The 72,089-nt window shown below is 31.4% G+C and overlaps 2 protein-coding genes across 2 annotated transcripts; one reads left to right on the forward strand and one right to left on the reverse strand.

Moving 5' to 3' along the window:
* Nucleotides 1–15,310: 15,310 nt before the first annotated feature.
* On the reverse strand, nucleotides 15,311–40,451 carry LOC123663467 (D(4) dopamine receptor). The gene is made up of 2 exons (XM_045598146.1): nucleotides 40,112–40,451; nucleotides 15,311–16,822 (listed from the first exon to the last, which is right to left on the reverse strand). The coding sequence occupies exons 1-2, from the start codon at nucleotides 40,288–40,290 to the stop codon at nucleotides 15,532–15,534; spliced, it is 1,470 nt and encodes a 489-aa protein (XP_045454102.1). The 5' UTR covers nucleotides 40,291–40,451; the 3' UTR covers nucleotides 15,311–15,531.
* A 15,053-nt stretch (nucleotides 40,452–55,504) lies between these two features.
* LOC123663381 lies at nucleotides 55,505–57,594 on the forward strand. Its single transcript, XM_045598069.1, has one exon. It carries the CDS (start codon nucleotides 55,585–55,587, stop codon nucleotides 56,338–56,340), a length of 756 nt encoding a protein of 251 aa, XP_045454025.1. The 5' UTR covers nucleotides 55,505–55,584; the 3' UTR covers nucleotides 56,341–57,594.
* The last annotated feature ends 14,495 nt before the right edge of the window (nucleotides 57,595–72,089 follow it).

A 72,089-nucleotide genomic window follows, 5' to 3' on the forward strand; every position in this document is an offset into this window, starting at 1 on the left:
GCTACGAATTTCTTTTAAAAATATTAACACAAAAAGAGAAGATATAAAATGATTCTTCTTCGAATTTAAATCAGTGAAATTTTGTTTATTTTTTGTGTAAATATAAGCTGAGAATTTACGTTTTTCATAACATTTTTTTCACACGGATCATATTTTGTATTTACAAAATTAAACAATCACTTGTCTGTCATATTTATAGTTTTTACGACTCTGTAATTGCGTGGTAATATTGTTTAAAATTATTTATTAAAAAAATTAATTATATTTAATATACACTCAAAATTTTAAAATATTTAAATAAAAATGAGTTCATTTAATTAAAATGTATAATTTTATTTACTTACGTTTTTATTTGCATTAAGATTTATAAGAAATAATTTGTTTTTATTTAGTACCTCTCCGTCTTTTCGGTAATTAAAGATAATATATTTTCTGGAAATCATAAAAATTAATAGAATATATAAGTTTCTTTAACGTACACAAATCGTCATTTATGCCTAAGAAGTAACATTTGTAAATAACATATTACACCCGAATTCGGGACGAGAATAAACCCACAAACTCCGCAGCAGAATATAGGTTTACTGCAATTAGAGCCAATGGAATGGCAGAATTAATTTACAAAAATTTAATCCATATGTTATACACACGACATGAACACGCCTTGAACACGAGTCTTGTGCGCTGAAAATTATTTTTAAAAGTCAATAAATAGGGGGCATACAATTTGAAAATCATGTATATTTATGCATTCATCATATCTTGTCATGAATAAATAAACAGTATGAATTAGCAATGTTAATTTTTATAAATAATCTCTGGGTGACATTAATATTTATTGAGAACTACATACATATTTAAAAGAAGTTCAAGGTGCACTCGTTTAATACGTCATGTAACTTCACCTATCAGAAAAAAATAATATAGTTGTCTTATATATGTCGTATTTTTCGGTTTCACGTGTTACTGACCTATAATGTTTTAAACTTGTTTTCCACTCGCGACTCCGTCCGTGTGGATTATGTGACTTTAGCTGTCCCATTTTCTCCATTTATAATATAGCCTATTTCACTCGGTGAAAAATTAGCATTTTGCTGATGAAAGAATATTAAATTAGGTCCAGTAGTTTTTGAGTTCATCACCTAATCGTTTTCAATCATCGCTTGCAAACGAAAAAAAATTCCAACTTCAATTACAAAAGTAGTCATCAGATTTCGATCAAGTTTATATGGAACCACAAGACCAACATCAGCTTTCGATTAAAACAAGAATAATAATAATAATAATAATAATACACTTTATTGTACACCAAAAATAGAAATAATACATATCAAAGAAAGAAAGAAAATATTGACAATATATTCATTAGGTACAAAGGGCGGCCTTATCGCTAAAAAGCGATCTCTTCCAGGCAACCTTAGGGCAAAGGAAATGGTCTAGCGTCAGCATAGGTGTACAAGTTACAACAAATTTATTATAAATATTCAAATAATTAAACATATACATACATACATATAAGAATCATCATCAAAATTATTTATGAGGAATAAGCTGTTTCCCTAGTGGGCAATATATGTATGTAGCTCACTACGTTATAGCAGATTTGGCCGTGTAACATCATTTGATCGACATTCCGAACCGAAGTAATTTTACTGGGTTCCGATAGATGGCGTCACGATTACGAGTACGCACCGTATAAATACGCGTCATCAAAGATTACTCAAAAAGTACTCATTATATCTCGATCAATCAAAATGAAAATACAAGACAAGCACCAGTTTTCGATTGAAACAAGAATCACCAAAATCGGTACACTCAGTGAAAAATAGTGCGGTATAATAAAATATATGTCGACGAAAAAATAGTCAAGCCAAGCAAATACCTATGCATTATTAGATGTAACTTAAAAAATACTTGTTAGATCTCAATTAAATTTAAATGGGACCACATAACAGGCACCGCCTTTCGACTAAAAAAAAGAAACACTGAAACCGATCCAAGTTCTAAAGGAAACATAAAAAATACAATCGAATTGTAAATCTCCTCCTCTTATGGAAATCGGTTAAAAAGTTAATATATACCATCTAATATAGATAATAGTCTAAGTGGTGGTCGCTGTCATGGGTGTTGTATAACTTCTACTCGTAATCAGACACCGCAAACGGCTCTGGGAACAGCAATCTTTTGTTTTAACTTACAATTAGACTCGTTCATCTCGTGTTCTTAGAGCTCTGATTATTTTACGTTTTTTGATTCTCTTGTAACCAAGGGTCGAGTGAAAGATAATCTTTTAATTATTTAATTATAAAGAAGACATACAATATCAATACACACCCAACTTTTAATTTAATATACTGATTAAATTTTCGTATGAAACTGGAAAAAAAATAGAATAAGAACGTATTAAGAACGATTTTAATATATTTGCTAGGTTTTCTATTGCACTTAATCGACTTGAATATTTTTTTTTATGGATTTAAGAATGATATTATTACATAACTCTGTATATACTTACACAATATTTTAGTAATTATTACTGTAAATGTATTTGCAACTAAATAACTTCTAATTTGAGACAGTAAAGTTAGTTTTAAGATCTTACTGAAGTAAAACTATTTTATTTTATTTTTTTATTCGAAGAGTTTCAGTTATTTACTACAACACAATATAATACTGAAAATGCTTCAAACTTACTTGAATATAAATAATAGCATAAAATTATTTTTTTTTTTTGTATTACCATTTCATGGTTCATTAGATATCCTCGTTATTTTGTGTTAAGATCCTTTTTTTGAGACATACTTATATTTACATATGCATATAAATGCACGTTCGCACCAAAAACTCATGTGTGTTGCCCATAGTCACCACGCTGGGCAGTCGGGTTGGTGACCGCAGGGCTGGCTTTGTTGCACAGATGACGCTGCTGCTCGTCTTCAGCCTGTGTATTACAAAGCCAGCAGGTCGGCTTTTTAAGTTCCAAGGTGGTAGTGGAACTGTGTTATCCCTTAGTCGCCTCTTACGACACCCACGGGAAGAGAGGGGTGGCTATATTCTTTACTGCATTAACCACACAACTGATTGCCGTAACCACACAGCAGCAAATTTCTTTAAACAAACATTATTATATTTTGTATAACAAAGTCACTCACACACGTGTCAATGTATATCAGAGTTTGTTCCAAAGTGCATCGATTTGAAACTAACCAACACACTTTAGTTTCAAATTACGTAAGTGTAGACTAAGCCAACCTGATTTTAAATGCTGTAAGATACAATACCCACGTTATAAAGTACCTAAAAGGCATTTACTAGTAGGTAAATCGAAGGTAATTTAGTTGTTGTCATAGTTTTTAACGATATTATAGCTAAATTTAAAATGATCTAGCTAATTAAAAACTATAAATAGGCGATAATGTTGGGTTCAAAAACAGGTTAACTGAGTAGGTTTAAGTGAGGTTCAACTGAGGTAGGGCCTTAACTGAGATTTCACTGAGGTACCTCGACCTTACAGAAGATCGCAGCTAAATAATACTGTTTTCAAGCAGTGTTGTGTTCCTGTTGGTTAGAACAGAGCTCCTCCGGAGAATTGAGGAGGAGGGGATGCGCTTCGATGCTTCTGGTGTTGCAGACGTCTATAAGCTACGGTAATCTCTTACCATCAGGTGAGCCGTACGCTTATTTGCCGACCTAGATATATATGTATATAAAAGGTAAATATTGTATCTCAAAATCGGTCAAGTGACAGGCTGTTATAAATACCTTTTTTTTAAAGTAAAGTTTAACGTTAATATTTTACGATGCGTTCTAGTTTAGAAGCTAAACATAATAAATCTACTTCGACGGTCTTCAAAATTTCTTCAAGTCTTCTTCCATTATTGGAATTTTCGGAACGGATTTGACATTACTGAAAGCCATTTATCTAAACGAATAAATTATATTACACAGTAAATATTCTATTAACGCGGTGTTTGAAAGCTGTGCTGTTCAGTGTCAGAATTATAAAAATCTGTCCAGTAAGTGAATTGTCAATAACAAAGAAAAAACCACTATTATTCCATTCATTAATACAAAACAAACTGGTAATGACTCCTTATCTCCTTAAGCGAAGAGTGACGTAAGACCACGCCTCTGCTTTATCACAAATGCACATATATAAACAATGCTTCATTTAGATCATTCATTACGAGTAAAAATATAAATAAGTTCATTTTTAAGAATTGGTTAAAAAAAAAGTCACACAATTATGTACCATACTGGTATTAGATACATATGCACGTAAAGTAGTTACGCGTGCACACATTAACACAAACACAACACAATCTTTACATGTGTTTACCTACACAATCATTCAATAAACATATTATTTTCCTTTTCTCCGACACAATCATAAATACATCTGCATCTATGCATTCGAAATGATGTAAACATAAACCTTTCCACGCATTTACCTACATTTGCAAATACAATATTTAGTATAGATGGGTATTTTTTTTCCTTTTTAATAGAAACTAACTAACCCGGTGTTCTTCGTAACGCATTATTATTACTATTAAAGTTAGACTTCTTTTGGCACGTTAAAAATAATAAGAGTAAATTATTATGATGCGCGCGCATACCATCACAAAAAAACCGACATCCTGAAGTTAGCTAGTCAACAAAGAAGAAGTTAGCACCGTGAAGTTAGCTAGCCAATCATGCGTACATAAGTACACACACTTTTTTTGTTGTAAATATCTAATTTTTTTTCATTATCTTTTATTCAAACTTTGGCTCAACAATGAGCACAAGAAAAACCTTTATCCGATTTAGTGCAGTCGTTCTAAAGTTATATGCAAACATACAAGTGACTTCGTCTGCGTGGAATTTAACAAAAAAGTTATTTATCAGTTCGCTGAGTTATAAAATAAATAAATTTGTAAAATAAAAATAAAATAAAACAGTCGAAATGAGAACCTTCTCCTTTTTTAGAAGTCGCTTAAAAAATAGTCTAAACTATTCCTTATTACATCAGTTATCTGGCATTGAAAATCCCGTCAAAATCGGTCGAGCCATTTCAGAGATTAGCCGGAACAAACAGACAGAGAGACAGACAGACAAAAATTGTAGAAAATGTTATTTTGGTATATATACCGTGTATACATGCATATGCATTTAGTAAAAAGCGGTTATTTTAATATTACAAAAAGACACTCCAATTTTATTTATTTGTATAGATGAGACGAAAAACGAAGGAGTTGATCGTCTCGTGTTCAAATGATTAGGAATCCATATTCACTTTGAGCGATGACCTTTAACTTCTTAGTACGTGGTTGAAGTAGGAGGGAGCTAAGGTTGAAGAAAGAACTAGAAGATGATGTTTGATACCTTTACAGACTTACTCTTGATAGTGTGGTACTTCCCCGGTAAAGTCAACCGTAAATAAACTGTAGTAAAATACCTATAGTTAAACTTAAGCACAATTAAAAATAATTGTTTGCTCGTAAACGAAACAATATCTAGTTCATTTACACCGACAAGTATCATCTACGGCATTGGTAGTCTAACAGTCAAATAAATACGCATTATTAGGGATAACTCGAAAATATAAATGGGACAAAAACAATCATCAAAACAGATGCACCTGTAAAAGGTTATGAGATAACATACGTATAAAAAGTACAGTCGAATTGAGAACCACCTCCTTTTTTGTAGTCGGTTAGTTAAAATATTATCCATTAAAAATATACCCAAACAGTACCACAATAACCTACATAACAAATACAAAGAAAATAGGCGTACTTATCAAGTGCAATCGATCAAAAAACTGTCAAAACTTTTAGGGATATTCCCAAATATATCGTAGATCTATAATTCCTATAATCTTATCCGTCGCGGAAGTACCGTCGTCACTTCCTATCTTGATAAATGGCTGGCTGGTGTCTGGGTGAGCACGTGTTGAATTTATCAAATTAACAAAAACATCAAAATATATAAACACTAAAAATTTACTGAACCTAATTAAAAATTTTACCGCGGCCTTAAATAGTCGGTTTTCTTTCTTGGGACTTAAATTTAAATCTTTTTAAGCCGTATCAGTTAAAAAGATGTAAAAATATAAACGTTTTTAATCGGCTGTCGTCTTCCTTAGAGTTAAGATTTTTGATTTCCTATGCTATCTCCAAAAAACACTAAAAAACATGTAAAGGTAGAATTTGGGATATGATAGGTTGAAAAGTTAATTTGAAAGGCACAACGCTAATTTATAAGGCACAGCAATGCAATCCTCAGGGATCTAACCATAGTAGTTCATAACCTTCTTCCTTCAAGGCTTATATTGTCCACTTGAAAACGAAACCAGCTTGGCAAGGACAAAAGCGTCGTGGTCTTGGCCTACAGTCTCTTTAATGTCTAGGACATAATAAATAGGGCAAATCGGAAGACTGTAGATGCGTTACTGATAACTCGCTTATTTATTTTCATACGGCTTAGAGGAGGATTGAAGCCGAGATGGTGTCGTGCTTGGTGTACGAACTAGAAGGGGTTTGGTGGCAAGATTATTACTTTGAATTGAGTACTGCAAGAACGGAGTGAAGTACGGGATAAGTAATAATAGATGTGCATGCTTAAGTGATCCTGCTGCTATTTGAACTTGATTGAGGTGTCGAGAATGGCTATCGCATAACTTTTAGGGAGTAAAAATTCCAATCCTTAGTCTCACCTCAAAGAAAAAAGATTTAAGACTTCTCCTGCGCCGGAAAAAAAGAAAAAATAAATTAAAAAGCTACTTTCGTACACTTAAATTACATAAAATATAAATGCAGATTTCAACTTTATAATGGAATGAGTTTTGCAGCCAAAAGTTATCAAATTAAATCCGTTATCACTCTACGCAATATTTATGTAAATTTCTGTCCTACATACACACGCAATGATAAGATACGAAGATTACTGGCGCTACTGTTCAACCGATTATCTCATATCGAACATTTTTTTATTTATTACGTTTTTATAAATAACTTCCGGTTAGCGATGACCTAGTTTTTTTTTTATACCACTAGGCCGACAAAAAAGCTTACGGCTCACCTGATGGTAAGCGATTACCGTAGCTTATAGACCCCTGCAACACCAGAAGCATCGCAAGCGCGTCGCCAACCCAATCCCCAGGATCTCTGGTCACCTTACTCACCAACAAGAACACAATACTGCTTGAAAACAGTTGAGTTTATATGCGGAAGTTGATTGCACAGAAGTCTAAACGACTACTCTAGGGTTAGGATTTTTTTACCATCGAGGCAACATCTGCGTCTTATTGTATTTTATATTAAAAGAGGTCAGGTTCTTGAAGTCAACAATAAGTGTGATAAAAACACAATTTAAACTATTTGTGTGTTACATTATGACATATATAAATAAATGTTTCTATGTTTACATCTCAAACCATTTTACGCAGTCGTTATATGTTTTGTGTACCGACCGACAATATTTAAACAGTGTTTTGAGATCAATAAAGCGTTTAGATTATATTTTCAAAACACTTGTAAAATTGTATTTTGAAATGACTAATAACGACTTCAGTTGAGTGCGAACTTTATTTCATGACTAGAAAACAAACAAAATAATTTTAATGGGTGGTTAATAATAAAGTTAAATAAAATAAAATAAAAAATAAAAATTAAATTAATAAGCATAATAGATTGTCTACATAAAATTCAAAATGTTAAAACTATATATTACTTAAAATATATTAATTAATTAAGTGGTGTTACAGCGTGAAATAAAAAGCTTAATTTGATTATACTATATAAATAAGATAAATTACATTAAACTAAAAAAAAACCTTAAGCTATATATACATAATATAATAACTAAAAAACATTGTTAAAAGGAGTCCCTTTAGGCAAGGTTCCGAAGATACTGGCTGCGTTCCCCCTTTGAATAGCTATACTAATTCTTTGTCCGAAGTAGCAGCCAGCTCAAGCATAATATATATGCACATAGTAAGTATAGTAAGTAGTAGTCTTTAAGCTTACAGTTATAAATTTAGGCATATTCTGACAACGACTCTAATGACGATGATCTAGGATTGTGAACTGTTAGTAAATAACTTTGTTTAAAAATAAAAATTTATAATAACATCGCAAATCTATACTAATGTTATAAAGAGGAAAAAATTTGATTGTTTGTTTATTCGCATTGAATAGGCTCCGAAACTACCGAACCGATTTGAAATTTTTTTTTACTGTTTGGAAGCTACACTATCCCCAGGTGACGTAGGTATAATATAATATTTTGTTTTTAATTAATTTTGATTTTTTTAATACCCGTGTGAAGCCGAGGTGAGTCGCTAGTAGAATAATAAAACGCTATATCTAAGTCTCTTACGCCGAGTTGCACGAAAAGAAATTAAAATTTAAGTAGTGATTAAACTAATTTAATCGCAAGAATTGTATGAAATTCTTGTGATTAAATTAGTTTAATCTCTACTTAAATTTTAATTTTGTTTCGTGCAATTCGGCGTTAATCTATCTGACTAAAATTACTAAAAGATAGCTTATTCCCCAAGACCGATTCAGGAAAAAACCCGCTAAGAACATTATGTATTAGTGATAACGCTATACACATTATTATTGATTCTATAAATAATTATGACTCAATCCTAAAACATTGCTAATAGATCATTTTACGTATTTAAATATTAAATTTAAGTATATTTTAATTTAGCAGCACAAATAATGTACATATAACGTTACAATCATTGAATCAATTTATACATATTACAAATCATGACTTAAACATGGAACATCTAGATAGTATTATATTTGTCTAGACTCATATTATAAGGAATAAGTAAGAAAGAAAGCATATATTACTATAAATGGGGACACATAAAATAACCTGTAACTTAATTATAGTGATCGCTATAAGGCTATATGTAGGTTACATTTGGAGTAGGACAAAAATAAAATGAAATTTATTTGGTTGTAATAACCGAAAGAATCAGAAATTCTTTCACTGAACGCAAGATTATCTAGCAGTAACATAGGTTATAAAAGATCACGTTATAACACATAATAACGAAACATTAGATTTATTATAGGTACTATAAATTAGCAAGTTGAAGTGGCAGTCGACTGGTCATCTATGTCGCAGGACCGATGGCCGTTGGAGCGGACGTGTCCTGGAGTGGAGACCACGTCATGGCAAACGCGGTGTGGGACGTCCTCCGATCCGCTGGTCGACTATCTACGTGAGACCGCCGGTGTAGGCTGGATGCAGATTGCGAAAACCGGGATGTCTCGAGCGAACTTGGGGAGGCCTATGTCCAGCAGTGGAATACAATAGGCTGAACTAAAATACCTACTATAATCTTTAGCGCAAGTGAAACCATAAGTAACATAACGTCAATAATCAAAACAGTTACAAATTTGCTAATTTCGTTACGATACAACAATCTAAAAGTTTTGTGCTACTTCAATATTATTTTATGAAACTTCATTATAATGGGCAAATAACCGACCGGCCATTATATTTTATAGTAAGACAGACAGTCACTACACAACTTTATTGCTATTGAATTGGGTTAATTGATAATGTTACTAGCTTGTCCTCAATTCAATTTTATGTTAAGATTGAAAAAGAATAACAATATTTATCAATATATTAAAATATTCTATTATTTTTACGTCTAGGTTATCAGTTCTTTGTAACGTCAGAACAACTGATGCCGTCATCTATATATAATACGTAAAATAAAAACTTTGTACCCGTTTTTACTAAAATTATGCGAACGGAGGAGAACGAAATTTTGCACAGTTATACTTAGTTTGTATAGAGAAGGAGTACAGAATACTAATATTTTTTTTTATTAAGTATAAAAAATACATTATATAAATAAAAAAAAAACATTACGCACACTAGCATGTATTTGACACACACACGCATATATACTCTTTTGTTTATTATTATAGAGGTAAAAATTGTCTTAACAACAGAACCTTAATAATGTTCAATCTTATAATTTAAACTAGCTGACTCGGCAAACGTTGTCTTGCCGCTAAACGCTATTTAAAAATAGGGGTAGAAGGGTGAAAATTTAGGGTTGTATGTATTTTTCAACGCCAAATCACAATAAAATAAAAAATAAATAATTTATCTAAAAATTAAAAAAAAATAGGGTGGACTACCCTTAATATTTAGGGGGACGAAAAGTAGATGTTGTTCGATTCTCAGACCTACCCAATATACACACAAAATTTCATGAGAATCGGTCAAGCCGTTTCGGAGGAGTTTAACTACAAACACCGCGACACGAGAATTTTATATATTAGATTAATTGTGGTTGAATTTCGATCACTCGGCGACCACTAATAATATCAAAAAGACGAATTGAAATACCGTTTTAGATTCAGAGATATTTGATTAATATGCTAAGTTGTTACCATATTAAACAAATCACTAAACTTATTTTGTTAACTTGTTCACCAAAAGAAAATTACTTTATACAGAAGAAGGAGAGCCGGATCCGCCAACCCGCATTGGAGCAGCGTGGTGGATTAAGCTCTGATCCTTCTCCTACATGGGGAAAGAGTCCTATGCCCAGCAGAAGAAGGATAAGTATCATGATGCAACCCTTATAGAAAGGAAACGATAAGTGCCAATATCAACAAGTTTTAAGCTACGAAAGATCTTCAGGATTCTAATGAAACTCCTTAATCTACTAGATGTCAGTTTTATTATTACAAAATGTTATTTAGGAAATAACGACAAAACACGTCTCAAATGTTCATCTAAATGACTACGAATAAAAAAAAACAAGATAAGGCTATATAATTATCATTTTTTTTTTAATTTTAACATCCATAGGTTCTGGGGTGCCCATGCCTTTTTTATTTACATTTTAATTTTCAAAGCGTTAAGGCGTATTATTTTCAACATTGCATGCTTCAAATTACGAACTAAAGCTTAGTTTCTTTAATTCGATGGTGAGTCCAAAACTGACCGTGAGAGATATATATACCTATATATACATATATATTTATGTAGGTTAATAATTAAGATAACTATTTACGAGTATGGTTTTTTTTTATGCTACATGCTCCATTACTATTTTATAACACACTACATGCTTTATACTTTACATGTGTAACTCTACAATGTTAATTTACCGCATTGTCGCACTCTCATTTTTCTAAAATATCATTATCATTTACTATTGACTAGACCGTTGGCGCAGTTTGTAGGTACCCTGCTTTCTGCTCCAGGGGTTGTGGATTCGATTCCCACCCCGAGGCTAGGTGTAATAAATATATTAATTTATATATGTATTGTTTTTATGTGTTTATCGAAAAATATAGATGTTTGTCGGTGTTTGAGCGTTTGTGCTAATACTTTGTGTTTTCTGACCCCCGATGCATAATTGTCATATTGCTTATTTTGCTGCTTATTTGTACTAATAAACACTAGTCGTTATCTCTTTAAAGTACTAACTGTATATATTAATAAAGTACCAAGAGCGATATATATCGTAAGACAAGCTTTGTACAACCACACTGCGTAACCGTTGCCTTAGAGTAGAGTATAACGAAATAGGCATGCCTTGTCTTTGACATAGTGAGCTTCATTTTTGAACACATTTTGACTTCTATTAGAAATACCTTCTCACAATTTTAAAGATCACAGCTAAATAATACTGCTTGTAAGTAATATCATGTTCCTTTGATGAGTATAGCTAAAGCTCCAGTGTCCACAACAATCTCTCGACATGAATTTCAATATTTTCTGTCTCGGTATAACATCTTATCACTACCGATTATAAATAGCTTGGAAATGTAACAAAATAATAAATCCATCAGCAGTCTTTATCGAATTAAGAATTTACATCATTCTCAAAATTCCGAATCATTTTTACCTTATTTACATTTGTTTCAATGTTTGGTACTTAGGCACATGACAAAGTACACTTTAATTTTGCACCGGACTATCTGATGCCATTTTCACATTACCTGTTCATGGGTTCGTACTGATCCATTTCGTTCTACTTTTCTTTGTGTTGTTATAAATCACGAGTATTGAAAATTTTATCTCACAGATTACTCTACTCAATGCAGCTGAATTGGGAATTATTCTTATTTAGAAGTCGGAAATTTACTGTACTTGTGATATTTTGTCCATACAAATAGAGTATTTTATATTATCCTATTAATATTATAAACGCGAAAGTTTGTATGAATGGATGTATAGATGTATGAATGTATGGATGTTTGTGCCTCTTTCACCCAAAAACTACCGAATGGATTTTGATGAAAATTTACAATAATACAGCTTATATATTAGAATAACACATAGGTTATATTTTTAAAGATGATGTATGAATTGTCCAAAATATAACGATAATTGTCTATGTAGTAAGTCAGAAACTGCCACTGCGAGCTAATCTGGCTTGCGCTGCAAAAACTGTAGAGTTAGAATTATATAATGTATAAGAGAAATGTTTATCTTAATTAGTCCTATAAAAAAGTCCGCGGCAACATATTATATCTATATTTTATGAGTAAGCCATTATTGCAAAAACAGTGAACCATACATACAATAAAAGTTGATTAATATATTTCTAATGTACATTTGGTAGTAACGAATCCATTTTTATGTCACAGAACAAATTTTGATAAATTTTGGTATAAAAATAGATACTGAGAAGATAATAAGTTACTCGAAGTACTTATTAATCCTGTGCAGACGAAGTCGCGGGTACCAACTAGTTTTTTATAATTCTTTTGATATTAATCTATGCGATAACAAAATCTGTGCTCCAACAGTTGCATTACTTATTAAAATTTGTCGTACCAATCAATCCCTGAACCGAAACACTTTTTTCCTATTTGATATTTCGTAGTCGTATAAAAAAAATTCAGGACATTTAAAATATTTCTGGGGAACATAGCATCCTTAACAATATTTTTAAGTAGGTTGTATATACTTCTGCCAAACCCCAAGTGAACTAGATGCTGCCGAATATATATATTTCCTTTAGGTATATCAGCCATTGCACAGAAAAAAGTAAATGAGTTGAATGCCTACAATAAATATTCTGTCATAATACAAGTACAATACCAAAATATGAAAATCTTTTACAATTTTTAAACTGTGTTTTCTAGTAAAAACCAGGTCATATACTCCATAATTCTTATATTGTTTTAGATTGAAGGTATTCGATGACTATGGCACAGTGGTGGTGATTTGCAGAAACTGGCTCAGTCCAATCCTCGCTCGTTGCTGGGGCTGAGGGTACGGTATACCCATCCTACTGGAGGCCATTGAATATGATGTTATAAACAGAAAACCTTAGAATCATAAATAAATATAGTGATAAATAAATTTGTTTGATATTCAAAATCCGTGAACACTATTAGTGCATTATCTACACGGGTTTGGCAATGAAAGCGTTTTAAGCTCTTAGCATAATATTTATCGGTATCTAATCCGGTAACAGTAACGTGAGTGAGTGACGCGGGAGGACAATACTCTTTGTTCTGTTCTTAAAAGTTAAGCCTTACGTAATTAAAGCGAAAACAGTAAATTACAAGTACTTTACTAACAATTATAGTTTATGAATGATATTGGTAACAATGATACAATTATATTTACTTATGCAATCATTATGCAAATTACTTTCATTCATCACTTCAGCCTATCGCAGTCCACTGCTGGACATAGGCTTCCACAAGTTCGCGCCGAAAATGGCGTGAACTCATGTGTCTTGCCCATAGTCTCCACGCTGGGCAGGCGGGTTGGTGACCGCAGAGCTGGCTTTGTCGCACCGAAGACGCTGCTGTCCGTCTTTGGCCTGTTTATTTGAAAGCCAGCAGTTGGATGTTTATCCTGCGATCAGTCGGCTTTAACAGTTCCAAGATGATAGTGGAACTGTGTTCCCTTAGTCGCCTCTTACGACACCAATGGGAAGTGAGAGGGTGGCTATAATCACACAGCAACTACTACTACTTTCATTAATAGACAAAATTCATTCTCACGTTTTTACCCATGTTAAAAAGTACAAAGTGTAGCCTTTGTTATTAAGATTGTTAAATAAGTACATACTTGATTGAGTAAGAAAATAATAAAATCTACTTATTCTAAAGATCATTTGCTTTTATTATTACTAGTACCGTTGCACTTTCTAAGTTTTAAGTCCTTTGGCAAACCCTTCATTAGTATTGATAGAATACAAAAATGTACATACAAATAGTTTTATACTTACAGTGTTTGTACAAATTAGTTTTTCTTTTGTCCTAAATATACTATGTAGTGATAGAAATTAGAATCTTCCTATTTAATTATACATATGCTAATAATCCTGAGTCCCATCGACTTTTGACTATAGAATAAGATATACAGTTTTTCAGAAATGCTATGCTAAGGTTTTTTGATGAAGATGATTTTATTGATCTGGTATAATTTTATTAGATTCGTCTTTCTAGAAAGTCATAATATATATATATAATAATATTTCGACGAAAATCCATTGATATATTTTATTTCTTTATACTTACGTTTATTATAAACAGCTGCATCACACGTACTCGTAGAAGTTGTATTGTCAACGCCAACAGCAAAATTGATTATCTTGATTTTTGAGTTTGGTTGAGTTTTTTCATCGATTAATATTTTTTATTGACTTCTATACGAAAACCAGTCATAAAATTCATTTTACATTTTCGAAAGTATATTTTCTTTCAGTTTTTTTTCTTTATTAAATATGTTTTACAATCAACTATATGTCGCTGATAGTTACATAACATGTGAGTTCATAGACTTTCTAAGCATGTAGTACATGTATGTCGATATTTAAGGACATTGTAATTAAAAAGTAATTTATGTATAAGTTGTACACGTGTAAAGTAAACAATGAGAAATTTCACAAAGTAGGTAAAATTACTTTCAATATTACCATTATTTAAATATTTATTGGGTTCTTAAATGCATTGGTTTTAATTTATTTTGTATGAATATGCGTTTAATGGTATTGTCAATGTATGAAGTTAGATTTGCGTTGAAAATTAACACTCAAAATATTGTTATATTTACTTTTCTAGAATCTTTTTGATTTAGTACATAAAACAAGTCATTTAAATGTTTGACATTATAACTACTTTATGATGCAATTTACCTTCTATTAACAAAATTGTCTTGCGTTAGGAAAAATTATGTAAGCGTCAGGCGAGATATAATAATTTTCGTAATACTCTTTTTATTATTAGACTTTACTTCTTATGTTTATTTTGTAAGTATTCGTGTAGTTACTAACATGGGACGGTAAAATAAAAGTGCAAGATCATTTCGTATGAACATTTATTTTATACATTTATATTATCGGGTAAAAATTATCCGCTTAGCGGAAAGGTACATGGACACAATAATAAATTACTTATGCTAAATCAGTCTAACAGTCGCGCCAAACGCGGTTCGTCTTATTCTAGTATCACAGATGAGTAGAGCGGTGGGTCGAGAGCGAGGGACGAAGCGCACCCGCGACGGCGGAGCGCCGGCCGGGGGTCACTCTTCCGACGCGGAGGACAGCTGCGTGCTTCCACCCGAGCTGAAGGAGCTGCGGCAAGCGCTCGTCTCTGATCCGTTTCCCGAACCAGAAACGCCGTTCTCTCCGCTTTCGCCTCCATCACCACCTGGCGTCAATGTCCGCAGTAAATCCAATGCAGCGCGGGCACGCTGCCCGTCCGCTGCTGCAGCGCAAGCTGCACCTGACGACCGATTCCACGCACTCTTCTCCGGTAGTAACAAACGCCTCGCTTCCCGTTGCACACGCCGTGAACGCAGAGCGAACAGAAACGGCGATATCGCTGAAGCGAGTAAGAGTAACGCTAAAGCGGGAGTTCGAGCACTAGCTGCTAATCCTGGCACTGCAGCCGATATAACAGCGGCCACCGCATGTGGCACATGTAACATCACTAACGCACCAGTTAAAAGTCCAACTCGAGCTGCTCGAGATTCTTCCCTATACCGAAATAATGAAGCATTAGAAATTCTACATCTGATCGATGTTATCCTGGATCCGTTATTCGAAGCCGCAGGCGTACAAGATTGCACAGTAAGTAGCGGTGCCGCTAGAGATGGTGCGGAGCTTACTGCGGGTAAACCTTTTCTTATATCCTCATTTGATTTGCCATCCTTTCGCGCATTCCGTAAACTTGCAACAGATGGACAGCGAACGGGACGCTCTGGAGGTAGAAGAAAAGGTCCAAACTTTCTATCTGTTTCCGTAACATTATCTGGTACATCAATTTTCAGAGTAAGTCCTTCGCCCTCCTCTATCAAATCTGGTAAGTTCACTTGGGGCTCATGAAGTTGAAGCGCACTGGCTCCATGTGCTCGCGCTCGCAAGCCAGATGCCGCCGCCGCACGATATATCCTCGCATACATGACGCAAACTATAGTCACTGGTGTTATGATGCCAGCGAACAAGTACACGACGTAATATGCGAGCTCGACTCCTTGGATAGCGGGCTCGAGCGGATAGTAGTGGCGGACTACGGCGATAGTAGCACGAACTGTAGCTGCAACACCGGCTGCCAGCCAAGTGGCAGCGCAGAGTGCGGCTGGGCGACGTTGCAGTAGGCGAGCGTGGCAACGCAGAGGATCCGTAACAGCGTGGTGCTGATCCAACGCGATAAGCGTGACCGCCAGTAGAGCGACCAAACTGCACGCTGAGGCTGCCGCGTCGCCGGCCTCCACCCACCCGGCCTCCTCCCTCGCCGTGTGCTCGCCGAAAAGTGCGGGCGCGAGCAGAGAGGTTGTCACCAAATTCGTCGCCAGTAGGTTAATGACGAACCTAGAACAAAAGAAAACGCACATAAGTAAAACAAATAAACATCGTAACCATACAGTGCAAGGTCGTTTTCATTCAAATATACTGTTCCATAAATGTAACGAAATTATTGCGAAACGTTAAAATCTTTCCTTGTAGTATTACTAGTTACACAACGGTCATGATTTATAGTGGTAAGTATACAAAATCCGTTCTCGTTCGTCGTTAAAACAAACTTCGCTAAAATATATTTGTAATAACCATGTAACAACTATACTAAATAGGTACTATACTAATGTACTGAAAACAGACGTCGCATAGCCTTATGGAAGGATCGAGACCGAACATAAAAGTGCGCAGTTGACGGGTCGAAAGGGTGTTTGGACACACCTGTGTGTACTTTCAGGTGGTTATAGTCAGAAATAGTAGTTTAATGAAACAACTTTTTTCGGATTTTATCGCGGTTTATTATTTACTTTTGATTCCCGACGTTTCGGATACTTTACAGCAACCATGGTCACGGGGAGTCCCCCCGAAAAAAGTTGTTTCATTAAATGGGTAAATTTCGCGTAAACATTAGAAAAGAAATAGTAGTTTTTCGTCATCATTCATTCATTGTCCTGTCGTTTCAATGTCGCAACGTAGATGTACGATAGATAGTACTGAATAACTGAACGTGTGAATGACTTTCGTAAAGTCTTGCAGCGTGACCGAGTAATACCGTTCACGTGCTATTTACTATTCCGGTCTCAATTACAAATGTTGCCCGCAAAATGCGTCCACGGGTCAAGAAAACGATACTGCATGCTGTTTCTTATATAAACAAAAAGTAAACAAAGCTAGAACAATGGATTATATTGTATTCATACACTGATCTACTAAGCCGATAACAAATGGAGGACATCAAATGTTAGTTTAAACGTACAGTTTTGACTTACTAATGTAATTAACAGTTTAAATATTTGTATGTTTCAAACTAATAAATTATTAACCAGAAAATTTTCTAAGACTTTGTCGGTATTTTAATTAAAATAATTGGTGGTACTTTAAAGATTTCTATCATTTTATATATTCGACGCTTGCATACAAAAATGTTCTAATAATCTTGCGGAAATAGTATATTAATTACTATAATATGAAATACAATTAAAATAATTAAATATAATCAGTAATTAAAAACAAATTTAAAAGATAATTATGTAAAACCATAATTTTAAAATTTAAAAGATATTTTATTGCTGAAAGATTTATTGATTCAATTTGTTTTCATAGTAATTTATTCCTATGTTTTCATCCCGTGTATTTAATTCTTTTATCGTGTCTATAAATCGAGGAAGATATCATTCAAATTTATTATAATTGAACTTTTTATAAAACATCTTCAAGGGAAGGTTGTTCTGAAAACTGAAACAAATAAACATAGCCTCTGAAGCGCGAATTGACAAGCATCCAATGCAGACCAAAGTATTACAACATCTCCTATTTTTCTACAAAACATGACATTTACTGTCAAGAAAAAATAAAATTAAAATATTAGTCTATTATCCCTTGACATATGAACCCAATCAATCAATCAATCAATCTCTTGACATGTTAAGTATTTATAATCTGTGTTATCTAACAAAGATTTCCACACTTGCACTGGTAACAACATGGTTTAATTTCTTCCAGATTGTTCCAGATTAGCATATGTAGGATAAACTGCCCTTGTGGCCGATATGATGACATTGCCAACAGCGACCTTCAGGCATACATGATATATTTGAAAAACAAATTTTTCATTTAAACTTGCATATATGCAACGCGCATATATTTCATATATAGACGGAATCGATTCTCGCATAGATGAATAAATCTGTTGCCAAGGGTACAAATAGTTTAGTTTTAATTAAAAGGTAAAAGAAAATATATATCGACAATAATAAAATACTAATACTCGTTAAGACTGTGCATATTGAAACTAAACATATCTCTCTGTGTCCCCAATAGATATTGACTAAACAAATTGGTTTTTCCAAAAAACTTTCCGCATGTATGTATCATGTCAAGACATTGTTTAATTACTTCAATAAACACATTAACACAAATATATTTCACAAAACTAGCAAACTCAGTTTTGTTATGCTAACATAGAATTATACAGGATAAATTCAAAAGGAACGCGGAAATTTTAAATTAAAACCGCTGAAAACGATATGCAAAATTAAAGCGTACTGCTTATAGCATCTTTCCGAGACGAAAAAAGAAGAAATGGTTTAAAAACCTGAGACAGGGTAAAAGAAACGACAACATTTTTAAGATTTAAAAACCCTGTTATACTTTTAAAAAATTTAAAAATAAATTCGATTTATAAAAATGTTAATGTTTTTTTTTCACGTTTCCGAGTATCGGAAGTTGATTGGGCGGTTTAAAATCAGACGAAAAATATATGAAAAACCTAACCTCACTATTTTAGCAAACTGTGTCAAAGAATCGACGTTTATTCGCGCGTTTCCTCTGGATAGTTACTTTTATTTTTTATGACGTCTAAAGTCCATCACTATTTAAATCAATGTCGTATATTAATTTCTCTAACAGAAATAACTTCTAACCGCGTTCTTTAAGAGGTAGCGAATATTAGGGTATCGCAAGGCTATCGAAATTATTCATATAATTTTACTGTAATATCAATACTGATACTCTGATGACTTATAACTGACTAACGGACTGATTTTCTAAATTTTATATACTTTTTAATTTCAAATTAGTATTATATATAAATAATCTAGAATCATTTATTATTAGAATATGAAACATTGCGTAATGTTTTTAAATTCGTAAACAAATCAAATTTTACGAGCTTTATCTCTTGAGACATAAAGTTGGGAAAACCCTGACTCTATCGAACAATAATAAATTTACAAATTTCTATATAATTCTGACCAAAACAATTTTTTTATATCAATGATGAATAAGATATTTTTCCTGCATAGGTATATTATTAGGAAATTTACTGATTACCGTATCTCATAGAACAATTGTTTACACGAATTAGCATATTTATAACACAATTAAACGTACGATGGTATCAACCATTTGTTAATTCTCAAGAATTTATAGTCGGTACTAAATTTCCTATCTTACTCGCTTTGACGTAATCAATTATTGTAACATTTATTTAAAGAGTGTCGCAGTGGTCGCAATAGTATATGATTACATATACATTCAACATTACGTGTCTAAAATACGATTAACTTACAATAAATATCAGATTCTAATGTTTGTTATTTAAGATAATTGTTGTAATGTTGACTTTATTATTGATATAACAGCCGTGTTAAAGTAAACTATTTAAATATCAAGTCCAAGCAAATAATAATTATTAAATTTAAATTTTATTTTATGAAATATTATCGAAACAATTGTTTTAAGTTTATTTATAGTTTTTTTTTTTTTTTTTTTTTTAATAAAACTTAAAATAATAGTTTCTAATGTAACCTCTTTACATGTCGTTCTTTACATTTCAATCATAAGTCTAGATTCGAATAAAAAACTTTTTCTATTACAACAAGTGGCTTAATGTGGTATTGTATAGAATTAAATGGAATTTTAATATATCATAAGTGCTAATAAGGCACTGTTGTCTGTTTGTTTCGTATGTTGTGACGTAGACTTTGCAGTCTGTTAACGGACCTTGAAACGTAGCATTCGTTTTCTATTCGAGGTTATATTTCAATACATTTAATGTTTCAAGATGCGCTTATATTTTACTCGAGTGGTTTTAAAATGATGTAAATAATGATGTGATTTAAAATAAATAAGTGATTTTAATTTAAGCTTCTACGCGATTGGGGACTTTTAAAATAACGGTCGTGTTTGTATCCACTTACTTAATTTTTAATATAGAAATAGGTTCCATAATAGTATATGTAACAAAAATAGTGCTTTAATTCAATTTTTTTTTTAAATTATGAATTACTTTATTTAATGCCCATTTCAAGACCAGGATATTAATAATTTTAAATACATTATATAAATATTTTAATGTGGTGATATATATAGCAATTTCCTATAATTTTAAACACGATTTTAAGGTTATAGACCTAAAGGCATCGTTTGAAACTCTTTGATGTCAATTTAAATTCTCATTAAAATTTACTTATCTTAATTGATATAAATGCTAATTACGTATAATTTTATTTGTATTGCTAAGAGAATTATTAATATTTTAAAAGACACGTAATAAAAATTCAGCAAAAAAAAAACGAAATGAATAATGAGAAACAGAATGAGATCCGAGTATAGTTTGTAGGTTCATATGGCTCTCTCCCTCCTTAGACACACTTAACCGAAGTCACTAGTAATATTATATAATTCTTCTATTGGAGTTTTGTATTTGACCTCTTTCGTTTCTTTCTTAGTTTTTCCACAGAGACAAAGTTAAACTAATTAAATCCTACTTGATTTTTATATGACATGTTTTTCCACCTATGACTACAAACAAAATCAAAACTCACTTGAGGCAAGTATTATATATTTCGTCTATTATATCACAATATAAACTTAACCGGAAAACTATTAATTCAATATAAATGTGTCATCACCTCTGCTCTTGTGATTTATGAACTGCACAAATTAAATATTAATATCAATTTTTTATTTATATTTTTTACAATAAAATGTTTTGATGATAATGATTTAATTTTAATTATAACGATTTTTACGAGTACATTCGAAATATTGTAATGATAAATATATTTTTTACCTAATATAATTGAAGTATCGGTATCTGAAGCATTGTAAGCGTGGTGCCGACCCTGCTCACTCACACTCAGCTCAGCAGGAGAGCTCTGGCCACCTTACTCACCCCAGGAACACAACACTGCTTAAGAGTTGCGTTATTTAGCATCGTATGAAAATTGTATTTTACTAAATTATGAAATTAAAATATTCTAATGGCTATTAACGATTAATTAAGGCCATGGACCAAACATGGCGCTTTGCATGTAATATATATTTTTATAAATTATTCTTGTAAATAGACCAACTATTGGTATTCGCTAATAATTAAATAGGTATATTTGAATCAGTACTGTAATTAAAATTATGTGGTTTATAGATAATAGTTATAAATTTATTTTATTTATCCGTATAATATAGTTTTTTATTTTTTATTATTTATTTATTTTTCGCTTAATAAATTCCTTTTAAGATTCAAGAAAAGGTAAAGTTAATAATTTGATTAATGATTGATAAATTTGATATTAATAATTTAATATTTATAATCAGTACCATATACAGAAAAACAATGAGACGATCAAGGATGACAGATACGATCACAATATTTATAAACGATTCCTTACTGGACGAACACTAAACCACAATAAGTTATTATCGATAATTCAATCGTAATGAAACAATAGTTGACGCATTCACCCTTATGATTGAAAACAAAAGGTTAAAATATAGGAAGGAAAGTATTGAAAAGTACAGGAAAATATCTGATATTACATACAAGAAATTATTTACTCAATTTGAAACACTAAAAAAGTTCCGGTTACGATTTTTTTTTCTTCCGTATGAATGACATGACATTTAATTTATATGACAGAGTCAGAAGTTGTATGTCGGAGATGATTTTGTGGCGATGCCAAGTCGTATCGTATAATTGTGATCACAAATCATAATTATATGATTTTTAACTGTAATGAACTGTTGAAATTACAATCTGTACATATAGTCTTGGAAATTAAATTATTTCCCTGTACTATTAAGTCGTCCATTAAATTAATTATTATTTATTTATGTTTATAATTGGCTTTATTATACCAGCTATTATATATTTTATATACAAGCAGACTCACCGAACTTCGTAACGCCATTTTTTTTTCGTGAATATATCAATTTTTCTTTTCTGACAATATCAGACCCAAAACAATATATTAACCAATTTGATTTACTCGTTTGTAAGTTATGAGCCTACATACATTTCAGCGACTGATTTTTATTTATGAAGATAAATTTTTTAAACAAAAATTATTTATATAAGGAAGCACAACAAAACTAACCCGAAGTGATTTTAAATTTGCTCATTAAATTACATTACCGTAGTACGTCATGCTTACGTTACTTTTTGTTCATTCATATATCAGAACATATAATGTATATAAATTGATATAAAGACTACTCTGTTTAAAAACAAATTTAATACCAAAACATAACTTAAAACGAGGTGTGTTTACTAGCCGATGTGCCAGTACGATTTTAATTCTTTTTTTAAAACTTGTTCATTGAGGAAGGTTATATAGGTTATTGGGCATCATCGTACTACTTAGAAAACAATCGTAAATACACATGAAACCGCATGTTTCGTCTAGTGCGTGATAGTCGTAATAAATACATGGGTTCTATTTTCAACAGATTATCGTTATATAAGAATAATTTAGCTTTATATAGTTTGTTTAATATCAACCAAAGTAGCCAATCTATTTTAAATATTACTTAAACGTAATGTGGTGGAATAGTTGGAGTAAGTATTTAGATTATGTTATGGTTAATTAATTTAATATTTTTAATTAGATTATGGTTCGCCAGTTTTGCAGTAGTAAAAACAAGGAACTGAAATAATATCCATGTCAGTGACCGCAAATTCGTTGAAATTCGTAACAAGCTAAAATAATTCATAAGTCGAAGGGACGGGAACAATACGAGTTCTTTCACCTTTCTAACATTTAGCTATTACGAGTGTGCGAAGTTTACCCTTTTCCCCCCTTGACCTTATTTTGTCCACGAATTTGTTGTTTCTTTCTAACTATGTAGAGTATGAGAAAGACACAGATAGTCTTAAAATTTCATGATATTACCCGCTAGCGATAAGAAAAGAAATGGAAAATAATGGTGATAAAAAACAAAATTATGATATTATGCAAGAATACAATAAATTGACAGTCGTGTATGCATGTGTGTGTGTCTGACTAGTAAGTAGCGTGTGTGAAGTTATGCGTTGGCCTAACTAATAAAGAAACCTGGTAACTTCGATGACACAGTAGAGGATAATTTTTAGGAAATAGTCACATCTAAAATTTTAGCGTGTTCTATGTACAAAGAGTATTAATATAGTTGTAGAAATATAATCATAACCAAAAATAATTTAATTTTTTATGAGGTCCAGTAGTTTTCCTTAGTGAAATCATTAATTATCCCGGTAATAAAGAATAGTAATGTAAGTAGGTATGCATATTTTAGAAGATGCTCTGAAACATATAGGTGTAATCGAACATGCAGTAGAGCATTAGTTAATCTCATATAATTTTTCATTTTAAAAAAGAGCCCTTTGAGTGGAACATTTACAAGTATATAAAGTACAGACCAACTAACGACCGGTTTCCATCACTTATTGTGCTTTATATGATAAGTAGCGAAGTATAAGTAAAATCTGAACACAATTCGTAAGTGAAGTTAATTTTAAAATTTTGTTAATGATATTCAAGTTATAAGACCATTTGTAAGTCCTGAAGCCGAAGCAACATAAAACAACAACATAATAAAAAAATATGAGTAACACGACGAAAATTTGAATATATGGTTTCACTGTACTTCACGCGTACCTTTTGTTCGACTTTTTGATGTACGAAATGTATTTCGAATACTAATTGTTTTTATTCACCACGACCTTCCGAAAGGCGGGCTTTGAATAATGCAACTGATATAACTCGATTGTTTTAAAAATACATTCATTTCGAGTTACTAATCATCATTCCCGTGGTTCTATTCAATTTGTTCGTATTATTGACTTTGAAAATTTTCGAAATCAACATCGTTTTGATAGAAAATGTCTATATTATATATGTACGTACGCGCATGAAATGATGAAATATGATGATATCTACGTACTAGCCAAAGCTTAGTAAATCTACAATGATTGTGGAAATTAACTTAGCAACGGCTAACGTTTCTCAAATACAACAGACAATAACAAAAACGCTTTTTTTTCACATTGATAGTAAATAAAAAATTTCAGTTATGTCTATGACGCGGCTAGGTTTTTATGTAACTATTTTGTTTTTAAACAAACTTCGAGATTAATTAAAACGAAAACCCAACGAAGTGATGTGACGTCATTATTACTCAGTATTGTAACGTCATTCCGAATTATTTTTTAAATAAAATAATGAGGATAATTGCCAGCCTCATTCATGGTGGCAGAGATAAATAATAAAATCCAGTCAATTACCTTAAGTTAAACGTAAAAACGTCATATGATTGATGCATCTTTATTTATTATTAGAGTTTAATTAAACTGCATTGTTGTCAATAATACTTAATTCGCTAATTCCAAGTTTTAAAATTAACCATTTAATATATTATATTCGTTGTTCAATTTTATTTTCACAAAATTTATTAATGATTAGCGACGATAAAAAAAATCTATTTTTAAAATTCAAGTAAATGTTTTTATTTTCTTGATTTATTATAAGCATTTTTTTGCTTTTGACATGAGTTGTCAATAAAGCGTGCGTTAAAACGCTAAAGATAACACTCATAAGGAAATGCTTCATTCAGTTTTAATTCTATAAACAATTGTTACGATGCATACTGGTGATTCGTAGTAATGACGCGTCGCTGGTCACTCTGATCTGCTCAATTGTCATTATCACGATTCTTCCTCATATATACATTTTTTTTGTGCATTATTCGTTCAGGTCAAATTAAATGAATTAAGATCAATTATCTTAATTGATAAACAATTAAATGATACTTTTTTTCGCGTATTTCTTAATTTTGTCGCATGACTGCATCATATATTATATGTGTATATAATTTTAATTAAAAAAATTGATAATTTTTGTTGTAGTGCAACAATGGCGGCCATTGTTTTGGATATGCCATTGTTCTGCGCATGCGCAACCAGGTGTAGTACAAGTTTGAGGAAATGTCATTTTTAGAAGCAGTATTTCGAATGGCGGTTATGTAACGTAAGACTGTTTTGTTTAAAACCACTTTCTTCCGACATAATTGGTTCAAATTGTTAATTAACTTATGTGAATTCTCGTTTTTGTTAAAAAAAAATATATTTCTCATCTTCATTCGCTGAATACATTATAGCTATGCCAATTAACTAGGTATATTGAAAAAAAAAAAACAAGTTTGTCAAAATTACAGAAAAAAAGTCATGAGTAAACGCGAGAACATGGACATATGATACTATTGTAAATTAATGTAAATAGCCTTATGATAGAATGAAAATCATATGACATAAATAATAAACAATGAAGTAATGGAAATAATATATCAAAGTTATATTATCGAAGTATAAAAAGATGATGTTTTAAAGAATAGTCCTATAGTTAAATATTAACTAGCTATCTGAACTGGATTTCGTTAACTAATATGTAATCAAAAAGTATGTATATTTTAAATTAAGGCGAACGAATTATGCTTACTTGCTTCATAAAAATTATTCAATATTTTCAATGAAATATGTAGTTACATTTTTTTTTGCAATTTTGCTATAATTTTATCAAAATTTTATTATAATATCTTTTTTTTTTAATCTGGCAAAATCAAATGAATATTCAATTGAACACGCCCATCCATATGTATGCTTTAGGTAAGACATATTGACCTTAACCTAAAAACACGTACGTGTCAGGTACAAAGACATGGGTGACCTAATTTAGAGATAAAAGCGTACTCATTTACAAATGAAAATAAATAAGGTTTTATGGACAAGAAAAATAATCTAAATCTTGAGGATTACAGGACCCAAGGATTATCATCATTATGATGATAATCCTTGGGTTTTATTATTAGGTTTTATTATTTATTTAATAGGTTATTGGGTACAAAATTAGTGTGAATATATATCATTTATTAAATATACAAATTTAAGTCTAATAACAAAACGCAACAAATAAAACCCCCATGATTCATTACGTAAAAAAAGTATTTATGGGTTAAAATTACTTAAATCGATTTAAAGATAAAACGCAAATTCACTACGACCTATTTACAAGGCACTCGGGAACAGGAACGGACAGAAAATCTACTTTCCTGAGGGATGTAAATTAGTATAAAATTTCCACTATTTTCCTAGGCATATTCGTAATGTTAATTGGCACTTTAGACTTTAACTTGATATGCACGTAAGCAAATTCATTACACGAAAATTGATTTAATTTAACAACAAAATACAATATAAAAAAGTTTGTATCCTACGTTAGGTGGACAGAAAATATTTATTTAAATATACATTATTAGAGATAAGTCAAAAACTACCGATCAAATCTCTATCTAATTTAAACAAAACTTCGTTCCAAGCGCAAGGATTCGACTAAAAAGAAAAAAAAAACGAAAGAGAAACAGTTATGAGGTAAACATATATAAGAAATACTTTTTTGAAATTGGGTAAAATACAATACCAATAATAATTTTAATAAATAAAATAGATACAATTAAAAAATATATATACTTGAGCCGGACAACTTAACATTTTTTTTTTTCTTTCAAGAAAACCTCGATAATTACGAAAAAGTATTTAATGAAGTAAAAATTAAAATATATTTGAAAGCTACGAAATCTACCGTAATAAACATTAATGTAATATATGGTTGATGTAATTTCTTTTTTGTAACGGATTTATTGTGAAAGGTACTTTTTATTTCGTAACCAAGAAAGTACATACTTACATTTTTTTTATATGTATTTATTAAATTTCAACTGCACACAAAAAAGATATAATTTAGAACCAATACAAATATTTAAGTATGCAAAGGCGGCCTTATCTGTCATTCAACCTTTATTGATGTTAAGAAAAAAGTGTCGTAGCGATGCAAGATAGCATAACATACACAGAAATCAACTTAAAACACTAAATATAGTTTTATAATACAATAACCATATAGTATACGATACATACATAGGTACAATAAATATGTGGCAATTGTTACTGTTGTATTACATTTTTTATTAAAATTGTATGTCATATTTAGTCTAATGAAATTGCGATACTGATTGCTTAAATATTAATTAGATAATTAACTAAATAGGCCATGGATAACGAAATGTAGTGACATCAAGGCAAAACTGGCCTGGCATGTAGCTCTTGTCTATGATCTTATTAATCTGTTTTAATAATAATTAATTTTAACAACAATTCAAAATTACTAATTAGACAAACGAGGTTTAATAAAAGAGTTTATATTAAAACCAAAAAGGTTTTATATATGAGTTTATATATGTTTATTTTATTTTTTTAGGCACGAACACTGATTTGTATGTAAATAGGATTTTATTTTTTTAATTACAATGTTACATTAAAATTTACATTAAAATGCGTAATTTTAATATGCTTGTTGTTGGTAATTTTGAGTTCCAGATATGTCGGTCATATTGTACATATCAAAAGTTACTCACAACGTACTATTCACAAATATTTACGGAATGGGAGAATCATTGATGATTCAGGGAATTGTTTTACGTAAATTACATCATATTATTATTAGGAATATAAATAAATCTTACATTTTTTTGAAAATGTTATAATTATAAAGAAAAATCTAATACTACTATTAATTACCTTTCTCGTAAAAACAAAAACCTTTACAAATGGATGTTTGTACCCAATTACTTTAGAACGGCTGAACAGATCTAGATATTTTGGACAGAGATAGGTTAAAGTCTAAACTACAAAAATCATTAAAAATAAAATAATAACGTCAACAAAGTCACAGATAAGAACAGCTAATTTGTTATAGTTTTATTTTTAAAATAAGATCTTAATATTACGTAAGAAGCTTCAAGATTTTTACAATATTTTTTTTTAACTGACATTCTAAGTGATTCAGCCTCCTTGAATTCACAGATATTAAAAGTAGCTTGTTAACTTTTACCGATACGATACATCTACACATTGTTTGTAATCTCAGTAATTATGACATGTTACGAGAGAAAGTTGAAAGCGTTTGTGCATCGGATCCAACTTCGATGCATATATTTTTAATAAATAAAAGTACAGATTACAAATTTATGTGAAAACTTTTTTCTTCCCTTTTCGTATTTTACCTCAATTTCTATCAATTAAAAGCCCTTTTAAATTATTGATCATTAATTTTAAACTAAGTAGGTATATACGCTAATGTAGTACGCAACTAACTACAACATATTTTTAATAAATTTTATTATAATATAATAAATATTTGTGTATTTTTTATTCCGTTAGTTTTTTTGGCGTTGAATTTTAAACTTATCATATTATATTAGTTAATTTGCGTCTTATTTTGAAGATTTAAAAGCATTGTAATTATTAAAATATTTATAAAAACTATTATGTACTTAATATATGATATATGCAATAAAAACGTAATATAATCATATTGATGAATTGACACAACACTTCGTTTAATTTATTATCCTTTTAGATATTCACCGAAAATTAATATACCGTTAATAAAAAAAAGGAACAAAGATAAAAGAAAATAATCACCAAAACAAGGTATCTCTTGTATGTATAAAGTTACTTAATTTTTAAAATAACATTTAATTAAAAAGAGCTTAAATTACTGATAAAATTTAAACGTGCAGAACAGAATATTGATACAATATGTTTGTGTCTAAACTTTTTTTTAAGTCAGTTTATTAGCGGTTCCTCTAAAGAGAATTTATATTTTAAAACTGATGGTCACGTTACCTCTGTGTTAAAATGACGATTAAAGCTTTCTTATTACTCTTACTACTACTTTCTTATTACGTCTACTTATTTTATTTAAAATATTTAAAAAAATCAACATGGCGTTAAACAAGTTACTCACTAATTATAAAATCGTGCAACAAAACTATTACAACACGCGATTGTATGCAAAGGTAATAAAATTATTTCTGCAAAGATAATCACCTCCTACTTCCTACGTTCGACTACTGATTCATGGTCACCGATCAGCGTTACTAAAACTTGGATTTATTAATTAATTTAGTAAATCCTCTTTATATACATAGTAAACAGCGCCACCTATTATGGAAAATAAATCTTACCGTTTGACATTTTAGCCGTATTATTGGAAAAATAAATTGTTAAACCGCGAGAACTCTTCTCAAATGTCATTTACAAGTGCAATGTCATAGAAACCCAATAGCGCGGAAGATAGTTGTCATGTCAACACCGACATGACATATTCAGGTAGTAGACTCGCTTTTTTATATATTATAATATACAAAATATTCTTTTCCGCATTTTAGTTTTTTATTACACGCAATTGATGCAATAAAGCGTTTTTCAAATAATTGTATTTTTCTGTTACTTTTTTTGTCTTGCGCAAAATGTACAATAACTATTTCTTAGTAATCTGTGTAATGTACGTGCATTTACATTAATAACAATGGAATTTTTGTATTAATCGTAACTGATTTGTATAAATTACGTTCTGAAGACTAATCCGAAGACATTTTAACGTATCGTCTTTTTAAATTATTAACTCTAACGACGTGTCATTTGTAATCTGTTTTAACATTTATTATTTCATTATTATAAAATCCTGTTTACCTAATTTATGATCCACACGTGCCAAGACGTTCTTATTTTTAGACATCACTAGCTGACCCAAACAGACTAACTATATTGCAAACTGTCAAACGCGAGAAGATTAAATAATCGTTTTCTGATATATATATATATATATATTTTTTTTTTAATAATGCGAAGATGCATTTTTTAATTATGTAAAAATTGTACAAGGGGTTAGAAAACAAAGAAAAAAAAGTGTGAGCAAATCACACTCGGCAGAAGTGAACCTTCTAAAACTACAGTGTAATGTATTTTATCTCATTCTCTTCTATACGTTTGTGTGTTTCTTTATCGTGACGCATTTTCGTTTCATCGAGTTTCAAATCACAACGATTCTAAAAAAGTTTCACTTCAATGGTGAATTAAATCAGTGAAGTCGTTGACTTGAAGATAGAGAATTGGAATATAGAGATTATTTTTTTATGAATGAGATTACTAATTAATAGAGGTTTTTTTTTAGCTGTAGCCAAGAAATGTTTCAAAACAAATGTTAAATATGGATCCTTCGAAATAACAAACAATTCGCTTGATTTTTCATTCGTTTTTCGATACTATTTACAAGTACTACTTATATGATTTTATATCCATTAATAATATAAATTAACCACTTTAAAATAAATAATATCCATACAATATACTGGCAGTTGGTGTACATTTTTACAATAATGTAACCTTACCGGAAGGCCACTTACCTCGTTACAGATTGCAATTAAGACATAAACAAAAGAATACTGTATAACAATTAATGCGATAAATTGTCCTTTACTTTACTTCTTAACTTTAATATTTAAATAATTTTGTATTTTTAATTATACATTGAAAAGTAGAGTTTCGCTTATCGATTTTTAATCGACTCTTAAAAAGGTACGATTTCTTGTTTTACTCTTCTATCGAGCTCTTTTCTCTTATGTTACCCTAGTACCTAATGTGTTTAAAAGCTGTCGCCCAATCACCCGATGTTTGTAGATAAAATGCATTTAGGGATAACTAATAACTATCGGGATATTTATAAGAACAGCTGAGCCACTATTATTCATAAAATTTTTGTCCGTATATGTTTCAACTTGATGCACCATCTAGAATTAGTTTTAATTTTGTTTTATGTTTATTGGAAAATAAACAGCGTACAGTAATATAATTACTTCACAAAACAATACCATTACACAAGCCAACTAAGTTTCCACTTAAATATACTAAAACATGAACTTAATAAAAGATAACAAAAATTCCAAGAGACAAAACAATAGTTGTTACTCTATAGCTGTAGAAAATTCATTTTAAAACAATTTTGTTTACATAATAAAAAACGCAGACAAAATCGTAGGAATCATCTATTTTAAAAATAATTGAAATACCTATACATTTTATTTTTAGAACAAGGAAAAATTATATATTCCCAAAAAATAATTTTACAATTGATCAAAAAGTGCTGAACAAAAAGATAAAAATATCGTCGGGTTAAGCCTTGCGAAATCAAAGCCAAGATCGATACGTCTAATTCATTTCCGTCGTATTCAAATGCAAATCATCACACACAAAACCTTAAAAACGTCGGGAACCGATAACCTTTGCGAAACGATAAATATGTAATGGCGCGTCAAATTTTCGACATCAGGATGTTTGTTCCGTTCAAAATATAACTAGGTGTGGTACGCAATTTTACCCGTTTAAGTATTTGTATTGATTAGAATTTCGACATAAAAACGGACAAACATCTATCATCTATTAGTATATTATACGACAAATTAGACCAATGTGGTAGCACCTGCTTTGTTTAACTTTCTTTCTAGATCAATAGGTATTAAAAAAGTTTATTTTTTTAAATAGGTTCAAAATCCAGATAATGCATTCAAACCAACAAACTTTTCCGCTTTGATATATAAGAATAGATAATAATATGATGTACGCAAGCCGGCGTTTTGTTTTTTTTCCGGTTTTTTAACCTTAAAATATTGCCATTGAATGATGAAACAAAAATATTTTTATCGTATCTATCTATATATATTATTTTGATATCAAAATAAGGACAATTTCTTTAATCTATACAACTATATGAATCGCTGTTTTTATTTGATTTTATTGATATTAGCGTCAACAACAAAAATTTGCTTTTGTTCAAAACACTGCACTTTTTTGTTACAAGATAATCGATTAAGAGGTTAGGCGATAGTGCCTAAAAATCTTCCATGAAAAACTTTCCAATTAAATAAAATATATAATCAAATAGTTAGGTATTTTTAAACGAAGTCAAGTGTCAGCGAAATTAATATATTCAAATTGACACAATTCAGGTGATTGAACTTGAACGATAACGTTTGTTTTTCCTTATATACTTTCGCCTTTGTGAATATTTAATTGCACTTATTTAGATGAATTTAACGGTGTTTCATTAAGAGGTTCTCAATTCGATTGTATTTTTTTTTAATATATGTTACCTCGGAACTTTTGACTGGGTGGATCGATTTTGATGATTTTTTTTTTTTTTTTTTTTGAATCAAAAGGTGGTAATATCATATCGATCTAATTTATTTTCTGTGGGTTAAATACTTATTCGGCCAGTATCGAAGAAAATTAAGAAAAAACTGTGCTTGGTCGGTAATTGTCAAGGATATGTTTTATGAAATATAACATCTTAAAATGTATATGCGTTTTAAAAATTTTTACATTTTTACAAAAGTGGCTGAAGAATTCGTTTCGTATGATAATAAGTTTATTTTTTAAGAATTTATAAAGCAGGTCTGATATAATATTTTTTAAATTTAAACGCAATTAATATCAATTTGTATAGATGTTATCTGTTTGATTGTCGTAGAAATGCTTTCATGGCGAGGTATGCGGGTTCGAAAGCGGCGACGTTCGGCTCGTGTCATTCATCAAAGTTACTTTTACCGGATCTATATAACTGACAGATATTTAAACACCATTCTTTTCTATTTATTTATTAATTCATTAAATTATTTTTGAATGCAACAAATAAGGTTTTAATGTTGCTATTGGCCTGTTACAATTTACAAATTTTATTCACTAAAACTTAGTAATATTCATGTATCTGACATGAGTATTACTTCGCAATATGTAACCAAAATTTTATAGATTAAATGATACTCTAAAACCACACAAAACTAGACTATATATTATTTTCGATATTATTTAGTATAAAAGAAGATGAGATCTTTGACATTTTTCTGAACATTAAAAAAAAGTCGTCCTGTCACGCGTTGAGAAAATTTTAATTTTTTATGCAGATTAAATCATAATGGCATAATAAAGACGATCGGGTCAGATATATCGATTTAGCGAATGATCTCCCACGCCCAACGAGATGACTCATAGCTTAGGTACAAAACTATAAATATCTTGTGACCATCGAGTTAGTAGCAGAGATCTTACGAAATTATTTTAAAATTATTTTTAAGAAAAAAGAACTATCTTAATCACTACATCCTGCGAAAATAAAACATGTTTTACAAATGACAAAAATACTTATTACCTTCTCACTTATAATACTAATCAATTCTTTGCTGTTTATGTCATCCTGGTAAACCCATTTTATTAATATTATTCCAATTAATAAATTATGACCCCGCGTTGGCACAACGGTCACAGGGATTGTACCTGTTGCGCTGGCGGTTGCGGGTTCGATCCCCGCACATGACAAACATCTGTATTGGCCATACACGTGTTTGCCGTGGTCTGGGTGTTTGTGCAGTCCTTGTGGGTCTCCCCACCGTGCCTCGGAGAGCACGTTAAGCCGTCGGTCCCGGTTGTTATCATGTACACCTGATAGCGATCGTTACTCATAGTAGGGAATATATCTGCCAACCCGCATTGGAGCAGCGTGGTGGATTAAGCTCTGATCCTTCTCCTACACGGGGAAAGAGGCCTATGCCCAGTAGTGGGATATTACAGGCTGAAGCGTAATAAATTATTCCTAATATAATTAATAATTTATTCTTCATATTTTAAAAATCATCTAGGTATGTTAAATTAAAAATTCCATTCTCTCTATCTTCGCAAAAATAAACAGTAGAAAAGAAAACCTATTGTTTCAAACGCAACACTATTGTTTTATTTCCGTTAAACTGATGGTCTACCACGTTGTTATGGAATGGTATTAAAAGTTTTTCAAACATATACAAGCAGAACTGGGCTAAATACGAATATTTTACGTGACAATATTTAATTGACAGAAGTCAATCAACTATGCTTAGTTAGTGCTAAAATTATTCTTTTTTTTTTGTAAACAATACTATCGACTGTTAATTTCATTAAATCCCGAAAATCAATTATTCGCACTAAAACTGATATACGAGTAGGTACATAGGTTTATTACTGATTCTTATAAAAAAAATAACAATTTTAAAAATGTGTTAGGTAAGTACTTACTATAATAATTGTAAAATTAATTTCCAAGCGCGGAACTTTTTTTAAATAGATTTTTTCTTAATATACAATTTAATTTAAATACTAGTAGTTACTACTTTGTCAGCTGTTCCATTTCTTAAATGTCTTTTGTCCTATAAAGATAACGTAAGTGCTTAGAAAATGTCGTTACAAATATGCTTTCGATTCATTTAAATTTTAACTAAATTTCATTATTCATTTTACAGTTAAAACAATATGTACCTTCATAAAATTAATGTTAATTATTTTAAAAAACTATTGGATATTGAATATAATAAATAAGTATACAGATTACGTAAAATATTTTCCCATACATTTTAATTTACAACAAATTTTAGTCTAGAATATCAGGTTTTAATTTTGCTTATTGTTAAATGCTTTTAAAATATAAGACTAATGAAAAAATATGATAAATGATGTTAAAATTCTCAAGTGGTATGTATGCAGCGATATGATAGTTCTTGACACAGTTAAATACGAGTATATCTGTGTCTGTACAGTGTCTCTACCAAGGAGTTTTTATATGATGAAAATTACGTTCCGTTTTATTTATATTTCATAATACTGAGGCTTGCCATGACACTTCTTTTTAAATTCATAACTACAGAAATGTAACATCATCAAACATAACACATCTCATTTATCGTCTTTTAAACGTTGAGTCAATTACTATTTGATATCCATATAGAATGGTGTTATTGCTTTTTAATCTATTGTCCTAAATTTGACGCGACCTCAACTCGCAAATTTCGAATGGAAAATTTTCGAACCTAGCGATCGTTTGCAATTTTGTCATGACGCTTTCTCCATCATTATGCACAGGTTGACACCAGGTTGATAAATGACACCTTAATTTTTTAAATTTAAATTTAATTTAAAAATAAATAAATATAACAAAGGAGTTTTTAATAAATAATATACTCAAAACATTTGAAACATAAACCTTAAAAACAATACAAAGTACCTACGAAAGAATTTCAGGGCGATTAAAATTTTTAATGTTGATCTATTAATTTTATATTAAGATTATCGATACTAAATATGAAACTAATAATGTGATCACAACAATGATCATTAATAAACGAAAAGAAACAAACAATGACGTTACAAAAAAATTGACTTAGAACTAAAGGAAATATTACTAAACATTGATAAGTAATGTATATCTACCTATATTTTATTTAGATTATATTTAATTATGATTCTGACCCCAGCAGGGCTAAACTACTAAATTCAGATAAAAAACCAGTTTTAAAACAACTTATCGTGTATTTTTATTTTAAAATAGTAACAGGTGTCTTCCAAATTATATTTACATTTGCCCTTTTATTTTTATCGTTTTTAAATTGTATTAAATTAATAATATAGATAAAAATGCCTGCTCAATTATAAAATAGGGCTATTATAAACTATTAATTAACTATTTTAACTTACAAACTATTATTATTATTATTTTTTCTCGAAGAATCTAAAAAACGCATAACTATATTTAATAATAATTAAAAACTCTAAAAATGTTTTGGACTCCCTATATGTCAAAAAGTCTTAATAATTTAGTCAGAAGTAAATCACTTAATCCTTAAGAACATGAAGATACTATATCTAGGCAAGTATAATCCGAGTTAATCCTTCTACCTTCTCCCATCATTACGTATACAAATTCCGACGAGGCAGTAATGTTCCAACGTTAGATAAAAAATTACTTTCAAAACTCCTGAGCTCCGTTATGAATGTTCTAATCATCCCTGGCCCAATTTCCTCGGAACATTCCCAATAATTATTATTAATAATTATGTTTACTTACTTGTCTTAAGAATGGTTCAAAATAACCATTTAAAGTATTTCTTTGTTTGAATAAGGTTTAAAATTTCTGTCATATAAATCTCCTTAGAGTTTAGACTTAGTGTCGAGTTTTTCTGTTATTACAGTATTAAGAGATTTAGACAGTTAGATCATAATAACTAAAAAGTTTATTACATTTAAAAAATATATATTGATATTGATAACTGTTGAATAAAGTTGCATTGAAAAATCGCAGACAGATAAAAATACGTTTCAAATGATTTATTCAAGAAAGTACATCTAGATAATAAAAATTACCATGTCATAATATAAGATCAAATCGTGTTTCTACCAGATTTATTTGATACAAGATAAGATTACAATTTTTTATCATTAATCAACGGATTTAAATAAACTTTTAGGCATATTTCTGTTAATATTATATAGTTATATCAATTATTAAAATGTATTTTTGCAGATTAATAAGAGTATTTAGCAATAGAATGAAACTACCGACTATTTATAATATGAAATACAATTGATAGTAAATAGCCTCGATGACGATTATTTTTTTCGTAACCGTAATCCAAAGTAACCGCAACTTAATAAGTGTAATATTATGAAATCTTGACGAAATGTTACATATATTTCTATACACAAATACTAAGAGTAAACACAATCATCTGATAAATCGTGCCGTGATAATAACGAGCGTACTCTACATGTTGAATGCGTATTTAAATATATTACACTTTTTTTATTTACCATTTTAAGAATTCTTTAAAAATTTTAACAGCCAGGTGACACCAATTTGAAACAATTAATCCACATTAATCTAATTATTTCGACCGAGATACGAGATATAAGTATTGTTCAATTTGCCAAAAGTTTCCGTTTAAAATGTTCAATTCAATATAAAGAATTAAAACGGTTATTTCAATTGTTTATATTGGCTAAGCGAATGGTAACACGAAAATCGTCTACCCACGGTGATCAATTCTATCAACTACAAGTTACAATTGGCGTGGTACTACTAGAGGCGGATACGATGATTCACATCATAAACGTTTTAAACATAATGTGCAATAAAAATAAACAAATATTCAATCAAAAGTTCAAAGACCGATGGCATAGAAAGCGAGCAACTGCCAGCTACCTATTTATTACATGTTATTAAATGATAATAATATTATGTCACGAGGACGTCTCACTCAGTCTTGGGAATAGACCTACTTCTCAATAAATACACTTTTATAATTTCTCTTTTCCTTTATTGTTTATAATCAATATTAGCATTGGTGCGGGTAAAGTAATGCTCGAAGTTATTTTCCACAACGATAGTCGCTCAAGATCATTACGCCTTGCCTTGTTAACTGCGGTTCGTGTGATAAAATATTCAGTTGCAATGTCGGATTAATAATAAAATAATTATTTATACGTCAACACTTAAATGAAAAATCGATGTGTGGCATTTCTTTGAGTAACAAACATGAATAATAAATCAACTCAAAGTAATACGAACAAACACATTTTACACGTTTATATATCGTAGCGAAATATTCGATCAGCAATTTAAGAATTATTTGACCATGTATATTCTGCGTAAGAAGATTTGTCGTTGTCGATTACTAGCCAGTTTTATTTTATAATTTGTAATCGAGTGTCGAGATGCCGTTATGTGGGACACCGTACTCGTCCCCTGTGATCTTTCGACCACATTTCACCGCAACTATAAATTTACGTTGCAAAACGAAACAGTCTCGACTGAATCCGCTGCTCTTTTCAATCACAAATAATTTAAATTATATAATTGATTTCGGGTCACTAAAGACGTTTGATGTTGCAAGAAAAAAAAAACCAAATAATATTGCTAAATAATTGTGTTTGCTCGCAAACGAAAAAAAAACCGACTTCAATTACATCGACAAGTAATACAACGTAGATCGACGAAAAAATAGTCAAGCAACTACGCTTTATTAAAGATTACTCAAAAAGTAGTTACCAGATCTCGATAAAATTTATATGTGACCACACAATAAACATCAGTTTTCGATTAAATTAAAAATTATCAAAATCGGTATACCCAGTAAAAAGTTATTACGGATTTTCGAGAGTTTCCCTCGATTCCTCTGGGATCTCATCATCAGATCCTGGTTTCCTTATCATGGCACTAAACTTGGGATATCTTCTTTCTAGCAAAAAAAGAATTATCAAAATCGGTACATCCAGTAGAAAGTTATGCGGTATAATACAACGTAGGTCGACGAAAAAAGCGTCAAGTAAAAACACATTATTAGATATAACTCGAAAAGTAGTTGTTAGATCTCAAATAAATTTAAATGGGACCAATTAGCACACACCACCTTTCGATTAAAACAAAATTTGTCGAAATCGGTCCACACGGGCAAAAGTTCTGATGTAACATACATAAAAAAAAAAAAAAAAAAAAAAAAAAAAAAAAAAAACAGTCGAATTGAGAACCTCCTCCTTTTTTGGAAGTCGGTTAAAAAATTATATACAAATTGGTTGAAAAATGTTAAATGTTAGATGCATAGTTGTTTCTTCAACAAACTGTTAAGAAACCCCAGAACACTTTGTTTATTTTGTCTTTTGTGTATTACTTAGTTTAATTTTGAGATTTTGTAACAATATCTACTTAGAAGCAGATATAGCAAGACAACATTTTTTTTTAGAATGATAGAGCCACATTTTATCAATTTTTTTAGGACAAAGCCTAACCTTTGGATAATACTCCTGACCATTTAACAAATTTTCCTTTAAAAACGAAAACTATTATTAAACCTTTTTTATTATAAAGATATAGTACATTCATTTTATGAATACTCACTAAATTAGGACTTGTGTGAATTACTTCGCGTAACAGTTACTTAGCCGAAGTTTTTTTTATTCAATGTCTTTGAATGGACAACGGACGATGAGACGTGACCTTCTCGGCTCTGACGAAACGAGTCGAACTTTTTAGCAATTTTTTTTTTAAACATTATAAATCAACCGAAATTGTTGAATTCGGCCGTCATGCAGTTCATTAATCATGTATTACTAAAGTATGAAAAACAAACAGTAGGAGCACAGGTAGATGGACGGACACTAATGATCTAATAATAATATGTCGTTTGGCGAAAGCCCAATGGGTAGATACTGTTGTTAAATAAAAATTGAAAATCAAAATGTTTTAACTTTTTTATGTTTTGATTCCTTCATTATTGTTCTTTGTCTAACAGCTATTTTATTTATACTTATTTACGGAATGTTGTTCCTTTACCTTTTTAGCTACAACAACTTTACAAATCAGTTTCAAGTTTACATTTCGATATTTATGTTTATAAAAAAAAACATAAATTGTTTATGTGTTCCGTTTGTATACCTCGCTCGTCTACTCTCTCTTATTGAAGACGGAGTTATGTTGCCATCTACTTGTACTCGCAAATCGTTTATTAAATCTTTTTTTATTTTGCATTAAAATTTAGTAACTCGTTAGCCTTGATAGAGATGAATGTGCTTAACGAGTGTCCTGTTCGATCTCATTTAGGACTAAGCTATTTTTAACACGAGAGTCAAGTGAAACTTACCGATTGGATATAGTTCTCAGGCCGGGACGCCGACAGAATACCAAAAGGGCCAACGAATTGCCCGCAGTGGACACCAAAAACAGAGCGAGGAGCACGATCTCCTCGACGAGTCGATCCTTCGTTTCCATCCCCTCTGACATTAACGCTCGTCCAGGAGATAAAAAAGTCGAATGATCCATACTAAAGTCATCACTAACACAAAAAAAAACACTTGCACGCAATCTAACACTTAGTCCGTTCGCAACTGCAGAAAAGTTGCGTGAAGTTTTAGAGAACACGCTGGTCGGAACGGCCGCGTCTTTCTCGTAGCGCTGTCAGTTGACAACTGGTAACTGGTTACTGGAGTGGCGAGTTTACTGTCGGTCCGTATGACTCGAAACGCGTGGCATCCCCACTACCTACATAGAATTAACTTTGAGCGGTCGGTGGCTCGGCGCGCCAACGAGCTTTATATTCAGAAATCCGTTGGCCGTTAAAATTTAAACTTTTTAGAACGTGGTTATCCTCATAAACTATATCCTCTCGTTGTAATGTTTACAAATTTCATGATATTAAATACCGTTCTTAATTTTCATGTTTTTAAATACTTAAGAGTATTCCTAAAGTACATATCTATCTACCAATTTTAGAAAGAGCTGTATTAAAATATTATGTATGGCTATGTATAAAAATTATAGCTTGTCTATTAAATAGTACACTTTTGAGGTTAAAAATCGGTTAGTGAAATTGGCTTTGACCCAGAATTTATCATGTTTCGGTCATTTACATTTATGACGGTACTGGAATGAAATATAACAGACTTTGTGCCAAAAAATAATTCTGATAATTCTAAATATGAAATAATAAATTGGTAGAACAAATTATATTTAGAACACAATTTAATAAATCGTATATGGTGAAATTTATCAGAAAATGTACTTTATCTGCGTCTAAACGAGTCAGAACAGAAAAAAATGTATTGAAATAGTATTAATTATCTCATGAAATAAATTGCCAACATATTTTATCTAATATTTTCTCCTCAAGCGCGATAAAATATTTAACTCCAGGTGCCGTAAATATTCCTACCAAACGAGTTATAGAAATCTATCACTATCAGTTCTATTTATCTGATGTCGAGCAATTATTTTATACAGAGCTATTAAGAACCCAATATAACCTTTATTACGACATATAAATGTGGTTATATAATATATTTTATAACTATTTGCACACTTCCCTACCGCTTCTCTTTTTCCACGCTATGTCCTATGCCCAAAGGTTGTCTGGAAGAAATCGCTCTTAGCGATAAGACCGCCTTTGTATATCTTTCTTTGCATGTATCACTTTTTTTGTAATGTTTCTTTGTGGTGTACAATAAAGAGTATTTATTATTATTGGAACGAAGTTCCTACGGTAGGCTTGACATTTGGCTGGGCGAGCGAACTGAAAAATATGTGATACTAAAACCGTAAGAAAAATATATAACGGAAGTGACGTAATATCAGTCACACGACTGTATAACATGACGTTTGTAAAACTAAAATATTACTAGTAAACTTTTTTTAAATTATTTATGTAATTTTATACTGTCGACAAAAATAAATAAAGCCATATGTTTTTTATTTCACTTAATAATTTGAATTATTGTTATTATTATTATTTTGTTTGATTTATTTTATTTTATGGTATTTGTTATTTTCTAAAATACTAAATTTCCTAAATACTTTTATGTTCTTAATTAAAAACCAATCAATAAAATTAAAAAAAAAATCAAGAACTAGAAAATATATATAAAATTTAACATTTTTTTTTTCAAATTGTGTTGCTTCTATATCTACTATCCGAAGGAACTTCGTTCCGACCTGGTGTCCCATGACACCACATAATTTTTATATTATAAAAGAATTTTATTTGTTAAAATTGTTTAACTTCTATGATTTAAATAGATACTTGATATAAATTTTACTATTATTTTACTAAACTAACTAATAATTGTAACACTTTAAAAAAATTGCAACGCACCAAAAACAGAACTCAATAAAATATGAAAAAAATATAGGTATATACCAACAAAGTTTTTACTATTGCAGTCGACTGCTGGACATAGGCCTCCCTAAGTTCGCGCCAGCCATCCCGGTTTTCCACAACCTTATGTAGATTGTTGGTCCAGCGGGTCGAAGGGCGTCCCACACTGAGTTTGCCAACACAACACGCAGTCTTCACTCTCACAAGTTTCGTTTTGTCCAAATTCATACCAAGACCGACTCGTCGGGAGAACTCATTTAGGTCGCCCAGCATTTTGCCTAGCTCCTCCAACGTCTCCGCCAAGATGACGACATCGTCAGCGAAACAAAGGTAAGAGATATATTCGCTGTTGACGTTGATCCCTCCCCCCCCCAATCCAATCCTAGTCTTAAAGACATCCTCCAACGCAGTGGCAAACAGTGAAGCCCACAGCCTTCACAGAAGTAGAGTACGTGTCCGGAATCCAGGATCATCGTGTCCTTGCCTTCTCTTCAGACTTCAGACAACCCCACTATGCCCCATTTAATGTGACTCAGTTCCACTTCAAGTTCGGGAGGTAATATTCCAGCCTTAGAGTGTGTCATTATACGTTGCCAGGTGTAGTGTTGGATGGCAGTCTCCCGTAACCCAGTGATTGCTAGCGCTCTTTCCCCACCACCGTTACCGCGACCGCTGCCTTAGGCGGAAATACAAAATAATAGCTGACCTTGCAAACATTGTTTTGCCATACATGTTATAAGCCCCATTAATCCCCTTATAACTTAGGGGTATGAAAAACCGATATTGGCCGATTCTCAGACCTACCCGATATGCACACGAAATTCCATAAAAATCGGTCCAGCCGTTTCGGACGAGTAAGGTAAATAACATTGTGACACGAGAATTTTATATATAAGAAGATTAAAACGTTACAATGTAGCTCCGAAATTTTCACGAATTTTAATTTTTACGAAATTTTCGATCACCTGTACTTTATGGCGACTGTAATGTCGCTTAAATATCGGGAATATCAAGGTTAAAATCGCGGGCAAGTCCCGTGGATTCAAAAATTTTCATAGTGATGTCAATTACAGTACTCAATTGCTTTAAAATTTCTATTATAAGGACAACATTTTTATACATAACAGATGCATTCCTCATCTGCACCCAGAATACAGAATACAAACGATAGATTTAAAGTTGAGTTAAAAATAGATTCGGAATGGTACACGCTAAATGAAACGAAACGTGTTCAAGAAACGGTATGAACGGAAATATACCATATCATTATTGTCTTACATACATAAAAATGAATTGCCGAAAATACGAATGAAAGAATCCCCAAATTTGATAATTCTCTTTTTTATTTAATAAAATCTCTTTTTTATGTTCGTGTTTTTTTTTTCGTGTTTTATCAGTGATTGAAAATTTAAACTAAATATATAAATTTATATTAGTAAAGTATAAATTAGTAGCAGGAATCAAAATAAGATAACAGGAATAAGATAAACATTACATAAGTCTACACAAACAAAAATGTGCAAAGAGCGGTGTTTCCTCGAAGTAATCTCTACCAGACGCTACAGTAAGAATCTTGGAAACGAATCGAGCTAGTGCATAGTAATTGAATAAATTAAAAAACGGAATAAATACCAATTAGTGACGATGCTCAATAATTACTATTTTATTCTGTAGTCAGTTATGCAATATTCAAATATTCCTAATCTTTAAAATACCATTACAGCTCTACCATAATCTAAGATACTATAACTATATATGATTTTATATATCCTTTAATATTATAATTATTTAATTTATGGGTAATTAAAATATACTCACAATGTTAACTCTATCCGAATCTTTAATTATATGTACATATTTATTGACACATTCCGCATTTTAGGAGATAACAACATTTTATGTACCTACTGAGGCTTATTCTACTACTAAATTTGTATAAAATTCTTTATGTTAATAATTAATAATTATTGTAAAGTCAATGATACCTTGACTTTACAATTATTATAATTATTTTTTACAGTTTTGTTAATCTACTAATTGCAAATAAAACACTTACCACTGATATTCATGACCTATTGAAACGTCAGGTCAAAATCTTCTAAATGTAGGTACTTAAAACTTCTATTTTATTTATTATTTTCGTCTTGTGAAATGATAATCAAATAAAATTATTTAATACTATTTTGTCTAATAATAAAATAAATTAAAAATATAAACTTAATTGTAACGATTATACTTCTAATGAAATGAAGTAGGTCACGGGGTAGATTAATTTTTTCCTATAAATTATATATTTCCTAATATTTAGAAATACCCAAGATTAGATATTGTTGATGACACATAAATATGTAAAAATAAATAGAATTAGTAACACGTAAATATAGAATCAATAGGATGTTGATTAGTAAGAAATGACTTAATTTCTTATCGTGTGTTTGTGTTTAAGTTTAATTTTGCAATGAAACACCACAGAATATTTGGTCTTTTTATTCATAATTATAAAATGGTTAACAATACCAAAAAAAGTTCTGGCAATTTCAACATATTTTAAAAAGATTTTTAGGAAATATTTTTGTGAGATTAAAACTCGTGTTAGCGTAGTTTGGTGGTATTACTTAAGATAAGATAAAGACCACTCATTCGCTACTTATTACACTAATCTAGACTTACATGTTGGACATCGTATACGTCATAATGAGGGCTGCCAATTATTAATAAATGTCAAATAAAAAAATTGTTTAAAGAAAAGAATTTGTAAAATCAAAGCTATTCATCTAATCTTGCCAACTTATTAATATTGTTTATTTTGTTTGTATGTAATGACAATAAAGGGAATTTAAATTTGAATTTAAATAATTTAAGTCACATTAAAAATGAGATGAAATTACATTGAGGTACACAAACACAAATGATAAGCATAGAAACAAAAACCACCATCTGTTAAAATGTTTGTCTGGGTCGAGTATCGAAACTACACGGATAGGCAACCAGTCGTCAAAGTGTAACGTGATATCTATTTTACCGACAGCTGATTTTCTTCGCTGTTTTTTTTTTTGTTTTGTTTCTCCGCGCCAAAATGATGGCAAAATATTTATTTTTTAGAACAATGAAAAATATTGGTTGTAAATTGGTCTTTTACACTATATAACATAGCTGATGTCATGATGTTAATCATAATTATGTCACAATCATCAGGATAAAGAACTTGTTTACTAATGATATAAACTTTACCTTTGATTCTTTCACAAATTTACAAGAAACGAAAAATTATGTAATTATCCTCACTTGATTTATCATGCACTTATTAAAATCAAAATCAAAAATAACTTTATCAAAATAGGCCCCATGAGCACCTTCGCATCGTCACTTTACAAATTAAAACTCTAAAGTGATTAATATTTTTGTAAAAGTAGAGCTACCGCCGATTCGGAATGTAAATTCTGCAGAGAAGAATCGGCAAGAAACTTTGCAGTTACTCTTTTGAAAATAATATATCTTAGGAACGGACGACAAAATATTTTTATATCAATAATAAAAAAGTTTTTAATGTAATGTTAATTTGAAGAAAATAAAAAAAAATATTTAAAAACAGCGTTACATTTTTAATACTGTTTAGTCCAGTAAAGGTTTGACCTTACAGGACCTTACAGGAAAACTCTCTGTAATATGCACCACATATTTTCACAGAAATTTCACAGAAAAGCATAATAGTTGAAATTCTGTAAAAAACGCTAATATTATAGTTTATATTAGACACCGGTCGACAACCTTGTTCATGAAATATATTTGGCATGAAACTATGGAAAAATAATATCATCACTTCCTAGTACAACCAAAAATATCGTAAGTCCTAATTATAAACATTTTACCGTTGGAGACTAAAATGTATTAAAAACATATAATGTTTCTATTGCAGAGTCATCTTATTTAAAACATTAGTAAAACTAAAAATTGTTTATTTTGTTTAAGGGCGAAGTTGCAAGCTGTTAGCAGTCCTTTTAGAAAAATGTTTTTTTTTTTTTTTTTTGTAAGACCAATTGTGATCCACAAATAATTTCCGTGGGAGAAAACATTCACATGTGAGTACATTCGAGTTGTGCTTTTATAACTCAGATAAGAATAACCTAATTATTCTTAACAAAAACATTTAGTTTGATAGAAAAAGCGATTTTCTTGTTTAAACTTAAGCACCGTTAGAGTATATAGAGTATATTAGAGTGATTGCATTAAATTTAAGTAGGCAAAATAAGAAACTGTTTGAATTATATTAATGATAATCCATGAAATAAGTGACTAACAAAGATACAGTGTCATTAACCTGTTGCCAACATAATCCAAAACTGCTAGAATATAAATGTGACGCTATCAGCCGTAGCACACATACTCGACAATTAGCTAGCGTCAGCTTAAGAGTTCAACTCAAGTAAGTTAATAAAAAAGTAACAATTTAGAACATTAAACATTGATAATAAATACGCGAAAAAGCTGTCTGACACATTCAGTGACCAAAATTCAATACGTCCGTACGGTCAAGGACGCGGCCGCGACTTGCCTATGCTAGTTTGCAATAATTCTATGTATATTAAGCAGATCTATTTGACGCAGCTGTTAGCCACCGACGTTTTTCACTGCCACATTAATCTACGGACTTTTGTATGTTGATTTACTGTTGATTGCAACTTCGTTCACGCCAAAATCAATCCAACATATATGAAAGTATCATTTTTAGTATAACACACAACCTTATACTGTTCCTGACTAAAATCTATCTCTATCGATCGAAAATCTGAGAAATCAGTTGAAATTTTCTTACCTATAATTTAACAAAATTATCCATCAGTAATCCAGGCTTGTTTAAGTAACAAATCTTCATAAATTCGTATTCATAATAGTAATTTAGTCCTCAATTATTAAATAACTAAATTTAAATTTATTTTATTATATCAACACAATAAGAATTAAAGACACATCCAAGTCTCGGAAAGTATCCAAAAAGATTAAATTCTGAATTTATATTTATTTGAAATCATTAGGTTACTGAATATTTATAACGTATACGTAGTCGAAATTCGACCATAATTAATTTAAATTATAAGTTTGAATATTATTAAATTTTTGTTGTCAAAGACTTATACTTCTGTTATAATAAACAAAAATGTATATAATATGCATGAATGTGTGAATTCATGGTAGTGTGTGTAATTTTATTTTATTGATTTAATGGTTTTTTTTTATGCATAATTTTAAAATAATATTTGAATTCTGGACTCCTTCTCTATATAAACTTAACATGTGCGAAATTTTACACTTCTACGTCCGCGCAATTTTCATAAAAAGGGTTACAAAGTTTTTGCTTCACGTAGTAATATATAGTTATGTTCTTACGGATTAATGCACGTAAGTTGGTATTAACCTAATCATTTGATCATCTTATCAGCTCGTTCAAGTACTCACGTTGGAGTTGTATAAGTGCGATTGTTTGCATTTGTACAACTAAGTAAAGCGCTTAAATACCTTAGAAGTGGCGTATCTAGCAAAATTGAGAGACGATAATAAAGTATCATCATCATCATCATCATTACAGCCTGTACAGTCCACTGCTGGACATAGGCCTCCACAACTTTACGCCTAAAATAACGTGAACTCATGTGTTTTGCCCATAGTCACCACGCTGGGCAGGCGGGTTGCACCGAAGACGCTGCTGCCCGTCTTCGACCTGTGTATTTCAAAGTCAGCAGTTAGATGGTTATCCCGCCACCGGTCAGCTTTTTAAGTTCCAAGGTGGTAGCGGAACGGTGTTATCCCTTAGTCACCTCTTACGACACCCACGGGAAGAGAAGGGGTGGCTATATTCTTTAGTACCGTAGCCACACAGTACGCGTAGCCATACAGTACAGTAATAAAGTATGGAGGACAAAAATATTACAATATTTTGCTACGAGCACTTATTTACCTTTAAGTTTCCCTTTATCAGCATTTAATTTAATTATTTATTATTTATTTATTTTGTACTTTATTGTACACCACAAATATATTACAAACAAAGCATAAAGATAGTTACAGACAGTGAAGTACAATGGGCGGATTTATGGCTAATTAGCCATTTCCTCCAGACAACCCAATCATAAAAAGGAAACTTATTATCAAAATTGGGTAAGTGGTATAGATGTATAATAAACTTACATACAAATGGCTACATTCTAATACTTGCAATAAAATAAAGAATTTATTATTATAATTATTATTACATAAAATACATAAATAAATAAAAAGAAGAATAAAAAAGAAACTTAGACAAAACGGTTAAACATTTGTATTAAATTTAATACTAAGTGAGCCAAAATATATCCAACTGATTTATAAAAAACTAGCTTTTACCCGCGGCTTCGCTCGCATTGGATTTTTTTTGAAATAAAAAGTTACCTATGTTACTTCTAATACGTCCAAGAATATATGTACAAAGTTTCATGATGATTGGTTAAGGCGTTTTTTCGTGAAAGCGTAACAAACAAACTTACATTCATATTATAATATTAGAAGGGATTATATAACAAATAACCTTTAGCGTCTTAAATTAATTTGACATTTCCTTATTTTGTGCATTGCTGAAACATCAAACGATGACTGACTGACTATGACTTCTGTTCCCCCAATCGACAAGTGGCAACACTCGTTACACTAAGAGTTTCACAATCCTCAATCGAACTATACGACTCTATATTATACTCTGTAACCATAAAAAATGAAACCATAATGAAGCAGAGGTGTTCACAACAACTTTCTAACATCAAAATTCTATAATAAGTGGGACTGCAGGGCACAGCAAATTGTACTATGTACAAAATTCTTCAAACATTTTGTCTAGCCCACGTTCCTATTAGCGTTGCATGTCGTAAACAACACATTTTTATGACGTCAGCATGAGGTCACGCATCACAGATTTTCCAACATATATTGTATTGACACCTCTTTACATATTATCCATATATGACTTTTGTTCCACAGCTCTAAAAATGTTTTATTTTAGTTTACTTCAAAAATGAATTTGCTATTCTGTGTATTTGAAGATAAATTATTTTCTTTATTACTTAACACATTGCGCTTCAAATATAATTATGAGTTTGGTTGAATAAGTGCATGCGAAGCATATACCGAAGCAGATGTTCCCGGTACCAAGCTTGATTAATTATATAACCTTCGCTACGCTATAGCCTATGATATCCCCTAACATCGGCCTCTTTCCCCGTGTAAGAGAAGGGTCAGATCTCAATCCATCACGCTATTCTACTGCGGGTTGGCATATTCCCCACTATGAATAACGATCGCTATCAGATGTACATGATAACAACCGGAACCGATAGCTTAACGTGCTCTCTAAGGCACGGTGGGGAGACCCACAAGGACTAACAACCAAAAGGAAAATATCCACTGAGAGCGGGAATCGATCCTGCGACCGTCGGTGCTTAGGCGCCGCCGACCTAGTACACGCACCGTTACACCAGAGCCGTCGTATCATTACAGTATTAAATATACAAATATATTTATGACTAGCCCGTTGACGCAGTTTATAGTGGTCCTGCTTTCTGCTCCGCGGGTTGTGGGTTCGATTCCCACCTGAGAGGGTGTAGTATTTATATTTATTTATATATGTATTATTTCTATGCATAGTTATCAAAAAAAAAACTATTTAGCTATAACAGTTGGCTGTTACCTGTAACACAAGCATTAAGTTGCTCACCTTACCCTACGCCGTGTGTGTATGTTGTAATATATTTATTTATATTTATTTATTTTTATATACTCAATTATTTTTACTTACTTACAATTAATATAAAAATATGCTTAATGATAAAAAAATTAAATTATTTTATTTATTTATAGTTCGACCTACAGCAGTTCATTTTACCAATAAAATTTGAAGATATTGTTCAAAATGAAAATACCAATGATGATGATAGTAAAGCACAGCAAAAAATGTCTTGTTCAATTTTGAAGCAGCCCTGCTACAAAAGTACTTCAATCTCATAAAAATCATAGTCAACACTTTCAAGTAGTGTTGTGTTCCTGTGGTGAGTATTATGTATCCAGAACTCCTTAGGATGTACTTCAATGAGAGCTCACGGTGTTGTATACATATATCAATCGACTACGGTAACCGCTTACGCTTCAGCCTGTAATATCCCACTTCTGGACATAGACCTCTTTCCCCATGTACGAAAAGGATCAGAGCTTAATCCACCACGCTGCTCCAATGCGGATATATTCCCTACTATGAGTAACGATCGCTATCAGGTGTACATGATAGCAACCGGGACCGACGGCTTACCGTGCTCTCCGCGGTACGGTGGGGAGAGCCACAAGGACTGCACAAACACCCAGACCACGGCAAACACCTGTATGGCAAATAAAAATGTTTGTCATGTGCGGGGATCGAGCCCGCAACCGCCAGCGCAACAGGTACAATCCTTGGCTGTAACCGTTGCGCCAACGCGGCGTAACCGCTTGTGATGTAAGAACAATAGTTTTTACTTGTATAAATAACTTTACGAAATATCTAAAGAAAAAAAAGGCGTCAGCGCTTATCTTACTTGGACGTACCATACCTATTCCTAAATAACATAAAATTTAGCATAAACAATATTTACATAGACCAATCGGAAATACAATATCCATAGTTTTTCAAAGGTTCCTTATGTACTGCGTACGTATTCCTTATTTACTAAGTTAACATGTTTCCGAGGACATTCACTAAAATACATTTTGAAGAAAAAAATTGTGTTAACTTACACTTAAACAAGATGTTAGTTTTACGCAACATCTTTTTGCGACACCATTATTTAAATGTATCTTACGAGGTGACGATGATGAGATGTCAAGGGACGGAATAAACTTTGTTATACGTCTAAAAATAGTTGAACAACGGAATAGCTGGAATAGACTTCACGAAATCGGAACTATTATAACTGAATTTTATTTCAATACACTTATTCGTCTTTTTTAGACGATGTGATATGATGTCGTTTGCCTTTACGGCTACTGCCTCCCGTTTTGAGAAACCCGTCGCTATACACTTTAGAATATGCCTCCGATTCTCAATATTTTTTTCTATTTTTGTAACAATGGATTGTACTTTATATTTATATACTTAAATTCTCGGTACGTAGTATTAATTTTTATACGGTATGGTAAAAGAGTTAACGTTTCTTTTACGACAAAAAAAACCCGACAGATCTACACAGACATCAAATCCTTGATCGCTAGCATAATATTATATATTCATAGTCAATACTACAGCTCACTTAAGAGTTTCACGATTTGCACACACGCGTTCTTGAGAATGCGATATAAAAATAAAAATTATTTTATCAAAAACAATAATTATAAATCTATATGTATAAAAATGAATGTTTGTCTGTATGTCCTTTATAGAATCGTAAAATATGCATTTGATCATGTCATGATCTACAGCAAAGTCTTGTGCATGAGCCCACAAAGGTTTCTGAGTTGGTAGGACCAAAAAATAAAATAAAAAAAGCATAACAACGCGCGCGTGGACCGACTACCTCAGTAGGCTGGATGAGAATTGTGGAAAACCGGGATGTCTCGCGCGAACTTGGGGAGGCCTGTGTCCAGCAGTGGACTGAAATAGGCTGCAGTGACTGAGTGAACAACGCGCGCAGGGTACAGCTAGTTATTAATAAAAACAAATTATTAAATGTATGTGGCTAATTACAAAAATGTACCGCATTTAGTTTGGTTTTTTTTTTTACATTTATCTTTTCATTATAAAGTACGAAAAACATTTAAACAAATGTAGCATTTTAATATGAATGTCATCGATTAATTACCTGCTGGGATGTCCCTTATCACAACATAGGGGCAATCACAGCCTTTAATCACAACCTTATTTTTATGAATATAAGGTTGTAAATATATCGACAATCTCGCCCGCACAACACGTTATCCTCAATAGATCAAACTAATTCTCAAGGCTATTTTGTATCAAAGTTTTATTTTATCCTACTTGAAAGACGCATACATTACGATATCAGTTATCAACTTTCTATTTGAATCGTTGGCTCTTGTGTTGTCGGTCGCGGGTTCGACTCCACACATTATATAGTCGGCATAGTCTGCGTGTTTTTACTTGTGCATTGTGTTTGTTGCCAAAACCTCGACACATGGAGAAAATCCTAATAGAGGTAGTAGAATCTGAAACATGTATTTTTTAGCGTAATGTGCGTCACTACGCTGCTATTATCTGAGAAATGTTGAGAACGATAATTAGTATAAATATATACTAAAAACATATCATAACTTTTTTATTTGAAAAGTGTTAAAAATTATGACAGTATTCAGTATTACAAGCTGACTTAAGCAGACCTTAGTACTGATTTTGTCTTGTGACTCACAGACGCAACTTTTTACTACCACTAATCTAAAAACCAGCATGGGATGTTATTGACCTATTGTATTTCCTTCTAATCCCTACCATAATAAATATATTATATTAATTAAAAGAAAAATTACATATAAACGTATTATTAAAACAATTGAATATGCTATAAATATATATGTGTGGAAACTATAAATAAACATAAAAAAGCTAATACATCTATCCTATATCGTATTAAATAAAAATGAAAATATAATAACACGCCCTTTAGGGCCTTGGCGCCATTATTGGTATTGGTATCATTTATCGCTATGATATATCGATGAGTTCGTTTCCGAGTCTGGGTGTAATATATATTTATTTTATATGTATTGCCCCTACATTTATTACTAAAACTATATCTGTCATCTAAAACAAAAACATTAAATACCCTACGTTAGGAACAGACGACCGCATGTGTATATTAAAAATATATAATTACCTTAATCGCTTCGTCGAATAAAAATCATATAACACGAAATTGAATTAAATCGTACATAAAAATTCCTTCTTAAAATCCATTAATAAATTTATCAATCGATAAAAATATGAATACATATGAATCAAGGAAAGATAAGAGTTATCACAAATACTTATATTGTAAATAACTGAAAGGTAACCCGTTATGCGGAGGTCATAAAGATACAAGAGGTGGAAAAAATATTACGAAAACATTATTTTCTCTTGAATTAAGATAAGATAGGATATAAAAATGACTGCAGTGTGAATCACGTACGATATTTCAATAACTATTTTTAGACGCTCTAATTTTACATACGGAAATATTAACATTATATATTAAAGATATAGAATCTAAATTAAATGCTTAAATACATAAAAATAAAGTATCATCATCATTACAGCCTATACAGTCCACTGTTGGACATAGGCCTCCATAAGTTTACACCAAAAATGGCGTGAAGTCATGTGTTTTACCCATAGTCACCACTCTGGGCAGGCGGGTTGGTGACCGCAGGGCTGGTTTTGTCGCACCGAAGACGCTGCTGCCCGTCTGCGACCTGTGTATTTCAAAGCCAGCAGTTGGATGGTTATCCCGCCACCGGTCGGCTTTTTAAGTTCCAGGTGGTAGCGGAACTGTGTTATCCCTTAGTCGCCTCTTACGACACCCACGAGAAAAGAGGGTGTGGCTATATTCTTTAGTACCGTAGCGACACAGTACAAAACAGTAAAAAATAAAGTAAATATATACAAAATTTATTAAACATTGACGCGCTCGCTCAATTTATAGTTACTCTGCTTTCCACCTATGCGTAGTGGCTTCGATTTTCGTCTTTCATCAGGGCTTGATGTTATTATACGTATCACGTATATGTTAATATGATTATATTTCAACAAAATATATAGACACATAGATATCAGTCGATTGTTACCGGCATATAAAATACAGACATTAACTTGCCTTCACCTTAGAAACAGACAGACGTGTGTGTGTATTGAGCATATAAAAACGCACACATAAAACTTATATTGACATTCTTTCAATGCTTGTACGTACGTACGATAAGACAAGCTATCTTTTGTATAATTAATAATTATGTCTGTCTATCTCTGTAAGTACTTTTTAATCAAATACAACTATATGTTGTTTTTTTTTTCAATTACACGTATAAAAATTAACCGCTATTTTATTTACCCACGTCATAACTTAGGAATGACTTTACTGACTTCATTCATATACTTTTTTAGATGTTCTTATATTTTGTTAACGGTTCTTAAACACCGGATAGCGATCGTTTTTCAAGGTAGGAAATATACCCGGCAACACGCAGTGGCGTGTTAGTATGAAGCTATAAACTTTCTTCTAAATGGAGAAAGAGGTCTATATCTAGGATGACATAGTCAATCAATTAATCAATTTCCCTTGGTCATGCCATAACTCTGAATTGACTTTACTTCCAGCTTCAAAGCTTCCTAATATTCGTTGAAGCTTTTGTTTTCTAAGATTATCCTTTATTGCACTAAAAAAAAAGAATATATTTATTTATCTTAATATATATAAATCTCGTGTCACAATATTTGTCCTCAATGGACTCCTAAACTACTTAACCGATTTTAGTCAAATTTGCACACCGTGTGCAGTTTGATCCAACTTAAAAGATAGGCTATATTTTATTTTGATATATTATGTTATTATTATATTTCAGAAAAAAAATAAGGTGATACGAAGTTCGCCAGGTCAGCTAGTATATTTATATATATACTTTATTGTCCAACAATATAAACTTTAGGCCAAACAGAAAATATTGTAGGCGGTAACAATAAGGTAGTAAACATATATATCTATATATAAATACACTACGTGCTGTGTGGCTACGGCACTAAAGAATTTAGCCACCCCCTCTCTTCCCATGGGTGTCGTAAGAGGCGACTAAGGGGTAACAAGGTTCAACAACCACCTTGGAACTTAAGAAGCCGACTGATGGCGGGATAACCATCCAACTGCTGGATTTGAAATACACAGGCCGAAGACGGGCTGCAGCGTCTTCGGTGCGACAAAGCCAGTACTGCGGTCACCAACCCGCCTGCCCAGCGTGGTGACTATGGGCAAAACACATGAGTTCACGTTATTTTTGGCGTAAACTTGTGGAGGCCTATGTCCAGCAGTGGACTGTATAGGCTGTAGTGAAATACACTACGGACATATACAAACACACATACATAATATACAGATAATTAATTGTATGGTTAATTGCAAAGGTGGACTTATCCCTAGAAAAGATCTAGATTGTATTCAACAAAACGATTTTCATAATAGAATAACTTAAATTTACTAGATGCAACTAATGTCTAAGCGCTGGCGTGTAAATTGGCTTGAACTGTAACAGAGAAGTGTAAATTAACTGTATGTATAACACGTATTATATACGAGTATTGTGAATATTTACATACTGATTATGACCGCAACTGATAACTATTGACTGACATACACATCAGTGTTGCAAGTGCTGAAAAAAAAAAAAAAATCTATAGTTTTTTGAGATTACGTTTCGTTTCACGTAAACATAACAAAATGGAAACACAATTCCAACTTTTGTTCGATAAAATGAAACTAGAAATGCAAAAACAATCTGAGGTAATTACTGAATCCATTACGAAGAACATTATGTCTAGACTGGATGAAAAATTAACACCGATAATAGAAGAAAACAAAAACTTAAAGCTAAAAATAGAATCCCAGGCGAAAGAAATAGAATATTTAAAAAGAGAAAAAAGAAATAACAATATAATTATATTTGGTGTGGAAGAAATAGAAAAATCAACATTAGAATTAATGGATATGATAACTAAAACATTCAAAAGCGACATAAATATTGATATCGAAGAAAATGCAATAAACAATTTGTACCGATTAGGAAAAAAAAGTATAGAAGGTAACAAACCGAGGCCAGTCTTCTGTTCTTTCGTTAACGCATGGAAAAAGAATGAAATAATGAAAAACAAAAAACACCTTAAGGAGATATACGTCACTGAAGACTACCCAAAGGAAGTTCTGGCGAAAAGGAAGGCGTTGCAGGCGGAGTTGGTAGAAGAAAGGAAAAAGGGGAAAATAGCGTTTTTGAAATATGATAGACTTGTAGTAAAGGAAATTGAAACAAACAACGAAAAAAGAAAACGGGAAACTTCTTCTTCACCACATTCTTCGGATATTCAACCTAAAAAACAGCAAGCCACCGTACCCTTTAAGGCCAATAGAACAAACGCATTTGATTTGATGAGAATGAGATCTAACTCTCTTACTAACGCCCCTACAAACAAGCAACAGTAGCAACAAATTCTCGGCAATCGGAAAATCCAACAAAAACAAGAAACAAAAATATATTCAAGTACAAAACTACACCCTCCCCCAAGCCGACTGGTCCTCGTGGGGGAAAACGACCAACACCCTCTAAGGATAGACAAACAAAAAAGGGAAAATAACTACCTCATACATATAGCGACGCTTAATACACGCTCACTAAGATCCCCAGATAAACTCATTGAACTAGAAACAGCAATAGACGAAATAAATTGGAGTATTATTGGTATAAGCGAAGTGAGAAGACTAGGAGAAGGAATAGAAGACCGCGGGAAGTATTTACTGCATTACAAAGGAGAAACACCGGGGCAATACGGTGTTGGTTTTTTAATAAAAAAGAAATATACCGACAGAATCGAAGAATTGAAAGGCATATCTGAAAGAATAGCAATACTCAACATCAAACTTCCCGTACAAAACAGCAGAGATAAATTATGGTCAATTATTCAAGTGTACTCGCCAACTGAACCAGATAAAAAACAAGATGTAAACAAAATAGACGAATTCTACCAAAAATTACAAAGTACTGTGGATACTGCTCATAAAAATATAATAATAATGGGTGATTTTAATGCACAAATTGGGGAGTGCCAAAGTGGCGAAGAGTACACCGTAGGAAGACACAGTTATGGTAACAGGAGCAAAAATGGGCAAAGATTGGTTAACTTCTGTTTAGAAAATAAACTAAGTATCCTTAATAGTTTCTTTAACAAGAAAAAGAATAAGAAATGGACGTGGACTTCCCCAAATGGGCTCATTAAAAATGAAATTGATTATATTATGACAAATAAACCAAAAGTTTTTAAAGATATGTCAATTTTACATAATCAAAATTTTAATTCGGACCATAAAATGATTCGTGCTACGTTACGAGGTACTTATACAAAGAAAAGTCGAAGGCTGCACACTGAATCGGTTCCCTATGTGAACATTAAAAACAACGCAGAAATAATGAAAAGCTTAAAAGAAACTCTAGAGAGAAGAGAAGGAAAAGAATACGATAAACCGATTGAGGCGAAATACTGCGACTTTGTAAATACTCTCAAAACTAAAGCTAGGAAAGTATTTTCAAATAATAAAGCCATACTATCCAACGAAACCATTCAATTACTTAAAGAAAGAAAAATACTTTTACAAGGCAAGAAAACCAAAGAAACGCGAAAAGATATCGCAGAATTAAGTAAAAAAATCAATATAAATATAAGGAAAGATAGGAAACAAAAAAGGATACATACTTTTCAATATCATATTAAAAAAACAGGTGGAGTAAAGAAAGCGTTCAAAGAACTAGAATCGAAAAAGAATTGGATGCCAAATATCAAGGATAAACAAGGAAGATGTACTTCAAAAAGGCCAGATATATTAAATATTGCTACGGAATATTATAAGGAGCTATACAAAAGCAGAAGTAACGAACTTGAAACAATTATGACAGACGATACGCAACATACTGAACCTATACCACAAATTCTAAAAGAAGAAACAGAGAGAGCTATTTGTACGCAGAAGTTAGGGAAAACACCCGGACCAGATCAAATCACCAATGAACTCCTTAAAATATTTATGCCGGTAGTTGTGCCTAAACTAACCAATTTGTTCAACGAAATAGTAACAGCAGAAGTTATACCAGAAGATTGGACGAAGTCAGTGATAGTTTTATTACACAAAAAAGGAGACAAAGGAGATATTAACAACTATAGACCAATAAGTTTGATGTCTAATATATATAAGGTATTTTCTAAAATAATATTGTTTAGATTAACTAACACCCTTGACGAAAACCAACCAATAGAGCAAGCTGGATTCAGGAAAGACTTCTCGACCATTGATCACATACACGTCCTACGCCAGATACTTCAGAAATACAGAGAATACAACAAAATATATTATTTGGGTTTCGTAGACTTCAACAAGGCATTTGATTCTCTGGAACACCACTATATATGGAAATCATTAGAACAACAAGGGGTCCATAAAAAGTACATACGCATACTAAAAATGATTTATGGGAAAAGCACAGCACAAATAAAACTGGAAAGGTCAGGTGAAGACTTCCCGATAGAAAGAGGCGTTCGTCAAGGAGACCCTATCTCGCCGAAGATATTCTCAGCTGTGTTGGAGTTGATCTTTAGGAGACTGAATTGGGATAATTTCGGGATCAACGTGAATGGAAAAAAATTGAGTCATTTGAGATTCGCTGATGATTTAATACTTTTCGCCGAATGTCCGATGACCTTGGGAAAAATGCTACAACAATTATCAGACGAAAGTGCAAACGCAGGACTTACAATGAATTTAACAAAGACAAAAGTAATGAGCAATTCCTCACAAAAAAATGTTATTTCAGTTAATAATCAGCAATTAGAATATGTAAACGAATACATTTATTTAGGACACTTAGTATCAACGACAGAGAGCATGCAGAAAGAAATAGAAAGAAGAATAGCAAACACTTGGAAGAGATTCTGGTCGTTGAGCGAAGTAATGAAAAATAAAGAAATGCCTATGGCAGAGAAACGAAAAGTCTTCAATGCTTGCATACTGCCATGTCTTACGTACGGCTGCCAAACTTGGGCGTTAACTGAACAACAACAAAATAAATTAAATATATGTCAGAATGGGATAGAGAGAAGCGTATTAGGAGTAAGAAGAAGGGATAAAATACAATTAAAAAATATTAAAGGAAAGACTAAGTTTGAAAAAGTCCAATCCGTATGCAGAAAATTAAAATGGCGTTGGACAGGACATATGTTAAGAGAAAAGAAAGAGAAATGGACCAGAATAATTACGGAATGGTACCCTAGAGAAAGCAGAAGAAGTAGAGGAAGACAACCGAAGCGATGGGAAGATGATTTGATGCAAGTAGCGGGGCCAGAATGGTTACGTACAGCAAAGGACAGAAACAAATGGAAATCCTTAGAGGAGGCCTTTGTCGAAAGACAAGCTGTTAAGAGGAGAGATAAGCCGAATGTCGAGAATACGTTTTTGTTTAGTTAAGTCATAGTTTTCTTACCTCTATTATTATTATTCTTAAAAGTAATGTTTAGTCAATAAGTTTAAATCTAACAGCAATAAAGGCTCATTTTATTTATTATTTATTTTATTTATGACCGCAACTGTCACCTATTTAGGTTTTTGATGTTCGAATTTATCGCTTCAGCCTGTAATATCCCACGGCTGGTTTTAGGCCTCTTTCCCCATTTAAGAGAAGGATCAGAGCTTAATCCACTACGCTGCTCCAATGCGGGTTCGCAGATATTTTCCCTACTAAGAGTAACGATTGCTATCAGGTATATGTACATGATAAAAACCGGAAACGACGGCTAGCGTCAGCGTTAGCAACATTAAATTTTCGAATTTTTCACCAACACTCCTTCTAGTGTTAAAAATATAAAATGACGAACTTAAAGCCTTACTATTGATCTCTTTATTTATTATTTATTGTCTTTAGATTCTGTGATGTTTATGCGTATAGTTTAAACAAAGTTTTTTTTTTTAATTTTCATAATCAGTAAAGAAAGTTTTAAAAATAGAAACTAACATAAGGAAAACTTAGCAACAAAGAAGTCCACGTGATACGAACTGAATGGATTATAAGATATAATCAAAGGTCTATAACCAATGAACGAGGCTCAATTCATATGAACTTAGCGACATTCAAGAAAATATTTATTTGAATACTTATATTAACAACGTAACAAGTGTACGACTATACGTGTACGAAACTATAAGTGTACGAAATTTCATATTCCTCCGTCCGCGCAATTTTTGTAAAGAGGGGTACAAAGTTTTCGCTTCACATATATATAGATACTTTGTTCATTGTTGGATTTATTTTTATTCATTAGTAATTTGTTTGTCGAATTAAATACTATGATACAATGATAATAATATTATTGAAATATTAGATGAGTCATTGTTATCGTCAGACTTCTTACGTTTTACATACGTGACTTATTGCTATCAGTTTGTGTATGGATAGTAGTCTTTTATATAAAAATAGTCAAATAAATAGGCAAGTCGTTTATTTTTTCTTTTGTGATTTGTACCTTCAGTTCATTTCTACTTTTCTTTTTTGCTAGATTCGGTGCTAATGGCATTCCATTATAAACTTCGTGTCAAAATTCGTGACAATCAAACTTGAATCATTTCAATATGCTATATATAAAAGACCAACTTACATTATATTGCATGTTACTTAAATTTCGACGATAAATATACAAAACTTTTTGTGTACGATTATAATAAGTTGTTATTAAACTAAAATGATAATAGTCTAGAATTAGCCAATATGTAAAGTTCATAGCAGGCAACAAGTCAAGAAACAAACAAATATACTATTGATATTAATTTATTATTATTTATTATATTATGTATTGACTTACCACCTCCATAGCTCTCAGCTTTCACCGGACATACTAATACCCGATACTCAATAATGTCCTAGTAAACTGCGTTACTGATTACATAAGAGATCATACAAACAGCAACTGGATCGTGCAATCACTATTAACTTACCATTTGCACATCTTAGCTTACCACAGATTCTTAAAATATTTCTAGCAAATTGTACCAAAACTTCCGTTAAAAGTTTTTGCATCTATACAACATATTTTACATCGAAATTTATATTAAAATCACACGACATTCTCGTCTAATACGTAAGTCAAACTGCTTTTAGTTGGTATTATATTATGTATAGCGCATAAGCATAAAATGATGTTATACTTTTTTTAAAGCATGTAATTCTATTGCTGCTCTGGTGTCTTAATAAATAAGGAAATATGCGTATTATAAAACTGTGTGTGTTTTTAATATGGTTATTTCAGAGTCTAGTATAAAATTTTAACAATAACTAAGAAATATTTTTGTCTACATTATCTATATCTATCGCAGTAATGTATGTACGCGCATATTTATGATTGCGGCAAATTGAATAATTATTTTTATTATGTTAAGCTATTGTCAGGACAATGGATAGGTTTGTACAAAAGAAAATGACAAAACTCGACATAATCACGTCAAAAATATGATGGTTCGTACCGTACACACGTTCTCAAGGCCAGTTAGAGTTTAATAATGTAAATTCACCATCACTATTAGCTTACCACTTACACCACACATGTTTTGATCTTACCACACGTGCTCAGTACGTCCCAGGTATGTGCGCTAAGAGTTTCGTAACACACACGCGGGAAATGTTGGCGATGCTAGGAATGAAGTAATGAACAGGAAAATGTAATAACATGTTGTGAACTCTTGAACCGAATTAATACATATGGATTAGAAATGTATACAGAGCGATTGTTGACCTTATTATATAAATGGCTTTTGGGTATAATGACCTTATTCCGAATATATATTACGGGATGTACAATTCATTTAATATTAAAGCAATATAAGTTTTATATTTAAATGTTAAATATTTCATACTACATAATTTTCAATATATTCGAGAGTTCCCCTATCGTTTATACAAGGGCTATATTTTGATATCTTTTGGATAATTTACGTTATACCCATTGCTCTGTTTCATTCAATTATATCTTCATATTTCATAAACACCTTATAGCGATCGTTACTTATAGTAGGGAATACATTCACCAACCTGCAGTGGAGCAGTATTGTGGATTGTTCCAATTCTTGTCCTACAACGGAGAAAGCCTTATGCCCAGCTGTGGGATATTACAGGCTGAATGTGTATAGTAGAGTAAACTTAATATTAGTACAATTTAGTATGGTTAGCCGATAATCAACAAGCTTACAACCTAGGTTGATACATTACATACCTACTATATACTATACCTATAATATATATTCAGTTGGCTTCTTTGACAAATGAATACTAATAACGAATACTAATACGACAACTGAGGTAGGGCACAGCAGAAAATATTCTGCTTAAAATCTGGGGCAGCCTGACTGGGGCAGTACCTCGACCTTATAGAAGATCACAGCTAAATAACACTGCTTTCAAGCAGTTGTGTTCCTGTGGTGAGTAAGGTGACCAGAGCTCCTACTGTACTATACAGTGACGATTTAATAGAAATACATGAATTGACTCCGGCTCCGTAGGTTCCATGGTTTTTTGATAGAAAAATTATTAAGTAGTAGAATTAAAAATAAAATAAAATGTTAGCTTTATTAATCAAAACATCAAATCATTTTATTCATACATGTTAACTTGCTTAGTAGTAGTATTCTACTAATAATGTCAAATAACAAACTCGTAAACCAAACATACAAGTGAATAAAACATAACCTTTAAGCACTAAGTTGTCTCAATTATAGATTTTTGAGGATGTGCGGTGATAGAACTTTATAAAGAGCAATAGCAAAGACTTTTGGAAAAGAAAGAAAATGCATTAAGATAATCAAAATATCGTCTAGTTGAGATAGTACCGAAGTAAAAGTATGTACAAGTATTAAAGATACCTTACCATAGATTACGAAGGAAGAATGGATAGAATACGGAAACAATAGAATAAGCGGCTCAGCGATTTGATTGTTTTACAATTTAATTATTATAATATATTTTTAAAAGCAGTCATCAATAAAATTGTTTTTAAAAAGACTTTCATCGGTCGCCATATCACAACTCCACTCAAGACTTATTTTTTAACCGACTTCCAAAAAAGGAGGAGGTTCTCAATTCGACTGTATTTTTTTTTTAATGTATGTTACATCAGAACTTTTGACCGGGTGGACCGATTTCGACAATTTTTTTTTAATCGAAAGGTGGTGTGTGCCAATTGGTCCCATTTAAATTTATTTGAGATCTAACGACTAGTTTTCGAGTTATATCTAATAATGCGTTTTTACTTGACGCTTTTTTCGTCGACCTACGCTGTATTATACAGCATATCTTTCTACTGGATGTACCGATTTTAATAATTCTTTTTTTGTTGAAAAGGGGATATCCCTAGTTTGGTACCATGATATGGAAACCAGGATCTGATGATGGGATCCTAGAGAAATCGAGGGAAACTCTCGAAAATCCGCAATAACTTTTTACTGGGTGTACCGATTTTGATAATTTTTAATTTTATCGAAAGCGGATGTTTATCATGTGGTCACATTTAAATTTTATCGAGATCTGATTATTACTTTTTGGGTAATCTTTGATAACGCGTAGTTACTTGACTATTTTTTCGTCGATCTACGTTGTATTACTCGTCGATGTAATTGAAGACGGTTTTTTTTCGTTTGCGAGCAAACACAATTATTAATTAAATAAATAAATGTCTTTTAACAACTTATTTCTTAATTGGTTGCGTAATTAAACAAAACAACGAGTTTATTTTCACGCTCATCCTGCAGCATTCATTTATAGCATTAAACGCAAATATACGGAAGATTGTTTCTACCATTTGCAACAAGATTGCATATCATTAATTTCGCAACCTATGCAGTAAACAGAACGTAATTACTCACCCTTGACGGAAATTAATTTTTATCTACTTAAAGAATAAAATATAAATGATGAAAAAGGAATGCAGAGATTAACGTACGTAAATTTAATGTATTAACTTTAAATGAAAGATTAACAAGGGTTAAATTTAAATAGGCCTTGATGCTTTGTAGTGAAAGGCGCGTACAGGTTTCGTTAACGTAATAAAATCGTCTTCTGAAGATAGTATTTTCTTGACATTGTATAAATATAAAAAAGAAAGAATACTATAGGGTTTTTGTAACATTTTTATTACTTTTTAAATATCTTTGATACAGTAACGAAATATGGTCTCGTACGTAAAATATTTTTCCTTTTCCAATATGACGACCGCTGGTGTGGTGATGCGTGTTCTGAGATAAGCGCCTAAACAACGGCGGTTGCGGATTTGGTTCTCGTTCGGGCTACTTGTGTTAATAACAACATTTGTTTTCAACCTGGGTGTGTGGCCTCGGGTCCTCAGTAAAGACAATTAAAAAGTATAAATTAAGCAAATCTTTACATAAAAAACTGATTGCTTAATTCGGTAGTGCATCCACCAAATTTCCTGATAAAAGACATATCAGCACATTCGCACACACACAAACATACACACCCACACAAACATACGCATATACTTACATACACAGTCAGACAAATACATATCAGTAACCCTTAGTTGAAATCATACAGACATACGTATGTATTACAAAATTACTATCTTTATTTTATGTTTTTTTCTTGATTTTGTTTGTTTTTTATTTTTTTGTTATTTCACTCTTAACCTACTTAATGTTTAAAATTATGTACATAATCTTTTATAGAATATAATGTGGCGCTGTGTGGTTACGGTGTTAAAGAATACAACCACTCCCTCTCTTCCCGTGGGTGTCGTAAGAGGCGACTAAGGGATAACACAGTTCCACTATCACCTTGGAACTTATAAAGCCGACCGATGGCGGGATAATCATCCAACTGCTGGCTTTGAAATACACAAGTCGAAGACAGCAGCATCTTCGGTGCGACAAAGTCAGACCTGCGGTCACTAACCGGCCTGCCCAGCGTGGTGACTATGGGCAACACACATGAGTACACGCCATTTTTGGCGCGAACTTGAGGACAAATATGTCCAGCAGTGGACTGCGATGGGTGGCGTATATTCTTTAATGCCGTAACCACACAGCGACGACGTTTTTCTCACACCGTATTATTTTATTATTTACCATGACTCGCAACAACGCTAAATATTTTTCCTCTAAACACATATTATAGAATTAAAAATATCTTATCGTGTTTGTTCTAAGTAAACTACAGATATTTTTATACTTTGTTTTATTTAATTGTATATTTTAATACAACAAAAGATATTTTAGGAAATAGTATTAAAAAGTTCAATGCACTGCCTTTATGTTATCATAGACATTGACATTCAAATAATGGTTCGTTTAATATTCCATTTTTTTTTCCAAATCATACTCACCTGACAACTGTCCCCTGCTTTGTGGAATGACAGAAGAAATAAATAAATAAATAAAATTTCACACACGCAACGACCAACAGTTATCTCTACTAATATTATAAAGAAGAAAGATTTGATTGTTTGTTTGCATTGAATAAGCTCCGAAACTACTGAACCGATTTGAAAAATTCTTTTACCGTTAGGAAGGAACTCTATTCGCGGGTGCTATAGGCTACTTTATAATTGTTTCCAAAAAAAAAAATATGGAAAAAGTATTTTGAAATTTTCGTTTAATAATTCGTGCGAAACCGGGGAATGATGCTAATTATTTATGAGCGCAAATCCCGATTTAATTAATTCTTATTAAAATGAAATTGTCTAAATATCTATTTATTTATATATTTATTTATTTATTAAGGTGAACTTACAGTTATAATAATACACAATTAGAGTTAATACATATTAAAAAATTACAAAAACCAATTAAAAATTCACACAGATAGACATAAAATAGTAATTAAAGCATAAGTTGAGCTCGCATCGTTCCATAATTATTTTAAGGTCATCATAACGCTCAGTGTCAAAATAACTTGAAAGTCTTAATGTTCACAAGCTTTTCCGCATACATCTCATTTTAACTTCGCGTTTGTACTTCACATTATAGGGATCTCAAATAGATGACATTCGCAGTCATCAGTAACTATGTAATATTATATATTATGTTACGTACACTTTAGTTTTACATAGTACAGTAATTTCTTTACGTCACGTGTCTACCGTGAAAATAATTAACTTGTGATGCAAAAAATACATCTTTGATTGAAAGCTATGCGTAAACTCTGAGCACATTAATAACGTCGAGCACGTTTACATTAATTTTCGTTACGAACAGCTAGACATTTATAAACACTAATAAACTATAAAACTCTTTGAATTCTTACAACATTAATCGATATAGAAATACCTCTAAGCGTTCCCACTAACATTCTACGTAGTCAGGACTGTTATCTCATATTACACTTTTATTTTAATAATGTTATATTTATATTCATGTTATATTTTATTTCTTTATATAGAATACCACTTCAGCATGTAATATCACACTGTTGGGCATAGACCTCTTTCCTCATGTAGGAGAAGGATCAGAGCTTAATCCACCACGCTTCTCCAATGCAGGTAGGCGGATATGTTCCCTAGTACGAGTAACTATCTCTATCAGGTGCACGTGAAAACAACCGGAACCAACAGATTAACCCATTGATAACTGACGTCAAAGTACTTTAAATCAGTTCACAACAACTCAGATTTTTTTTTGTCAATCAATTACCCACTATCAGCAATAATGACAACACTCGAACAAAACACGAGCAGGCCCATATTTCTATATTCAAATTTATATTTGTTCTGGTACTTACCGCGTTTATTGTTTTGTTGAGATCCCTATTCTTTGGCAATGTTTCAATCGCCATGATCACGGGGAGACTCGTTCGTGATCATGTTCAATCACTCTTCATATTTAACTAAAATATGAAATGTGATCGCGTTAGCTTAAAAAATATATTAGGCACATATTATTCGATCATTTGCATTTGAATGTCAATCTTTGACTAACCCGTTGGCAAAGTTTGCAGTGACAGTGCTTTCTGCTTCAAGAGTTGTGGATTTGATCACCACCCAAAGTCCCGATGTATATAATAATTGTTTGTATATGTGTTAGTGACAATCATTACTACGATTAAAATGAAACGCGGCGCACCATCCGGAGACTAGCGGTACTGACGGGTGACGGGCAATTCGGTGATGATTGCAAATCGACAACGTGTCATGCAGTCAGTCAGCTAAGTCAATTGCAGTCCACTGCTGGATTTATTTATTTATTTATTTATTTATTTATTTACAAGAAATTTTCGCAAATTATTAAAGCCAAGATTGTGGCAGTTATGCTGATTAAAATAATGCTGCCTTTCACGTATGAATTTACTTTGTACATTTAATTTATAAATTGATAACTAAATAAATATGTCTATATAAGCCGAAAATTAACTAAAACACAGCCATTAAGTTGTCATCCTTAGCAAGAAACGACCAAGTGTATCAGATATAATTTTTATAGAAATACATTGTTTCGAATTATATATTTAAATAAATAAATAAATAAATAAATAAATAAATAAATATCTATACAATACACACACGGTCGTCTGTTCCTAAAGTAAGCAACTAAATGCTTGTGTTATAGGTATCAGCCGACTGGTATATAGCTACATATATTTTTTTTTTCGATAAACATACTTATAAATAATACATATATAAATATATAAATAAATATTTATATTACACCCAGACTCGGGGTGGGAATCGAACCCACAACCCTCGGAGCAGAAAGCAGGGTCACTACAAACTGCGCCAACGGGCTAGTCAAAATTTGGAGGACTATTTAGTTTTATTTTTAATATTTCAAACGGATTCTTTAATTAATTTCAAGTAATGGAATGGAAAGCACGATATTTTATAGTCAATAACGATTTTCAATAAACAAGTTTTTTGATACGGTCATTAAAATCGGTAAAATAGATCCCGAGATTAGTGCATGGAAAAAAACCGAAAAATATTGACCGATAGTTTATTTCCATTGGTATCTAAACACTATTTTTTGTTGTAACACTTCCTTCTTTTTATTCGAGGAAATAAAAATATCACGTGGTCTGAATGATATAAGTAATATGACAACTTTATTCTCATACTACTTTCAAATAAATTATTTAATATATAACAGCAATTCAAATATATAAACAAATAAACAAAACAATAAAAAAATCAAGTCAATATTCATATAAATAAACAACATATTTTTGTGTACATACTCAATTAAATAAATTGGATTTTACAGACGAAAGTGTAATCGTAAAAAAGTCGATAACATAACCAATTCTTATCCTTTGGGCAACTTTAGAAAAAAATTAAACTACTTTTATAAAAGAAACTAAATTTATTTCGTGTTTTTACCTTCGTTTTCCTGTCGTTTAATAATTTCAGGATAAAACTTAACATAAATGTTATTCTGGATCTTGAGCTTTCTATATTTATTCTGAAACTTTTATTTTCTCATCTATATAAATAAAAATGAATGTTGTCTGTATTTCCTTTATAGAATCGTAAAATATGCATTTGATCATGTCATGATCTTCAGCAAAGTGTTGAATATAAGCCCACAGAGTTTTCTGAGTTGGTACGACCAAAAAAAAAGAAAAATGCGTAGCAACGCAAGAGGGGTACAACTAGTTTGTAATATTATAATAAGTATCTAAGATGACAAATTATCTCAAAAACATAGACTTAGGTACGTAAAGTTTATTTTTCTTGGATTAATGCATTTTAATTGTCTATTTGATAAGATATTTCGTAAATGTCACGCGACAGAGAAGATACTGTAAAGTTAGTACAGTGCGACCAAGAATCCAACCCTAATTAGATTATACAGACTTTTAAGTACTGCAAATTTTGTCATTAATTTCTAAAATAATTTATTTCTCATCAATTTTTTTTTTTATAAAGATTTTCCTTTATTTTTTTAAATTTTACTTGCATATTTTTGTATGTTTTGGATTTGCGTCACACTAACGTTCGCATCTTTCTACATCCACAGAGTAAAATAATAACCGGAAATGTTACCGGGCTAACATTAATAATTTTAAGGGTATAGTGATCATTCAAGTTTTATATGTTACATTAATAAATACTCATATCATTTTATTAATACTACAAATCCAATAGTTTGTGAGATTGAAATAATTGGGTAGATACTTATTACTTTTTCACGCAAACACTACTGAACTATATTTTGTTAAAAGCTTTTTATCTATATAAATAAAAAGAGATGTTACTAAGCGCATAACTCGAGAATGTCTTGACCAATTCGGCTATTTTTTTTTTTTTTTGTATATTCCTTAAGGCCCACGGAATTTTTTTAAAAAAATTTAAAAAATTAAATTTTTACTATTAAGTTTTGACAGAACGAAATCTGTCCGGGTAGCCAGTATATAAATAAAAATGGGTTTAATCTTAATACGCCGCTAGTAACAAAAAAATCATAATACTTAATATAGCTTTATTTTATTGAGTTGTGCCGTCATACATACATATGTATTATTTAAAACAAACTTTAAATTAGTGCAAATTTGTAACGAATAATATAAACTAATTAGTCAATGATTTATTACATACGTGTCATTTCTAATTCATTATTTATTCTGTAGCACCCAATGCGCCGGCACAACTAGACGCAACACGTCATAGACATAGCAAGTGATTATAAATGATTACCGTAGTCGTTCTCAGTCGTATCTCCTAATATGTAGCAGACAGCTCTTGGCTTCAGGTCATCTTGGCAAGGTCGCCTTGTATGCAATATTGTTAATAATAAATAATAATCATTATTAACGTCATGACGCTTCTCAGGTAATTATAGAACTCATCATATTTTGCAGGAAAAATATTACACCGTGCATGGTCGAAAAAAACATACTCAAAGATTATTATAAATGTACGGTTGGAGCATGAACATAAAACGGTATAATATGGTATCTGTTTTGATAGCAGAATTAGGGTCAGCAACGCGCTTGTTATGCTTCTGGTGTTGCAAATATGCACAAGCTACGATATATACTTACCATAAGAATTTGGGTTTCTTATTTGATACATTAGACTGCAGAAAATATGAATTTGTAGTCTTCTTATAAAGCGCTCTGTTAGAAAAAAATAATGACTTTAATGATATTAAAAGAATAATAATTATAGTACACCGGAAATCCGGAAGCACGCAACGCAAGTACAAAGGCGTAGACAACGACAAATATACATATGTATGGCCTACATAAAGATTTGTCGTGAGCGCAGACTGCTATAACAATAGCCAATTAGTGTGATTATTTCGCCTCATAATTGTTTTTGTTTGTACTCAAACGAAACAAAAAACCGACTTCAATTACATCGACAAATATTATACAATACACATTATTAGAGATCAACAACTCGTCAGATCTCACTCAAAACTAAATGGAACCACATAACAAGAACAAAATTTTTAATTTAAAAAAAAAAACATCAAATTTTCGTACACCCCTTAAAAAGATTAAAAACCTATGAAGTAGCACACATAAACTGAGGTCGGGCCCAGCAGCAAATTTCCTGCTCAAAACATGGAGCAGCCTGACTGGGGTAGTATCTCGACCTTACAGAAGATCACAGCTAAATGACACTATTTTCAAGCAGTGCTGTGTTCCTGTTGGTGAGTAAGGTGACTAAAGCTCATGGGTGAATTTGGGATAGGGTCGGCAATGCGTTTGTGGTGCTTCTGGTGTTGCAGACGTCTATAAGCTACGATAATCGCTTACCATCAGGTGAACCGTACGCTTGTTTGCCGACCTAATTACATAATAAAATATAAAACACACAAAATAAGAACATCCTCCTTTTTTATGTCAGTTAAAAAGACAATTTATGTTAAAAATTACAATCCAAGTACATGAAATGAAATGAAATGAAATTTATTAAACAAAAACAGAAAATATTTTACAATTTCAGACATATAGTTGTAGTTACGTTATAAAATACAGACAAAACACTATATATGTAAGGAAGCTCTATTTCTAATCTATTCATTACGTATTTCCTTAATCCTTTAATCATATTAATTTCTTTTTAAGTGCTCGCTTATACTATAAAGAACCTTATCGGTGTCTTTTAAGACTCTTGGATTCATAGACTTTATATGCTTATTTAGTTTGTATATGCTTATTTTAAATATTTAATAATATATCTGTGCACTGAATTTTAAACCCCTGCCGCCTAAAGTAGGAAAGTCCTGTATCTTAGGCAGGCCGTGATTCCTCCAGTAATTATAGCACAAGTTAGATATATGTATGTTTGGTGTTTTGTCTTATTATACAAACATATTTTTATATATATCATATATATATATATATATATATATATATATATATATATATATATATATATCTTTCATATTTATGACATGAATCTGGAGTGATGTGTGCCTGTCCGCCAGTAAAAGTGTGAGTGAAAGATAATATATTATTGCGTTTTGTTTGTAACTAAAGTACGGTTTGACTCGGCACGGTGTAATATTATTTGAACAAAATATTTAGCCAATGTCTTTTAGTAATTTTGAGCAGTATTGACGAAGTTCTATTAATTATTTCCAGAAGCTTCATTAACGTTGACTATAATGAATTGTAATCCTGCTTGGAACACCTACAAATACTCGTATTTATATCTGATGTGTTTGTACTTGTGTTCAGAGCGTGTTTCGAAAACGAGTATAGTCATCTGTCCCGCGTCTCTGACACGTATTGCATTGGTCCCTGATGTTGTTATAAACTTCGAATCAATAATCTTACTTACAGTATGGAAATTGTTGCTAAACCACAACTAGAGCAAACCTTCACTTAGTCAAAAATCTCAAGAATACAAGTTAATCTCAGCATTACAATATTTACAGTCTCATATAGTCTGTGGATTTCATTGTTATTAATTTTCCTTAGTTTGTTTATAAGTTAAAATTAAACAAGTAAACTCATTTTCTCTAATGCTTTATGATAGTAAAAAGAAAATATTTGAAAAAATATCAACATATGCAAAGATATCGTACTTTAAACCCGGAGATTCCGTATCAGAACCGGTAAGTTAGCAAGTATTAATTACGAAACAACTTGAAAACTTGCATTCCTAGCTCGCGAGATGAAGATGCGCCTAATAATTAGAAATGCTTCGGGGAGTTGACAGCCCTTCTGATTTAATGACCAATTGAAA

This window comes from Melitaea cinxia, chromosome 20, assembly GCF_905220565.1.
Source record: "Melitaea cinxia chromosome 20, ilMelCinx1.1, whole genome shotgun sequence".
Lineage (NCBI taxonomy): Eukaryota > Metazoa > Arthropoda > Insecta > Lepidoptera > Nymphalidae > Melitaea > Melitaea cinxia.

Bases quoted from the DNA above. Each gene is read 5' to 3' on its own strand.
- LOC123663467 (XM_045598146.1), bottom strand. From the start codon at position 40,290: ATGGATCATTCGACTTTTTTATCTCCTGGACGAGCGTTAATGTCAGAG. The intron at 16,823-40,111 runs GTAAGTTTCACT...CTTTTGTTCTAG, and splicing joins CTGAGAACTATATCCAATCG to GTTCGTCATTAACCTACTGG.
- LOC123663381 (XM_045598069.1), top strand. From the start codon at position 55,585: ATGGAAACACAATTCCAACTTTTGTTCGATAAAATGAAACTAGAAATG.